At 45.7% G+C, this 67,502-nt stretch overlaps 1 protein-coding gene across 1 annotated transcript; it reads right to left on the reverse strand.

Moving 5' to 3' along the window:
* Positions 1-11,244: 11,244 nt before the first annotated feature.
* Positions 11,245-56,090, reverse strand: LOC120653303 (keratin, type II cytoskeletal 4-like). Its single transcript, XM_039931069.1, has 3 exons — positions 55,764-56,090; positions 13,106-13,258; positions 11,245-12,030 (listed from the first exon to the last, which is right to left on the reverse strand). The coding sequence occupies exons 1-3, from the start codon at positions 56,088-56,090 to the stop codon at positions 11,245-11,247; spliced, it is 1,266 nt and encodes a 421-aa protein (XP_039787003.1).
* Between the last annotated feature and the right edge of the window lie 11,412 nt (positions 56,091-67,502).

Below are 67,502 nucleotides of genomic sequence, written 5' to 3' on the forward strand. Positions count from 1 at the left end.
CTCTCCAAAATCCAATCCTTCAACTTGAGCGAAGCCCTTAGCCACAAGTCTTGTCTTGTTTCGAACCACTACTCCATGTTCATCTTGTTTGTTATGGAAGACCCACTTGGTGCCGATGATGTTCTTGTCTTGAGGACATTCTTCAAGAACCGAAACTTCATTGCGGGTGAAGTTGTTAAGCTCTTCTTGTATTGTCATCACCCAATCCAGGTCCTCAAGAGCTTCTTCTATATTAGAGGGCTCCAAACAAGAAACAAACGAGTAATGTTCACAAAAAGAGGCATATTGACGTCTACGAGTTCTTGTACCACCTGTAGGATCACCCATGACCAAGTCAATGGGATGGTTCCTTGAAGTTATTGTTAGCCTCTCTTGTGGTTGAGATGATGAATCTTCTTGTGGTTCGACATTTTGTGCTTGAGCTTGGGCTTGTTCACTTGTGATGTGGGTGTCATCAAAGTAGAGTTGTTCTTGAACCACTGGCTCATCTTGGACATCTTGAAGAGGAGGTTGTGGAGCTTCATCTTCTTCATCGGATGACTCATCATGATGAATTGTTGGTGAAGCTTCTTCTTTGGAGTCATCCTTGGAAGTGGCTCAATCTTTAGTAGATGGTGAGATGTTCTCTTCATCCTCCTCCTTTGAATTGACTTGTCTAATGGCAATGTTTTTCATGACTTGCCGTAGAGGTTCATCACCTACATCATCACAAGCAAAAACTTCCCCTTGGGAACCATTAGTCTCATCAAACTCCACATCACAAGTTTCTTCAATCATGCGGGAGGCATTATTGAATACTCGATATGCTTTGGAGTTTGATGAATAACAAACTAGAAATCCAACGTCACACCTACTCTCGAACTTACCTAGGTGCTTCCTCTTCTTGAAGATGTAGCATTTGCACCCAAAAACTCGGAAGTAGGAGATGTTGGGCTTCCTCCCAACAAGAAGTTCATATGGGGTCTTCTTCAAGAACTTGTGGAGATACACACAATTTGCCGCATGGCAAGCCGTGTTGATAGCTTCCACCCAAAACCTTTGAGAAATCCCATAGTCATCTAGCATTGCTATTGCAAGGGTAATTAAGGTCTTGTTCTCCCTCTCCACAACCCCGTTTTGTTGAGGTGTATAGGTTGAAGAGAATTCATGCTTGATTCCGATTTCGTTGCATAGCTCCTCAACTTGAGTATTTCGAAACTCGAAACCATTGTCACTTCGAACCTTGACTACACTTGACTCGAACTCATTTTGGGCTTGCTTGATGAATATCTTGAAGATCCCGATGGTTTTGCTCTTGTCCTCTAGAAAAAATGTACAAGCATATCTAGAGTAATCGTCAACAATGACTAAGCAATAAAGATTACCTCTAAGGCTCTTGTAGGTGGTCGGTCCAAATAAGTCCATGTGTAGTAGCCCTAAGCACCTTGATGTGGATAGGTACGCCTTCATGGGATGTGATGAAGCAAATTGCTTCCCGGCTTGACAAGCACTACACAACTTATTTTTGTCAAATATAACATCTTTAACACCAACCACCATACCTCTTTTGAATGCCTTCTTTAGTTGACTCATCCCAATGTGAGCAATCCGTCGATGCCAAAGCCATCCCATAGAGTTCTTTGTAAAGAGACAAGTAGCCAAACTAGCATCGTTAGAGAAAAATCCACAAGGTAGATATTACCGTGCCAGAAGTCTTTGAAGATCAAACTCTTGTCCTCCTTGCTTGTAACAACTACACCACTATCACTAAAGGTATATATCAAACCCAAATCACAAAGTTGTGCAATTGAAAGCAAATTAAAGCTTACCGACTCCACAAGCAACACATTTGAAATGGAGAGATCTTTGGAGATAGCAACCTTACCCAAACCTACCACTTTCTCTTTAGAATTATCACCGATGGTGACATGCTCGTGATCGCCCACTTCTTTATCTAGTGAGGTGAACATCTTTACATAGCTGGTCATGTGTTGTGTACATCCGCTATCAAGCACCCAATGCTTTCCACCGGCTTTGTTATTCACCTACACACAAATGAATTACTCTTGAGGTTTGGGAACCCAAGCAACTTTGGGTCCTTTGATGTGAGTAACTAAGACTTTGGGAACCCATAGTTGGCGGGGTAGCTTTTTCTTCTCTTGTGTGCCAATGAACTTGGCCTTCACCTTGCCATTCTTAAGCTTGCTCAATAAAAAGTGATGATTGTCAAATTGAGACTTATAGTTGAAAAGCAAGCTAGGAAGAGAGCGAGTAGGAAGAGGGCCAGTAGGAAGGGTGTTTACCGCCAAGCCTGCTCAGGGATACCCTTAGCAGTACGATTTGTAGATAGAGATCGACTGCTCTGGAACTCGATGGTGCAAGGAACACAAAGATTTAGACAAGTTCGGGCCACAAGTTGCGTAATACCCTACGTCCTGTGTGGTGGTTTGTATTGCCTTAGGTATTAATTATATCTGGAGGGGGTCCCTGCCCGCCCTTATATATCCGGGGGGACATGGTTATATGGAAAGTCCTAGCCAAGTACAGTTGGAGTCCTACTACAACACAATCGGGTAGTTTCCTTTTTTACTGCAGCTAGTTCTATGCCTATTTGGGTAGTTATAAAAGAGGTAAGGTACATCCATAAGCTATCCCTTACTCTAGAACATTCTATGGCTATTAGCAGTCCCGCTGCCCCGGGTCTGACAAGCCCCCAAGCTCTTCGTAGCTGAGTCCTACAGGTGTCAAATACTTGGTGGGCGTCTTCGAGTACTTCAAGTAGTCAGAACGTCCTTCTGGTTGCTTCTGGGCCTTCCTTAGATATGTTGAGTGGTCCTTCAAGTACCTCCGGTTGCTTCGAGGCTGTGAGGTGCTCAAGCCCCGAAATCTTGATCATATATGGTGCACGAAGTACTCGCGCTCCATATGGACTAGCCCCCGAGCCTAAGGTTGAATCGTAGAATCAGGCTGAGAGTCATTTCAGTCTTTTTTCTTCATTATTTTCCAAAACAATTGAAAAATAAATCTTTGATGCACATATCCCGCATCCCTCGAGCCTTAAATCAAAATCCCATATACTGAGGGTAGCCCCCGAGTGATAATTTGGAATTAAGGGTCTAAGACGTGGCAACAAATTTTATTCTTCAGAATATTTGCAGGATTCATCAGATCCGGTATCTGAAAAGACCTCTTTTTTGGGTAAAAAATCCCAAAAAATGATGCTAATGGATACGCCACACTGATTGCACCCGAAATAACTTCAAAAATAAAACCCGGGATGTACAACTCTTTACTATGTGCTCACGTGGGACGTTATTGTATGGAGAATCCGTATTATTGCATCCTTGAATGAGTTCGTGAATGCTGTAACTATAGTGTCACGGTTTATCCTCCAGCAAAGTCCCTTGTGGCTATAAAAGGTGGGAGACAGGCCTTTGCCAGAAGCACCAATGTGTAGAAGCCATGGCTTTTCTTTGGTGTTCTTGCTCTCGCCCTCCTGAAGTTTGTGTAGTCCTTTCCAGCAAAAGATGCTAGAAGAGAACTTGCGAGTGACAAGAGAAGTCCCTGCTACCTCATTCTGCCACTCCCATGCTCTCATTGGATCCATTCTGGACATCATGTCCTTGCATTTTCCTATGAGGTAGGTTCTCTGTGGATTGGTTGAGTCTTGTTGTGTCACATCCTTGGGGGTGCCTAAGAACTGACATCTCTGGTAAGGAGACTTAATCTTGTCACAACGTATTCAGGGAGAAGGAGAAATTTCTCCGCAAGATGCTACAAGAGGACTTGCGAGGTGATTTGTAATCTGCCTCCATACTCTTGAAACTTTTCTCCCAGAATACGAGTATCATTATTCCCTTTATAGGAATAACAAGTTTGTACTTTGTCATGGCCTCGGGCCGATCTAGCTGCAGCAGGCGTCGACTAGAAGCTCCAAGAGATCTAGTCGATGGGAAAGCAAGTCCGAGTCATTTGTAAAGCTAGTTAGGAAGAAGTACTCGAGTTGTAATATCGAATACTTTTACTGTGTCGAGTACTTTTCCTTGTCGATTTACAAATTTTTGATTTGTCGTTGCTTTTTTAAGTCTGGTGGCAAAGATGCCGTGGACCTCAGCATCTGGAGATGATGCTGTGGTGGGACAAAACGTCCCTTCCACCACAGTGGACCCATCAAAGGGGACCGGGACTACTCTTCCGGCGAGTAGTTCCGATGTAAATAAAGCCGGCGATGCAAGTAAACAGGCCTTGATTGTAAGGCCTTACCGCAAATTTGGCGTTAAGGCGTTTGCCATCAAGAGGGCTCCTATGTAAGTTTCTCGAAAAAACTTGTAATTGTAGGATTAGCTGTTGTGTTGAGTAGCTAACTCGACTTTTCAGTGACACCATCTTGGGGAAGAATGTTGAAGACTCCTCGGCTCCCAAATCAGCAGTGGAGAAGCCTCCAGGTACTCCTGATATGAGTGCCCGTGAGACTGAAGATATGGTGAATTCCATGCTTCGGGATTCTCCTTTGCCTGATACCGAGAGGAGCGATGAAAGGCTCCCGGAGGATGGCGGAAGCGACAAGCTTCCAGAGGAGGAGAATGGCGAGAAGCTTCCTGAGGGAGGTGACACGAAGCTGCCTAAGGAGGCCCCTGCAGGTAAACTTGTACCACCATGTACTTAGAAAGTACTTTTCCATGCTTTTAACTCAATTAAGTAGCATATTGTTCCATCAGATTCCTAGAATCTAGGGAATACTATGGTGATGACTCAAGATGTGCCTAAGAAGGCTATATCTGGAGTGCGGGCGAGTACTTCCTTGGGAAGTATCTTGCCACAGGATAAAATGGAGCTTGCTTTCAAGCTACTGGGGGTAAGTAGTCGAACACTTCGAATACTTTATTATAGATCGAGTAGTATACTGATCTTTTTTATTTTTGTAGGAAGCATTGGGGCAGGAGGGTAACCAAGCCCAGGACGATACAGAGCTGAATGCTCTGAGAGGGAGGGTGAAGACGCTCTTGTCTGAGAAGGCTACTCTCCAGGGGAAGCTTAAGAAGCTCTCCTAATCCAAGAAAGGTTAGTCTTTAGCATGTACTATGCGTTCGACTAGTTGATCTGCTTGGTGTTTATAAGATTTTCTTTCAATCGAGTACACAGCTTTACAAAATCTTTAAAAATTCAGGAAAGCTTGTTACTGGATCTAAAGATACTTATGTACCAAAACACAGATGAAATTGAAAAGCTCAAAAAGATCAAGGAGGACTCTGACCGGGAGGCAGCCCAAGACCTTGTCAGAGTCCTGGGACTCGATGCAGTGAGAGCTCATAGAGCTGAGAGAAGTCAGGGATGCTGCCCAAGAAATAGCCGAGGTTATGGAGATTCTGGAGGGGAATGAGGACGAACCGCTCTCTTTGGTGGGTAAACTTCATAAAGTACCCGAAGCCTTTGAAAGCTATGTCTCCACAACCACCCGTCAGTACATAGGTCATGTACTTGGGTTGGTGAAATCTTACTGGCCAACCACTCGTCTGGACACACTTGGGAAGGGAGCCAAAGCTGATTGTACAAAAGAACAATTCTGTCAGTATTTGGAAGAAACTTCCATGGTGGCTAACCAGATAGTGGAGTCCCTGAACAAGCCTGAGTCCCCTTGAACTTTCGGTTGTAGGCTAGTTGTCGTGTGGCCACAAGTACTTTCGACAAATGTTGATTATTTGTGTAATATTTAAGTACTTGTTCTGTGTTAGGATTTGTGAAATCCTTTGATGTGTCGAGTAGTTGTACTCGAGGGTCCTGAGTGTTGGCAGCATCGCGCCTACTCAGTTATAATAGTAGATATGAAGAATTGTATTCGTAGGTGCCTCAGGAGGCAAAGTATTCTCGAATGGGGTCGAGTTTGTGTGATTCTGAATCAGAATTCTAGTGCTGACCAGTTAGGATTGAATCCCGCAGGATTAACCAAGTGGGAAAAGCACTATAAGAATGTTGAAAAGTCGTAGCTTAAAGCAAATTTCCTTTTCAAAGGAAATGCTTTGTTAGAGCGATGCTCATATGGACTTTGTTGTCCAATTGGGGGGAAAGCTCTTATAGAGTATTTAGAGAATTAGGAGCTTAAGATGTTCCTTGATAGATAGGTGAGAAAAAGGCTCTTGTCAACCTATTTTAGAGTATCAAGAACTTATTCGTACTCCTTGAGGGAGTTTTGTAGTTGACCAGTTAGGATAGACCTTGCTTGGTCACCCAGATAGTATACAACTGTTGTGAAAATATCCCGGACTACTCGATCTTATCGAGTAGTATGTCCTATACATGGTTGGATTGATTTCTAAAATAGGACTGTTAGGATTGAACTCTGTCGAGTTAACCAAGATGTAAATATTCTAGAAATATCCCAAACTTACTTGAGCAAGGCGAGTAAGGTGTCCTACCCAGGGACTGGAGTAGCTCTTAAGACAAGTCTGTTAGGTACGAACCCCGCCGAGTTGCCCAAGACAAAAATGTCGAAAGAGTATCCAAAACCTACTTGAGCCAGCGAGTAGGCTGTCCTTTAACCAAGGACTGGAGTAATCCTTAAGACAGAACTATTAGATATGAACCTCGTCGGGTTATCCAAGACGTAAATGTCGAAAAGATATCCAAAACCTTCTCGAGCCAGCGAGTAGGGTGTCCTTTAACCAAGAACTGGAGTAATCCTTAAGACAGAACTGTTAGGTATGAACCCCGTCGGGTTATCCAATACGTAAATATCGAAAGGATATCCAAAACTTACTCGAGCAAGGCGAGTACGGTGTCCTCAACCGAGGACTGGAGTAACTCTTCGGACAAGTCTGTTAGGTACGAACTCCGTCGAGTTGCCCAAGACAAAAATGTCGGAAGAGTATCCAAAACCTACTCGAGCCAGCGAGTAGGGTGTCCTTTAACCAAGGACTGGAGTAATCCTTAAGACAGAACTGTTAGGGATGAACCCCGTCGGGTTATCCAAGACATAAATGTCAAAAGGATATCCAAAACTTACTCGAGCGAGGTGAGTAAGGTGTCCTCATCCGAGGAATGGAGTAACTCTTCGACAGGTCTGTTAGGTACGAACCCCGTCAGGTTGCCCAAGACGAAAATGTTGGAAGAGTATCCAAAATCTATTCGAGCCAGCGAGTAAGGTGTCCTTTAACTAAGGACTGGAGTAATCCTTAAGACAGAACTGTTAGGGATGAACCCCGTCGGGTTATCCAAGACGTAAATGTCGAAAGGATATCCAAAACTTACTCGAGCGAGGCGAGTAAGGTGTCCTCAACCGAGGGCTGGAGTAACTCTTAAGACAAGTCTGTTAGGTACGAACCCCATCGGGTTGCCCAAGACGAAAATGTCGTAAGATCACTCGAAGTAAACCATGAAGACTACTCGATTGCTGCTCCAATGCAGCTTTTTAGAGTTTATGGTGGGGTACTTATTATATGAGCGAGAGCCAAGCAGTCGATTTGCGGAGGAAATCAACCTTTATTTTGGATTTGTCGAAATTACAATAGTTGTAAAATGACAGACTCTAACTCTTAGGACCTATCTCTTGCTCATTAGACATGAGCAATGGTTTACATGACTGAATAAGACTATTCGACGGTAGAACTAGTCGATACGATAGTCGACTAGATTTTTGGTAATGTCTCCTTCAAGAGAGGTACCCCAAGGGCCTTGCGGAGTGAGTTGCACTCGAAGATCATGTGAGAGCTCTTCGGGTGAATGAAGCACTTGCGTAGTAGAGCTTTGTTGATCCTGGCTCTGCCAAGAGATGTTTCCCCATGATGCGGGGTGCGCGGTTTACCCTGAGGACGGGTATTTGCCGTCTTGTATTTCTTGAAGGAAGAAGAAGCATGTGGTGGGATGCGGAAGTTGGAGGAGGGGATGTAAGCCTCTATTTCCTCGCGTTCCTTTCTCCTTGAAATGATGACATTGCGCGCGTCACGACCAACATTGATCACGTTGCGGAGGTCACAATTGGAGTAATCGTAGTTGTCACCCTGTTGTTCCTGCTGACTGTTGGCGAGGCGCTGGTGCCTGAACGCCCTCTTCTGGTTAAGCAGGCGGTGACGCTCGTAGAGATCTTCTGCGGGGTGCTGTTCTTCCAATTGTACAGTGACTGTCACTACTGGAGGAGGTGCAGGCGGATCTTGCTTGGTAGTAGCTTGGGCTTCTGTGATTGTGGGAGGAGTAATTTCTATGTTGTCGGAAAGGTACTCGTTGAAATCATCAGAGTTGTAGTCGTCAAGGTTGAGACGCTCCGTGGGATCACCCTCAGGTTCCTGGACTTTGGAGATGCGAACCATGAGGATTTCACGGCAAAGATCTTGAATCTCTTAGTCTTGTTTGCTTGAGGACGGGTCTAGAGGGGTGCTCTACTGGAAAGGCAGATCCGTTGGCTGTGAGCCAGGGGTATTGGGATCTAGTGTCTTCCTTAAGTGCCCTGTCCGTCCATGTGGCGTTGCATATATGACCAAGTTAGGGAGGGAGTCCTGGTCAGACTTGGAGTCCTTAGCCGAGTTGGACTCGACTTGCTTCCTGTACTGGATTTGGTCATCCAGTTCGTTCTCCGAGTTGGAAGAGTACTCGGAGTCAGAATCGGTTAGGCCACCGATTTTAGAGTATGTGTGCTTTGGGTGAGCGAGGAGCGGGATGCCCATCTCTACACGGAGGGCATTCTCGTTCATCCAATGTAGCCAAAATTGAGTGGGAATCAGCCCTTCAAGCTCCTTGATCCAGGGTTTGTTGAAAATCAATTGACTGGATTGTTCTGGAGCTTTGGCTTTTCCCTTTTTAGGTTTGGCCAGTTCCCAAAGGGCGTCAGCATGTTCGGGTGGATTGGCCATAGCGTCCATGAACAAGTTGATATTGTCAGACCAGTCTTCGAGATCATCGAATGGTTCAAAGTTGTCGAGACCGTTCATGAATTGATCAAAGTCCTGATCAAACGAGGACTCGGCTGGTTCAGGAGTCCGAATATGAGCAGATTTCGGTGAAGGGCCCTGAGGTATCCTGGAGATAGACGGTCCCATCCAAACAAGCTGGGGGTTTGTCTCACCAGATCCCCTGTAGATTCCTCCTCCCAATTTCTACTTATTTTGCAGGGTGCTTTCAGCTATCTTAATGCAGTTGGCGAACTTGGAATCCACTCGATCGATCCCTGAGAGTATATCAACCGACCTTTTCTGTGGCGGGTTCAGCACTTCTAGGTTTTATTGTGATGTAGATGAGCCAAGAGCAGTTTCTGCAATTTTGATGCAGCCCTCGATTGATCGTGAGACTCGATCTACTCCACCGAGTAGTTCTGAGACTTGATCTTGGGGCGTTTAATCGTCTTGAGATGAGTCAAGTATTTTCCTAGAGTTTTGGAAAAGTGGGGTTTTTCGGAATCAGAGTTTGTGTCGAACTCGACTGAACCAAGAGTTCGAGTTGGAGTTGACACATTCTCTGGGTTGTCCGAGTCCAGTTCAGGTAGAACACTTTTTCGTAGAGATCCGGAGATTTGCGGATGTCGGCGAGTTGGGAGATGGTTTTCAATTTAGGCGAGTTAGGAGTGACAAGGTGGCTGGAGAAGCCGCCCGATCCATCAACCATGCATGTCCAGGAACCGAAAACAAGGGTTGTGCCCTCGGGCACGTTGTTGGCATTGCTTAAACCGGCCATCGAATTCACTGATGAACTCGCCAAATCCCCTATCTGGCGCGCCAGTTGTCGGTGTTTACCGCCAAGCCTGCTCAGGGATACCCTTAGCAGTAAGGTTTGTAGGTAGGGATCGACTGCTCTGGAACTCGATGATGCAAATAACACAAAGATTTAGATAGGTTCGGGCCGTGAGTTGCGTAATACCCTACGTCCTGTGTGGTGGTTTGTATTGCCTTAGATGTTGATTATATCTAGAGGGGGTCCCTGCCCGCCCTTATATATCCAGGGGGACAGGGTTACATGTAAAGTCCTAGCCGAGTACAGTTGGAGTCCTACTACAACACAATCGGGTAGTTTCCTTTGTACTGCAGCTAGTTCTACGCCTATTTGGGTAGTTACAAAAGAGGTAAGGTACATCCATAAGCTATCCCTTACTCTAGAACATTCTATGCCTATTAGCAGTCCCGCTGCCCCGGGTCTGACACCTTCACCTTGCCATTCTTAAGCTTGCTCAACAAAAAGTGATGATCGTCAAATTGAGACTTATAGTTGAAAGGCAAGCTAGGAAGAGGGCGAGTAGGAAGAGGACACTCCCTTGTGTAATGTCCAACATCTTGGCAATGTTGACAATAGGAGCCTACTTCCTTGTTGAAGCAATCCTTGAGCTCCGGAGACCTTGGAACATTCTCCGGTGGCTTGGGGAAGGATCCAAGACCCTTAGTTCCAAAGTGTCTTGCATTGTTGAAGAGAATCTCCTTGTGCAAGTATTCTCCTCTTATCACATTGAACATACACTTGGTCAAGCTTTGGAGCTCCTCCTCAAGTTCCCTTTCCCTATCATGGTTATTCTTGGAAGAACTAGGGACATCATGATTAGTGAAAGATTTGAATACTCCACATGTGTTTCACAAGAAGTTGATGCATTGATGTTTTTAGTTTTTAGAGTTTTAAGTTCATCATCAATAGCATCAAAAGCAAACTCAAGTTCTTGATATTTTGAATTTAGATTAGCATAATCAAGCTTAAGCTTCTTGTTGGACTCTTCAAGCGATTTGTTGAGCACAACTACTTCATCATGTTTTTCAACTAGTTCATTGTGCTTAACAAGTAACTTATCATGATACTCTCTAAGTTGCTTGCTAGATACAACACATTTTTCATGAGTCTCTACTACCTCATTGTGTCTAAGAAGTAACTCATCATGTGAAGTCTTAAGCTCAACATGCACATTTTTTAAACACTTGAGTTTAGATTTAAACTTCTTGATCATGTCATTGTATTCATCTAGGAGCAACATAAGATCTCTAGGAGATAACTCATTTTCACTATCATCATCACTAGAGCATGAGTCATCGGAATTTACCTTGGGGTTACCTCTAGCCATGAGGCACATGGGTGGTAGAGGTAGCAGTGGTTCATCATCATGGATGGTGATCCCCACAATGACGTTCTTTGAGTCATCATCATCGTCATCGTCATTCTTGAGGTCTCACCGTCGGTGATCCACTCCCCAAGGAAAGCCTTGATTTTCTCTTTCTTCTTGAAGGACCTCTTCTTCTTGTACTCTTTCTTGTCATGGTCCTTGTTGTGATCATGATTTTTCTTGTACCTTGGTTGATTGTCCACATCTTACTTCTTGTTGGATTCTTGAGGGAAATCATATGAAAGATGACCATACTTGCCACAAACATAGCATATCTTCTTGAGGGCATCTTTGGGCTTCCTCGTACGGAACTTGTTTTTCTTGGGGTCGAAGTTGTACCCCTTCTTGTTCAACCTTGACATGAGCTTTGTGGTCTTCCTCATGAGGAGAGCAAGCTTGGTGTCTTCATCACCATCCTCATCACTTGAGTCATCACTTGCTTCACTTGAACTTGACATAGGTGCCTTGCCCTTGCTCTTCTTGTTTGACTTGTTTTCGCCTTTAGCTTTGAGAGCAAGATCACCTTTGGCTTGAAGAGGATCAATTTCGCCCAAGAGAAACATCTCTTGAGACCGAATTTTCCCGACCACTTCACTCACTTGCAATGTGGAAAGATCTTTCTCATAGAGCAAGGATGTCACAATGTTGTACTTGGTCTTGTGCAATGAGTGAAGAATCTTCCGAATGATGTCACTAGTAGACAAAGGAGAAATTTCAAGCGCGTTAATGTCCTCAACAAGTATATTCAACCTAGCATATATTTGTTCAACTAGTTCACTAGAATGCATTTTGAACTCATTGAGTTTCTCCTTAAGTACTTGGTACTTCTCTTCACGGAGCTTCTTAGACCCAACATGAATGGTCTCAAGCTCTCCCCACACTTCATGAGCGGTTTTCTTGCTATGCACACGAGCAAAGATTTCTTCACTAAGAGCATCAAACAAAGCATTTTTGGCTCTAGCATTCCATTTTGTGTGGTCCTCTGGAACACCCTAATTTAATTTTCAGCAATTTATAATAAATTTAATTGGCTCTAATTAATTTTCTAAGGTTTATTGTGTTAGACTTGCATTTAATCTAAATTTTGTTCTATAAGTAATTAAAATTTTATCATAGGTTTAAATTTTGATGTTGCATTCATGCTGGTGCACACTTTCAATGATTTGAGTGTGGTTGAATTCAAATTTGTATTTGAATTCAAACCTTGTTTGAATTAGGAATACAAAAGTTTAGAAATAAAAAGAGAAGAAAACCCAACAGCAGCCCAAGCCCAACCCCTCTCAGCCCACTCTTCTCCTCCCTCTCCCAGCGGGCCGCTTCCCACGCACTCAGCCCGACCCAGCCTCTCCCCGGCCCACCTCCTCACCTTCGGCCCGCACCGGCGCCAGACCCCAGCTCTCCGGCACGCGCTCGCGCAGCAGCCCGCTCGCCCGCACCGCGCGTCGCCCTCTCTCCCTGCGCCCCGGGCCCACCTGTCGGCGCGCTCGCTCGCCCAGCGCTGAGGCCCAGCCTCCCTCCGCGTCTCCCCCCCCGTGTCTAACCAGCCGGCCCCGCTTGTCGGCGCTACTCCCCCGCTCAGCCCGCACGCGCTCCCCGCCCCGCCACTGACAGCCCGGGCCCACGCGTCAGGGTCGTCCCCTTCCTCCGCGCAACGGCTGCGCCTCCCCGCGATCACCGGCCGCGAACCCCGCGGCCCTCCCATCCCTTCTTCCTCGCCAAGAATCTCGGCCCTGCCTCCTTTAAACGCCCCACGACCACCCTGCGCCTCTCCCAATCCAGCAGAACGCCGCCGTAAACCCTAGCTGCCGTCCTCCGTTGCCCCGCCCGGAATAGAGCTCCCTCCACCGCCGCGCCTGCACTGCCCCGTCGACCCGCCGTCGACCGGGACCCTCGCTTTAGCTTCGCCCCCGTCCGGTGGAACTCCTCGAGCCCTCAGCACCGAGCCTGTGCTGCTGCATCACCGGAATTGCGCCGAACCGCCGCAGCAGATAGGTCGGTCCGCCGCCACGATTTCACGCCGCCGGCGAAGCCCAGGCCCTTTTGACCCCTGAAACACCTTCACAAGACCTGTGCGGACCAGATCGCGAGTTCCAGGAACCCGGAGCGCCGCTGCATCATCCCCGTCACCGAGCTCCGCCTACGCCGCCGCCCAACCTCGACGCCGGCCGCCCTGCGCAGCAGCTCCGGCCACCACAAGCCCGCGGTGAGCCTCAGTGCCCCCTGTAGCGAAAATGGCCTCTCATGCCATATTTCAATATAATGTTTTGGCGATTGATGACACACGCAACACTTGAACTAATGTGTTTGCTTAGATGATATACTCAGGCTTTTAGGTTCAAGTGATGACAAAGAGAAAGAGAAAATAGGCGTAGCAAGGCCCGAAGGTTGAACCGACGCCAAGCAAATTACACACGTCGGTGCATTGACTTGAGCACGTCTGGGAGTTTTAGTATCACCGGATGAACCGACGTAAGGCAAAATGTACCCATCGGTGCAATGACAGAGATGGCCTGCGGGCTAGGGTTTGGCACCGGATGAACCGACGATAGGAAGTTTGAATACGTCGGTGCAATGGCAGAAGCAGACCAAGGAAAATGCATACATCGGATGAACCGATGATGCACCGGTTAATGGCGTCGGTGCAGTTGTCCAGAGAGTTTGTTTTTCAAGGATCAGAGGACAGTTGCACTCACCGGTTAAACCGACGCTAACATTACATACACCGGTCGATTGCGTCGGTTGATTGCCCGTACACGTAACGGCTAGTTTTCAGTGGGCAGTTTAGTAACACCGGTTAAACCGACGATGGCGATTTGGGGAGCATCGGATTAACCGGTGTTAAGCACATTTCTGGCAGCTTTTCTCCAACGGCTATATTTGCTTGTGCTGTCTATATATACCCCCAAGGCCGCACCATTTGAGTGGGCTAGAGTTCAAAGAAGTATACTAGAGCTAAAGATCATCTCCAACCACCATAGAGCTTCATTGTACATCATATAGGCTTAAGCACACTTGTTAGAGTGCTTAGTGCTTGATTAGGGATTAGTTCTTGCGAGAGCTCCCTTGAGAGAAGTCTTGCTGCGGCAAGCAAACACTTGTACTCGTCGTGTGACCCTCCGACTTGGTGTGGAGTGGCAACGACACTTTGTGCGGGGAAGGAGGCCCCTACTTGGTGTTAAAGCTCCAAGATAGTGAAGACGGTACCGTGGTGACGCTTCGAGATAGATGGTGGCGGTGACCTCGTCTTTGTGACTTGGTGTCACTTAGCCTTTGCTTGTCGGGAGCCTTGGAGGCGTGGCAAGACGGTGATCAAGCGAAGAGACTCGGTATCACACTTGTTCTTTGTGAGCAAGTGGCCGTGGACGTAGGGAGGGACTTTGGTGTCCTAACCGAACCACGTTAAATCGTGTGTCTTGGTGTCTTCACGGGAGTTTGCATATCCTCTCCCTTACCGCTTTACTTACCGCATTACGTTTCCGCATTTACTCTTTCTTGCTTACCTTTACTTTCCTAGTTAGTTTGATTAGGATTGACTATAGGTTGCAAGTCTTTTGGGGTAAGTAGAGGGTAGCATAGATAAACCTTAGTCATAACTAGCATGTGTAGGATGTGTTAGGTTTATCTTATGCAATTAGATTGAGCCCTAGGACAGAAAAGCGATTAGCGACCCTATTCACCCCCTCCCCCTCTAGGGTCGGACACCCCGGTGATCCTTACACCCCCCTTCTCCTCCTTTTGAGCTAGCTGCCATGACCAGTAGGTCCTTCCCGAGCCCCGAACGCCGCACGCCGGCGATGCTCCGCCGCGTACGCCCGCCTCCGCCACCGCGCATGCCGTCCCAAGTCTCGCTTCGCTGCTCCGAGCACCCAGGTGGACTACACGTATCGCGTAGTCCCCTCACGACCCAAATCCCGCTTGATTCGACCCCGGGAAGGCCGGATTCAGGTTACTCCGGCGATGCGCCGCCGCGGGAATTGGTTTCCCGGCGACCCGCGCCGCCGCCGTCGCCCCCTTTCAATCCAAGCCGTCCGATCCACCACGTACGGCCACGATTAGATCCCTAGGACGTCCGATCTGGACCGCTGGATCTAGATCCAGCGGCCGTAATCCAGAGATACCGGTTCGGCCGGTACCTTATGCTAAAGAGACCCTGCTCTTTTTAAAATTCAACCCGCGGTCCACCTGAGTTCAAAAATAATTAGATTTAAGTCCTGGTTTTAACACGTAGCCCCCTGAGTTTCTTTAAAATAGTACCCGCAGTCCAGGCTTGAAGTTTTTGCGAGTTAGACCCTGAAGCTTTAGTTTAATTACGTCTAGGCCCTCGGTTTTAGCAGAAAAGTCCCTGGAACCCTGTTTTTATTACAAATGAGCCCCTGAAACTTGTTTTTAGCCTAGAAAATGCGTTTTAGCTCCGATTTAGGCGTTCTTTATGTCCACGCGATCGTTGTAACGCGTAGAATAGTTTTAGACTAGTTTAGTTGATGTATTGTTTCTTTGTTTTTGTTAGTGTTTGCTTGTATGCTTATTATTGTGCATTGTTTTGGCCATGTGTTCGTGAGTAGACGTTGATCCATCTGAGGAGCCCCAGTACCAGTACCAGGAGCAGCCGTCTTCTGAGCACTTTGAGCAGCAGCAGGAGCAGTACGAGGAAGGCAAGTGTAACATGAACCACCTACCACTTTTAAATACATTTTTCATACTGCATTTTAATACTGTATGCCTATAAGGATTTCCTAGCCACTTTATATCCTTTATATATATCGTTGGGTTGCATTTTGGTTTGTTGTGCTCGGTTGCTGCGCTATAACACACTCTGGTCCTTTTTAATTAATTTGATTAATGGTTTACTTGAACTTAATTCTGAGAGTGGCCCTCTGTGTGACTTGAGTGGCTCATGTCTCGTTAAAATTGGTTTTTGGTAGAAACATGGTTTAGGGGGCCAGCACTGTGCTTAGTGCTTGGTTGGCCACTCTCCATAAGGACCGGTTCATAGAGCGACAACCTGGGACAACAGCGCTACCACAAGACTAGAATGGGATAGACTTGGCTTACTAATTAGGTCTTTTTGGTTTGGAGTAGCTTACCTGCGGGGCAAGAATAGTAAGCTTCAATGGTCCCTGCTCCTCCGGCTGGTCTGTGCTTGGTTTGCGTACCTGTGCTTGTACCCCCGTAAGGTGGGCCTATCGTCGCTGACCTAACTCTCGCGGTTACGCCTTACCAACGAGATTCTTTGTAACGGCCTCGTAGTGAGTCGCTAGTCATCTCACCTAAGGAAGTGTGATGAACCTCTAGCGTAGCTCACGACTTGTGGGTAAAGATGTGCAACCTCTACAGAGTGTAAAACTGGTATACTTGCCGTGCTCACGGTTATGAGCGGCCCAGATCCTCCTTTTGATTAGTGGGGTTGTCTCCTTCCGACGAGGGAGGTGCCTCTCGGGGTTACCTTGGTGGCTTGGTTTGGTATGGTTCTCAGTAGTATCCTGATTAAATTTGATTAATTACTATGTAACTGGGTTAATGGTAATTCATCAACTCGTAGTAAATAGCTTTAATAAAATTTTGCCGACACTTAAAAGCTAATGCAGTCAGTCAGCCAACCTTAGAGCCTCATAGTTTGTGTTATACTTGTTGAGTACAAGTTGTGTACTCACCCTTGCCTCTTCTCTACTTTTTCCTCTTGGCTACGCTACTGCTGCTCAGTTCCTGCTGACACGAGGGAGTTCGCTCAGCGCTACCAGGACTACGAGGACTTCTAGGCGTTCGTCTCCCAGTCGACGTCCTTGTGGCGCCCTGCTCAGCTTCGGAGAGCTTTTATCGTATTTGTACTTCGCTTCCGCTGTATCAGACATTTTGTCATTATTGTAATAAATAACATTTGTATTTCGATTTATTATGTCTTATTCATGATATATGCTGTGATATACTGTTCATTCTGTTGTATATACGTGTGACTTGATCCTGGCACGTATATGATTGCTCGGTTTATGTTCTTTTATAAACCGGGTGTTACAGAGTGGTATCAGAGCCGTATCGACTGTAGGACGAAGCCTAGATAGAACTGGTCAAGTTTTAGGACTTCTTCTCTCCAATCCTTGCCTGCTGAAACTATTTTACTATTATACCCCTTGAATTCTATGACTTTTACCCGTCTTGCCTTGATTTCTCTCTCTGAAGAATAGTTTTCGTAGATTTTGGCCTGAATCAGTCATCTGACCACCATGAGTACTAGCTAGGTGACCCTTTCATAATAATACGATAGCACGTTCTGCGACACGTTGTGTTAGTCGAGTCGTGTGTTAAACTCGGCTAAGTCGTGAAATTGTTTGCTTGTTATTATGCTACATGTTTGATTTGGATTTTTGAATGATTGCATAGCTTAGTAGTTTAAATTTGTTTAAAGAAAATCACTTTGATGTTAAAGTTAACTAATTAATAAAATGAGTTAGATCGTTGGGGATAAAACAGTCCACTCTATCCTGTCTACTTTATCATGTCTGAGTCTTTTTCCGCAAAGAGTTATCATATCCATCTGAATTTATTCCTGCAATATCCTTACTCGTGAAATCTTTTGTCCAAAATCAGATGGTGAACACCAGGCGTGGTTCTGACCAGCAGGGGCAGAACAACCAGGGTCAGAACACCCAGGGGACCGGGATCCCGATGCCTCCGCCTTTGACTCCGGAGCAGTACTTCCAGCTCCAGATGCAGATGATGGCCACCCTGAACAACATTGTTCAGGCTCTTCAGCAGGCTCACACTCAGCCTCCGCCTCCTCCACCACCGCAGCCTCGCGACAGGCGTGCTGAGTTCCTGAGGGGTCACCCGCCGATGTTCTCTCACACGTCCGACCCTCTTCATGCTGACGACTGGCTCCGTGCAGTGGAGCGTCAGCTGGACATCGCCCAGTGCGATGATCGGGAGAGAGTTCTGTACGCAGCAGGACAGCTGCGAGGGGCAGCTTTGGACTGGTGGGAGTCCCACCCAGTTCAGGACCGCGAGGCTCTTACTTGGCTCCAGTTCCGAGAGCGGTTCCGCAGCCACAACGTCCCCGCGGGCGTTATGAAGATGAAGCAGAAGGAGTTCCTTGCACTGAAGCAGGTAATCTTAGATATAATCATTCAGCGGTTTCTTTTGAGCTAATGCCCCTTGTTCTATCCTTATGAATCTTGAGTTAATCTTTCGATATCTATCTGTCTTTGTCACTTCAGGGAACTATGTCAGTCACGGAGTATCGTGATCGCTTTCTTCAGCTAGCTCGCTACGCCCCTGCCGATGTTGCGGATGACCGCAAGAAGCAGGAGCACTTCATGGAGGGCCTTGAGGACTACCTCCAGTATGCGCTGCTCAACCTCCGCTTCGACGACTTCAACCATCTGGTTGACAGCGCGCTCAACACTGAGCGCAAGCACTTGGAGATGGAGGACAAGAAGAGGAAGATTGTCCCCATTGCTTCTGGCAGCAACACTCGTCCTCGCCTCCAGCAGCCTCAGCAATACCAGTAGCCTCAGTACCGGCCTCCTCAGCAGTACCAGCAGAGGCCACCGCAGCAGTACCCGCCTCGACAGCAGCAGCAGGCTGGGCAGGGCCAGAGGTTACCGGCACCTCCGGCTCGTGCTGCTCCACCGGCACCGCAGGCTCCACGTCCGGCAGCTCCTACCGGACAGCAGGCTCAGGGACCCCCCTCGCACCTGTTTTCACTGCGGCCAGCCGGGGCACTACACCAACACTTGCCCCCGGAAGGCACAGGCGGGACAGCAGGGGCGCCCAGCTCAGCCCAGGGCTCCACTTCAGGGCAGAGTGAACCACGTGACGGCCGAGTCAGCGGCTGAGGCTCCCAACGTGGTTATTGGTACGTTCATGGTTAATTCATATCCAGCTACAGTGCTTTTCGATACTGGTGCTACGCATTCCTTCATTACTCAGTCTTTTGTCGAGCATCATGGTATTCATACTAGCACATTAAAGAGGTGCCTGTTAGTATCTTCACCGGGAGGACAGTTGAGGTCTCACACTTACTGCCCGAGAGTCAGTGTTTCCTTGAGGGGAGTAGAGTTCTGTACTGATCTGATGGTTCTAGACACCAAGGGCATTGATGTTATTCTGGGAATGGAGACTCTGGCCAAGTGGGGAGTCCGGATAGATTGTGCTCAGAGGACAGTCTTGCTATCAGCTTCCAGTGGCCAAGAGGTTGGTATCAGTGCAGTGGAGCCTTCTGGATTTCTTCATCAGATGAAGGCTAGACCCACGGACGGTATTCGCGTGGTGTCTGAATTCCCGGATGTCTTTCCGGATGATTTGCCAGGTATGCCGCCTGAACGCGCCATTGAGTTTTGTATTGATCTCTTGTCTGGCACAGCTCCTATTGCAAAGCGGCCCTACCGTATGGCACCTATAGAGCATGAAGAAGTCAAGAAGACTATTGATGAGTTGCTAGCCAAGGGCTATATCCATCGCAGCTTCTCTCCTTGGGCTTTTCCATTATTGCTGGTAGATAAGAAGGATGGCTCGAAGAGGATGTGTGTGGATTATCGAGAGCTGAATGCAGTCACTATCAAGAACAAGCATCCACTGCCCCGTATTGAGGATCTCTTCGATCTGCTTCGAGGTGCTCGTATATTCTCGAAGATTGATCTTCGTTCGGGTTATTTTCAGCTGAGGATCCGTCCTGGGGATATTCCGAAGACGGCATTCACCTGCAAGTATGGGCTATATGAGTATACGGTCATGTCCTTCGGCTTGACTAATGCCCCGGCTTTCTTCATGCATCTGATGAACATGGTCTTCATGGATTATCTGGATGTCTTTGTGGTGATTTTCATTGATGATATTCTGATCTTCTCCAAGACAGAAGAAGAGCATGAGGAGCATCTGAGACTCGTATTGCAGAGACTGAGGGAGCATCAGCTGTATGCCAAGTTCAGCAAGTGCGAGTTCTGGATTGACGAGGTTCCATTCCTCGGTCATGTTATCTCTCAGGGAGGCATTGCTATTGATCCGAGCAAGGTGAAGGATGTGCTCGAGTGGGAGACACCGCAGACAGTAAAGGAAGTCAGGTCTTTCTTGGGCTTAGCTGGATATTATCGGAGGTTCATTGAGAATTTCTCCAAGACTGCGAAGCCTTTGACTTCTTTGCTGGAGAAAAATGTGGCTTTCGTGTGGACTGATGAGCATCAGAGGGCCTTTGATGAGCTGAAGAAAAGGTTGACTACGGCGCCAGTCCTGACTCTGCCAGACCAGACGAAGAGATTCACGGTGTATTGTGATGCTTCGAAGGATGGTCTTGGGTGTGTTCTGATGCAGGAGGGCAGAGTGGTTGCTTATGCTTCACGGCAGTTACGTCGGCATGAGCTGAATTATCCCACTCATGATCTTGAGTTAGCCGCAGTTGTGCACGCTCTGAAGATTTGGAGGCATTACTTGTATGGGCAGCGGTGTGATATCTACACTGATCACAAGAGCCTCAAGTACATTTTCACGCAGAATGAGCTGAACATGCGGCAGAGAAGATGGCTAGAGTTGGTCAAGGATTATGATCTGGAGATTCACTATCATCTGGGCAAGGCCAATGTTGTAGCAGATGCTCTGAGCAGAAGAAGTTATGTCAACATGGCCGTGGCTTTCCAGATGCCTCCAGAGTTATGCGAGGAGTTCGAGCAGTTGAGTCTAGGTTTCTTGCATCATACTTCGAGTACAGCATTTGAGGCAGTACCGACTCTAGAGGCAGAGATCAGGCAGCATCAGAAAGATGATGAGAAGCTGCAAGAGATCCGTGAGTTGCTCAAGAAGGGCAAGGCTCCTCATTTCAGAGAGGATGATCAGGGTACTTTGTGGTACAAGAACCGGATCTGTGTGCCAGATGTGAAGGATCTCCGGAAGTTGATTCTGAGTGAGGCCCATGATACAGCATACTCTATTCATCCGGGCAGCACGAAGATGTATTATGATCTGAAGGAATGTTTCTGGTGGTATGGGATGAAGCGTTCAGTGGCAGAGTACGTGGCTATTTGTGACACCTGTCAGCGTGTCAAGGCTAAGCATTAGAGGCCAGCAGGTCTGTTACAGCCTTTGAAGATTCCAGAGTGGAAATGGGAGGAAATCACTATGGACTTCATTGTTGGGTTGCCTCGTACTCAGAAAGGGTACAACTCTATATGGGTAGTAGTGGATCGTTTGACGAAGGTTTCTCACTTCATTCCAGTGAACACTACTTACTCCGGTGCTAGACTTGCAGAGTTGTACATCTCTCGGATTGTCTGCTTGCATGGTGTGCCCAAGAAGATCATATCTGACAGAGGGTCTCAGTTCACTTCTCGGTTCTGGGAGCAGCTCCATGATTCGCTGGATACGAAGCTGTGTTTCAGTACGGCTTATCACCCTCAGACAGATGGGCAGACAGAGAGGACCAACCAAGTGTTGGAAGATATGCTGAGAGCTTGTGCCATTCAGTACGGTACTAGTTGGGATAAGTGCCTGTCTTATGCTGAGTTCTCATATAACAACAGCTATCAGGCCAGTTTGAAGAGGTCCCCCTTCGAGGCATTGTATGGCAGAAAGTGCAGGACTCCTCTCTATTGGGATCAGATTGGAGAGAAGCAGCTCTTTGGCCCTGAGATCATAGATGATGCAGAGCAGATGGTTCAGGCTGTGCGAGAAAATTTGAGGATTGCACAGAGCAGACAGAAGAGCTATGCAGATGGCCAACGGAGGGACCTGACTTTCAGTGTTGGTGATTATGTGTACCTGAAGGTGTCTCCGATGAGAGCAATCCGCAGATTCAATGTCAAGGGGAAGTTAGCACCTCGGTATGTTGGTCCCTTCAAGGTGCTAGAGCGGAAAGGCGAAGTTGCTTATCGCCTGGAGTTACCTCTCAGCCTCTCAGGAGTTCATGATGTCTTCCATATATCTCAGCTGAAGAGGTGTTTGCGAGTACCCGAGGAGCAGGCACCACTGGATGGAGTAGATGTGCAGGAAGATCTGACTTATACTAAGCATCCGGTGAAGGTTCTGGAGACATCAGAGAGGGTTACTCGGAACAAGCGCATCAAGATGTGCAGAGTTCAGTGGAGTCACCACAGTGAAGCTGAGGCTACATGGGAGCGAGAAGATGAGCTGAGAAAGACATATCCAGATCTCTTTGCTAGCCAGCCCAGCTAAATCTCGGGGACGAGATTTCTTTAAGGGGGTAGGGTCTGTAACACCCTAATTTAATTTTCAGCAATTTATAATAAATTTAATTGGCTCTAATTAATTTTCTAAGGTTTATTGTGTTAGACTTGCATTTAATCTAAATTTTGTTCTATAAGTAATTAAAATTTTATCATAGGTTTAAATTTTGATGTTGCATTCATGCTGGTGCACACTTTCAATGATTTGAGTGTGGTTGAATTCAAATTTGTATTTGAATTCAAACCTTGTTTGAATTAGGAATAGAAAAGTTTAGAAATAAAAAGAGAAGAAAACCCCACAGCAGCCCAAGCCCAACCCCTCTCAGCCCACTCTTCTCTTCCCTCTCCCAGCGGGCCGCTTCCCACGCACTCAGCCCGACCCAGCCTCTCCTCGGCCCACCTCCTCACCTTCGGCCCGCACCGGCGCCAGAGCCCAGCTCTCCGGCACGCGCTCGCGCAGCAGCCCGCTCGCCCGCACCGCGCGTCGCCCTCTCTCCCTGCGCCCCGGGCTCACTCACCCAGCGCTGAGGCCCAGCCTCCCTCCGCGTCTCCCCACCCCCCCCCCCCCCCCCCCCCGTGTCTGACCAGCCGGCCCCGCTTGTCGGCGCCACTCCCCCGCTCGGCCCGCACGTGCTCCCCGCCCCGCCACTGACAGCCCGGGCCCACGCGTCAGGGTCGTCCCCTTCCTCCGCGCAACGGCCGCGCCTCCCCGCGATCACCGGCCGCGATCCCCGCGGCCCTCCCATCCCTTCTTCCTCGCCAAGAATCTCGGCCCTGCCTCCTTTAAACCCCCCACGACCCCCCTGCGCCTCTCCCAATCCAGCAGAACGCCGCCGTAAACCCTAGCAGCCGTCCTCCGTTGCCCCGCACGCAACAGAGCTCCCTCCACCACCGCGCCTGCGCTGCCCCGTCGACCCGCCGTCGACCGGGACCCCCGCTTTAGCTTCACCCCCGTCCGGTGGAACTCCTCGAGCCCTCGGCACCGAGCCTGCTCCGCTGCATCACCGGAATTGCGTCGAACCGCCGCAGCAGGTAGGTCGGTCCGCCGCCACGATTTCACGCCGCCGGCGAAGCCCAGGCCCTTTTGACCCCTGGAACACCTTCACAGGACCCGTGCGGACCAGATCACGAGTTCCAGGAACCCGGAGCGCCGCTGCGTCATCCCCGTCACCGAGCTCCGCCTGCGCCGCCGCCCAACCTCGACGCCGGCCGCCCTGCGCAGCAGCTCCGGCCACAACAAGCCCTCGGTGAGCCTCAGTACCCCCCTTCTCCTCCTTTTGAGCTAGCTGCCATGACCAGTAGGTCCTTCCCGAGCCCCGAACGCCGCACGCCGGCGATGCTCCGCCGCGTACGCCCGCCTCCGCCGCCGCGCATGCCGTCCCAAGCCTCGCTTCGCTGCTCCGAGCACCCAAGTGGACTACACGTATCGCGTAGTCCCCTCACGACCCAAATCCCACTTGATTCGACCTCGGGAAGGCCGGATTTGGGTTACTCCGGCGATGCGCCGCCGCGGGAATTGGTTTCCCGGCGACCCGCGCCGCCGCCGTCGCCCCCTTTCAATCCAAGCCGTCCGATCCACCACGTACGGCCACGATTAGATCCCTAGGACGTCCGATCTGGACCGCTGGATCTAGATCCAGCGGCCGTAATCCAGAGATACCGGTTCGGCCGGTACCTTATGCTAAAGAGACCCTGCTCTTTTTAAAATTCAACCCGCGGTCCACCTGAGTTCAAAAATAATTAGATTGAAGTCCTGGTTTTAACGCGTAGCCCCCTGAGTTTCTTTAAAATAGTACCCACAGTCCAGGCTTGAAGTTTTTGCGAGTTAGACCCTGAAGCTTTAGTTTAATTACGTCTAGGCCCTCGGTTTTAGCAGAAAAGTCCCTGGAACCCTGTTTTTATTACAAATGAGCCCCTGAAACTTGTTTTTAGCCTAGAAAATGTGTATGCCTATAAGGATTTCCTAGCCACTTTATATCCTTTATATATATCGTTGGGTTGCATTTTGGTTAGTTGTGCTCGGTTGCTGCGCTATAACACACTCTGGTCCTTTTTAATTAATTTGATTAATGGTTTACTTGAACTTAATTCTGAGAGTGGCCCTCTGTGTGACTTGAGTGGCTCACGTCTCGTTAAAATTGGTTTTTGGTAGAAACATGGTTTAGGGGGCCAGCACGGTGCTTAGTGCTTGGTTGGCCACTCTCCATAAGGACCGGTTCATAGAGCGACAACCTGGGACAACAGCGCTACCACAAGGCTAGAATGGGATAGACTTGGCTTACTAATTAGGTCTTTTTGGTTTGGAGTAGCTTACCTGCGGGGCAAGAGTAGTAAGCTTCAATGGTCCCTGCTCCTCCGGGTGGTCTGTGCTTGGTTTGCGTACCTGTGCTTGTACCCCCGTGAGGTGGGCCCCATCGTCGCTGACCTAACTCTCGCGGTTACGCCTTACCAACGAGATTCTTTGTAACGGCCTCGTAGTGAGTCGCTAGCCATCTCACCTAAGGAAGTGTGATGAACCTCTAGCGTAGCTCACGACTTGTGGGTAAAGATGTGCAACCTCTGCAGAGTGTAAAACTGGTATACTAGCCATGCTCACGGTTATGAGCGGCTCAGATCCTCCTTTTGATTAGTGGGGTTGTCTCCTTCTGACGAGGGAGGTGCCTCGCGGGGTTACCTTGGTGGCTTGGTTTGGTATGGTTCTCAGTAGTATCCTGATTAAATTTGATTAATTACTATGTAACTGGGTTAATGGTAATTCATCAACTCGTAGTAAATAGCTTTAATAAAATTTTGCCGACACTTAAAAGCTAATGCAGTCAGTCAGCCAACCTTAGAGCCTCATAGTTTGTGTTATACTTGTTGAGTACAAGTTGTGTACTCACCCTTGCCTCTTCTCTACTTTTTCCTCTTGGCTACGCTACTGCTGCTCAGTTCCTGCCGACATGAGGGAGTTCACTCAGCGCTACCAGGACTACGAGGACTTCTAGGCGTTCGTCTCCCAGTCGACATCCCTGTGGCGCCCTGCTCAGCTTCGGAGAGCTTTTATCGTATTTGTACTTCGCTTCCGCTGTATCAGACATTTTGTCATTATTGTAATAAATAACATTCGTATTTTGATTTATTATGTCTTATTTGTGATATGTGCTGTGATATACTGTTCATTCTGTTGTATATACGTGTGACTTGATCCTGGCACGTATATGATTGCTCGGTTTATGTTCTTTTATAAACCGGGTGTTACATCCTCTTCCATAACACCAATGGCTTTATCGGTGACCTCCCAAGCAATAGGGTTAAGAGCCACAAGGTAACCCACCATGCGGGCTTTCCAATAGCTGTAGTTTCGCCCATCGAGCTTGGGTGGTCCACTACTCCCCGGGGCCATTTCTCTAGGTTGTTAGACCCTAAAAAGAGAGCCTAAGCTCTGATACCAACTGAAAGGATCGTGGCCCAAGAAGGGGGGATGAATTGGGACTTTTTCAATTTCTAACCGTCCTTAACCTACCTCTAGTGTTGCCCAAGGCTATAGTTCAAAGACTTAAGATTTATAGCACACTAATATGATGAACTAAGTAGGTAAGCACACTAACAAAACCATTTTCCTAGAAGGATCAAACTAACATGCAAAGGCTAGCCCAAATAAAACAAACTACCAAGAGCAAATCCTAGTCTCAAACAAGCAAGCAAATATCAAGTAACTGAAATGACTTAAGTAAATTGCTTTAATGCAAAAGAGAATGGACAAGAGACAACCAGATTTTTTTTCCGTGGTATTGAGGAGTTGACGCTCCCCCCTAATCCACATTGGAGCACCCACAAAGGGTTAAGCTCCATTGCATCACGAAGAGCAAGTATCCACTAAGAATACCCCTTCTCCATCTCCGGAACAGCGGGCTTCAAACCGTGTACAACTTCTTCTTCTTCTTGGGGCTCCCACAAACTCCAAGAGCTCACTAAGAGCCTCCGATCACCAAGACCGTCTAGGTGCCATCAAACACCAAGAGTAACAAGCTCTAAGCCTTCACTTGACCATCACTAAGTTGGCCCTAAAGCTCTAGCACACTTGCACTTTTCCAAGGATTGAATTCTTGATGAATTTGTTGATCTCAAGTGTTTGGATGTCTCTTCTCAGCTCATGGGTGGCCTCAGGTGTTCAAGGGTTCAAAAGGCAGTGAAGAGACCCGATGTACCCCCTTAAATAGGCTAGAGATCACCTAGTGGCCGTTACCAACTTTCTGGAAAAAGTTGGTTACGTCGGATAAACCGACCCAACCCTAGATAGGGGCGTCGGATCATCCGACCCCGCTGCATTTTCTATTTTAGCCGTTAAGATTTAAACCAGTGCTGATGTCATCCATCCGAGTATTTAGTCCGACGCATATTGGATCAAGGCGTCGGATCATCCGGTGCCACTGACAATTTGAATTCCAAATAACGGCACTTGATCAATACTCCTGTCAATTTGTTCGACGCTCAGAGAAGCCCACGTCGGATCATCCGTTTCTGAAGAGAGAAAACCCATCCTGAAAACATGCTCTCTGGTACATCATCCGAGCATTAATCCGACCCTCAAATCCTTAGCATCGGATAATCCGACCCCATAGGCATTTTTCAGTCCCCGAAAAACATGCTCTCTGAGTAATGCTACTACTCAAAATCCGACCTGGCATTTCAAGGCGTCGGATAATCCGGCTGCTTTGTTGTGTTTATCCAACCCTGTGTATACGGATTATCCGACCTCACTGAAAACTTCATGTTTCTATTTTCTGACTTGGAGTTGGTTTGAACGTCGATTCTTTCTGCTTCCAAGTGTTTTTCTGAGTTTCTTTGCAGGTCTTGAGTTGATCTTGAGCAAGTGTGCATGAAATCTAAGGCCAACTCTTTGAATGATTAAGCTAATAACTCCGAACCCCCCTTTATAGTACGGTCACGAACTAGAAACTATAAAATCTATACTAAATGAAGTGTCCTTCATCTCCTTATGACACTTGAGTCTATAAAGGTCCTTAGCCTTGACAATTTGAGTCCGTGTCGTTGAGAGTTGATTTTGAGGGGTCTCCTTTCATTTGCGACTTTAACGGATTAACAATAATTCCTTCAAAACAAACGTTAGTCACAAACGTTGTCGCTAATCACCGAAACTTACCGTTTAGCATCCACGGGCCTAGATGCTTCCACTTTTACCATCACAGACAATAGGCTTCGTAGAATTGCCGTCGCCGCTCGAATCATGGGTAACTTTTGCCAATGAGAATGCTAGGAAATGTTCGTTTGGTCAAGATCAATAGAGAGCAAAATATAGTAGCACATGAATTGGCACAACATGCCAGATGAGCTTTCAGCTCTGGGGTTTGGTTAATAGAAATTTCTAGATATATACAACATGTTGTGCTCCTAGATTGTAATGTGACCTGATTAAGCCTAATGATCAATTTTTTTCTCGCAAAAAAACTTTTGCCATTTTTCCTATTTTACTTTTTTTTGTTTCCTTTTCCACTTTTCAGGCATCTGATCGAAAGGGCTAAAATGCTAATGCTCTGCTAACTTGTTCCAACAAATAGCTTAAGATCTTAATTTGTTAATACTCCCACCTATTGGTTTATCGAAGTTAGCAGCTATAGGGGAGGCTCCCACCTATTTTTTATATAATGTTTTATTTAATCGTGATCCATTTTTACTTCACTCTAAAGAGGAGTTGAACCCTAGACCTACAGGATGCTGTTAGTGTTGGAGTAATGGGCTTGGCCCATTTATTCTAAAGCATTAAAAGAATTTAAAGCCCACTATTAATGCTAGGGAATCAATGTTTAATTCCGTACCGGGAATTGAGGAGGATCTCAACCGACTTAAAAGGTGGACTTCTTGTACACCACTTGTGAAGCCGGTAAGAGGAGGACGGTGAACCACACGCGCGCGCGCTCGCTCGCCTCGCCGAGCCGGGCCGGGCCGGGCCGGGCCGTGGCCGTGGCCGTGGCCGTGGCCGTGGCCGTGGCCGTGGCCGAGGCCGAGGCCGAGGACGTGGCCGAGGCCGAGGCCGCGGCGCGGCGCGGCGCGGCGCGGTGTGATGTGATGGCTATTTTGCCGTTGACAGCAATTAATCGTGCGATTAAACGTGCAATTAAATCTGTAATTAATGGCCATAACCGCATCACCTAAATGACTCTGATGGTGTCCAGGTTCAACGAACCTGAGCACCTGAGTCACTATATAAGGAGTGCCATTCCCCTCATCCATCCTGCACCAGAGCACTGAGGCAACTCGGCTCCTCTCTTCTCCCTCTCCAGTTGCAACAACTGAGTTCCCCAACGCTAATTTCTGCGCGCACAGAATTAGCGTGAGCAGGCCTCCGAAACCTTGCTCGCCTTGAGATCCTGCACGGGATAGGCGGGCAATCAGGTTTTTGGGTAACGCTTTAGCGTGACTGCTCAAAAATACTAAGGCTTTGCCCGATTGTACGACTACTTCCTGGTGGACGAGCCGAACGACTACGTCGACTACATTCTGGTGGCCGAACGACTACGTCGACTACATCTTGGTGACCGTTCGTGGGACTGCACTGCGAACTTCTTCCTGCACCGATTTAGTTCGACTACTTCGACTGAGGCCAACCGAGTAGATGTCTACTCCAGTTGGTAACAGCGCAGCCAATGCCTCCGGCAACGGCCCCGCTTTAGGGTACTCCCTGAAACTTTGGTTATTTATATTGTTTATGCTTATATGTGTGATAAGTATAAACATGTTCACATGTTTTATTTTACTCCTTAAAGTCATAGAAATATTGCTAGTTTATACATTTAATTTTGGAATTAAAATATACCGAAAATTGCCTAGATTTCTAATAGTCCAAAAACCTGATTATGTTAATAGGCTTTCGGTATCTAGCTTTGCTGCATCAATCAAACCATCACCTTTTGATGGTTCAAATTACAAACGTTGGCAAGAGCGGCTTATACTGTGGTTAACATTATCGAGAGTGATCCATGTGAAAGAGGGTAAGCCTGAACAATTCTCTCCAGAGGAAGGGAGTGCGTTCGATGAGGCTGATATCCTCTTTCGAGGCTTGATCATTAGTGTTCTCGGTGATAACCTGGTGGATTCTTATATCCGGCTGCCAACTGGCAAAGCTTTGTGGGATGCTCTTGAGGCTCAATATGGAGTATCTGACGCCGGGAGTGAGTTGTATATCATGGAGCAGTTCCTTGAGTACAGGATGGTCGAAGACCGTTCTGTAGTGGAACAGGCTCATGAAATACATACTCTGGCAAAAGATCTCAAAAATTGCAGCAAAGAGTCCCCATGTGTGTTACCCAATAAGTTTGTGGCTGGAGGTATAATCTCTAAGCTGCCACCTTCTTGGAGGGACTTTGCTACTTCTCTAAAACATAAGAGACAGGAGTTCACAATAGATGGACTCATAGGGACTCTTGATGTTGAGGAGAAGGCGAGAGCAAAGGACATACGTGGGAAAGGAGTTGTTGGTGCTTCAAGTGCCAATCTTGTTCAGAAGAACAACTCCAACAAGAACAAGAAAAAGCCACCGCAGAACCAACCAAAGACTAAGAAGACAACCACTTTTAAGAAGAAGAAGAAGACGGGAGCTTGCTATGTGTGCGCTAGTACGGATCACTTTGCTGCAAAGTGTCCGAACCGCAAAGGCAACAACTCCGCCAACATGGTTATTAGCGAGCCTGGAGGAACTTCGGGGTACGGTAATTTATTACCTACTATTCTTTCAGTCTTTGGTTCACCCGAGTGGTGGGTTGATACTGGTGCTAATATTCATGTTTGTGCTGATGCTTCTTTGTTCTCTTCTTACCAGACCGGCGGGACTTCCTCCTTGCTGATGGGGAACGGATCACATGCGCGTGTTCTTGGTGTTGGTACGGTAAATCTGAAGTTTACTTCGGGGAAGACCGTGCAGCTGAAGAACGTGCAGCATGTCCCCACCATCAAGAAGAATTTAGTCAGCGGCTCTCTACTGTGTAGAGATGGTTTCAAATTAGTCTTTGAGTCCAATAAATGTATCTTGTCTAAGTTTGGTACTTTTGTTGGAAAAGGTTATGAAAGTGGAGGTTTGTTCCGTCTTTCTTTGTCAGATGTTTGTAATAAAATTGCATACAATGTTATTAACGTTGATGAAACAAATGTTTGGCATTCGAGGCTTTGTCACGTTAATTTTGGTTGTATGATGCGCTTAGCTAATTTGAGCTTAATTCCAAAGTTCACTTTTGTCAAAAATTCTAAGTGTCATGTATGTGTTGAATCAAAACAAACTCGTAAGCCTCATAAGATCGCGGAGGCAAGGAGCTTGGCACCCTTAGAATTAATTCATTCCGATTTGTGCGAAATGAATGGAGTGTTGACAAAAGGTGGTAAAAAATATTTCATGACTTTGATTGATGATAGTACTAGATTTTGTTACATCTATTTGTTGAAGTCAAAAGATGAAGCTTTACACTACTTTAAAATCTATAAAGCTGAAGTAGAAAACCAACTTGAGAGAAAGATCAAAAGAGTTAGGTCAGATCGTGGTGGCGAGTATTTCTCAAACTTATTTACTTTATTCTGCGAGGAACATGGTATTATTCATGAGAGGACGCCTCCCTATTCACCTCAGTCAAATGGGGTTGCCGAAAGAAAGAACCGCACTCTAACGGATTTGGTTAACGCCATGTTAGATACAGCGGGACTTTCCAAGGAATGGTGGGGTGAGGCTATATTGACTGCATGTCATGTCCTAAACCGTGTTCCTACAAAGAATAAAGAGATAACTCCTTTCGAGGAATGGGAGAAGAAAAGGCCAACACTGTCATACTTACGTACATGGGGTTGTTTGGCAAAAGTGAGTGTGCCAATAACCAAGAAACGTAAGCTTGGACCTAAAACTGTGGATTGTATCTTTCTAGGTTATGCTATTCACAGCGTTGGATATAGATTTTTAATAGTGAAATCTGGAGTACCTGACTTGCATGTTGGTACTATAATGGAGTCCAGAGATGCTACATTTTTTGAAAACATTTTTCCCATGAGAGATGAAACAAGTTCATCTAGGCAAGAGTTCATCAAGGATGATGGCTCTGCTGAGCCGATAGAACACAATGAACATACACTTGTAGAAAATTCTGAGGAGGATAACAATGATGCTCCGAGAAAGAGCAAGAGACAAAGGACTGTAAAGTCTTTTGGTGATGATTTCATTGTATACCTCATAGATGATACACCCAGAACCATTGAAGAGGCATATTCATCTCCTGATGCTGACTATTGGAAGGAAGCAGTAAGGAGTGAGATGGATTCTATTATGTCTAATGGAACCTGGGAGGTCGTTGAACGTCCTTATGGATGTAAACCGGTTGGATGCAAGTGGGTGTTCAAGAAAAAGCTTAGGCCAGATGGTACTATTGAAAAGTACAAGGCTAGGCTTGTGGCCAAGGGTTATACACAAAAAGAAGGAGAAGATTTCTTTGACACTTATTCACCAGTTGCCCGATTGACCACAATTCGAGTGTTACTTTCCTTGGCAGCCTCTTATGGTCTTCTCGTTCATCAGATGGACGTTAAGACGGCTTTCCTCAATGGAGAGTTAGAAGAGGAGATCTATATGGATCAGCCGGATGGGTTTGTATCAAAGGGTCAAGAAGGAATGGTTTGTAAGTTGTTAAAATCTTTATATGGTCTCAAGCAAGCGCCTAAGCAGTGGCATGAAAAGTTTGATAGAACTTTGACCTCTGCCGGCTTTGTTGTGAACGAAGCTGACAGATGTGTGTACTATCGCTATGGTGGGGCTGAAGGAGTGATTTTGTGCTTGTATGTGGATGACATACTGATCTTTGGCACTAGCCTTAATGTGATTAAGGAAGTCAAAGAGTTTTTATCTCAAAATTTTGAGATGAAGGATCTGGGAGAAGCTGATGTTATCCTTAATATAAAGCTGGTAAAAGAGATCAATGGTGGGGTGATTCTTACACAGTCTCACTATGTGGAGAAGGTGTTAAGTCGCTTTGGTTATAGTGACTATAAACCTGTCTCAACACCATATGATGCCAGTTTAATTCTTAGAAAGAACAAAAGGATAATGCGAGATCAGCTGAGATATTCTCAGATCATTGGTTCATTAATGTATTTAGCGAGCGCTACAAGACCTGATATCTCGTTTGCTGTAAGCAAACTAAGCCGGTTTGTTTCAAACCCGGGAGATGATCATTGGAAGGGTCTTGAAAGAGTAATGCGCTATCTGAAGGGGACAATGAACTATGGAATTCACTACACCGGGTACCCAAGGGTACTAGAAGGGTATAGTGATTCAAATTGGATTTCTAATGCTGATGAGATAAAGGCCACAAGTGGATATGTGTTTACACTTGGTGGTGGAGCTGTTTCCTGGAAGTCTTGCAAGCAGACCATCTTAACGAGGTCAACTATGGAAGCAGAACTCACAGCATTAGATACCGCCACTGTTGAGGCTGAGTGGCTTCGTGAGCTCCTTATGGACTTGCCGATAGTTGAAAAACCGTTACCGGCAATCCTAATGAACTGTGACAATCAAACAGTAATTGTCAAGGCGAATAGTTCAAAGGATAACATGAAGTCATCTAGACATGTGAAAAGGCGGTTGAAATCTGTCAGAAAATTGAGAAACTCCGGAGTTATAGCCCTGGACTATGTTCAGACGGCTAAAAATCTGGCAGATCAGTTTACAAAGGGTCTTTCACGAAATGTGATAGACAATGCATCTATGGAATTGGGCTTGAGACCCACGTGAGTCATTCTATAGTGGAAACCTGTCCTATGTGATCGGAGATCCCGTGAATTAGGATGGTGAAACAAACTAAAGTCTGACTGTGAGAAGAGAACCTTTGTGAAAAGGGCTCATTCCGTGTATAAGGTGCATTTCTCTTCTAATCTGTATGGCAGGTTGGTCTATACCTTAATGTGTGCCAGGTGGTTTCTTTTAAACAAATGAGTTGTTTTCTTGAAACAAAGATGTTGTCCTACAGAACATCTGAAAGGAACACACCTATATGAGTTTGACCACTGGTCATGGTCTATGAGAATTGGGTATTCTCTAGAAACTCATGAAGGGCCTGGAGTATGACTTATAAGCTCCAAACCGCGGGGATGCTTTTGCAGCCTAGTACCAGTGTAGGGCTCTGGTCAAACTTGTTTGCACAAAACTGGCAATTCAAGGCATAGTCCATTGCACAGTTGTGAATAAGTGTAGCCTTTGTCCTAGATGGAAGTTCAACTTAACAGTCTCTGTCGAATACTGGTATATCAATGAGAGAATGAGGGTATTTCTAGTGTGGCTTAAATTTCTTGGTGGGGATTGTTGGAGTAATGGGCTTGGCCCATTTATTCTAAAGCATTAAAAGAATTTAAAGCCCACTATTAATGCTAGGGAATCAATGTTTAATTCCGTACCGGGAATTGAGGAGGATCTCAACCGACTTAAAAGGTGGACTTCTTGTACACCACTTGTGAAGCCGGTAAGAGGAGGACGGTGAACCACACGCGCGCGCGCTCGCTCGCCTCGCCGAGCCGGGCCGGGCCGGGCCGGGCCGTGGCCGTGGCCGTGGCCGTGGCCGTGGCCGTGGCCGTGGCCGAGGCCGAGGCCGAGGACGTGGCCGAGGCCGAGGCCGCGGCGCGGCGCGGCGCGGCGCGGTGTGATGTGATGGCTATTTTGCCGTTGACAGCAATTAATCGTGCGATTAAACGTGCAATTAAATCTGTAATTAATGGCCATAACCGCATCACCTAAATGACTCTGATGGTGTCCAGGTTCAACGAACCTGAGCACCTGAGTCACTATATAAGGAGTGCCATTCCCCTCATCCATCCTGCACCAGAGCACTGAGGCAACTCGGCTCCTCTCTTCTCCCTCTCCAGTTGCAACAACTGAGTTCCCCAACGCTAATTTCTGCGCGCACAGAATTAGCGTGAGCAGGCCTCCGAAACCTTGCTCGCCTTGAGATCCTGCACGGGATAGGCGGGCAATCAGGTTTTTGGGTAACGCTTTAGCGTGACTGCTCAAAAATACTAAGGCTTTGCCCGATTGTACGACTACTTCCTGGTGGACGAGCCGAACGACTACGTCGACTACATTCTGGTGGCCGAACGACTACGTCGACTACATCTTGGTGACCGTTCGTGGGACTGCACTGCGAACTTCTTCCTGCACCGATTTAGTTCGACTACTTCGACTGAGGCCAACCGAGTAGATGTCTACTCCAGTTGGTAACAGCGCAGCCAATGCCTCCGGCAACGGCCCCGCTTTAGGGTACTCCCTGAAACTTTGGTTATTTATATTGTTTATGCTTATATGTGTGATAAGTATAAACATGTTCACATGTTTTATTTTACTCCTTAAAGTCATAGAAATATTGCTAGTTTATACATTTAATTTTGGAATTAAAATATACCGAAAATTGCCTAGATTTCTAACAGTTAGATGCTCTAACCACTTGGCGATGCCCTTTCGTAGAATTTTATAAATTATATCACTTCATTTTTCCCAAATAAAGTATATATGTAGACACTCATACATATATTCATACATGGTGCATGTGGTTTGTCAATATCTAGATCTGCCTTCTCCATTAGTTTATCAGCTGTGCTTATAGAAGTGGAGTTACATTTATATATTCATAAGAGGGAGATCCGCAGGCTCAGTCTCCTAAAGTTGCTTATAGAGGTAGGATCATATACATATATTCATAGAAATGAGATCTACGGCTCAGTTTCTACAATGTATTTATAGGAGTAGGATTCTGTCCATGTATGGGATCGGAGTGTTCGCGGTAACGTATTTTGAAAAAACAATAGTAACAATATAGACTAGTCAGCGAAGGGGTTCACGGGCCACTAGTTGGAGTATTCCCACCTAGAGTTCAAATCCTGGATGCCGCACTTTATACTCTGAGGACTTCCCTTACGGTTTTTCTATCAAAAAAAAACAATATAGACTAGTCAGCTTCATAGTCGTCGCCCGTTATCAGCTGTCAGGTCCCTATCAGCGTGATAATGCAAGATGTGTCCCGTGTGCACAACTTTCCACCTCTGAAATAATGTACCAGTCGTTGACACGAAGTCGTAACTTTATTTCCAGCTTTGCGATTCTTTTGGCTGCGCAGTTGCCACGTACGTAAGGCCTCTAGGTGTATTATATCGGTGTTGTATTTACGACTGCCATGTTTCTTACAAAAAATTGAGTAGATTTGTAGAAACAATTCATAAAGTGTATTCTGTGGTATTGTTGTCTCCTATACGACTCAACACTAAATACTATGTGCATGTGTCTACGAGAACATATCTAAAATGTTATTAGCATGTTTCCCTATTAACCTTTGATAAAAAATTGACATCACGTATATTCATGACTGGAATGAGTATTTAAGGCCAGTCTCAGTGTAAGCGTCATTATCTAGTTATCAAGATTTGGTAATTGCACTGGAGGAGTGTTGAGGTGATGACACACTACTCTTTCATCTCATAAATCTCTCACTCATCTATCTCTTCATAAATGACTATCAAATTATGTTAGTAAACACTACTACAAAATCAATTTGTAGGAATGTTCCTTTTTTTTCAGGGGTGGGTCAAAAAATAACTTATTCCTACAAAGATAGTGGAGCTACTGTAGCAATTTTGACCCGTCTCTGGAAATGAGCACTATCACTACTACAATAATCTTTTCAGAGGTGGTAAGAAAACATTTTTAGAGGCGGGTAAGGGCAACCGCCTCTGTGCAAACGTTTTTGTAAATGAGGCATTTTTAGAGGCAGTTGCAGGCTCGTCACTGTTAATCCAATAGAAAAATCAAAAAAGGGAGCGAGCCCATCTGTGCCACCACCGCTGCCTCCACCTCGCGCGGCTGCTACCGCCTGCCCGAGCGCGCCTGAGGCCGCCCACCCGCCTCTTCTGCTCATGGATCCGAGCCGCCGCCCACCCGCCCCTCCTGCTCGCGGATCCGAGCTGCCGCCGCCGCCGTCAGGGAACACCGGATACGGCCTTTGCTCACCGCTCCGCACTCGCTCGCCTGCACGCTGGCCCCGAGCGCTGCTTGCCGTGTCCGCCGCCACCGCAGCCGCGTCACGCCGCCGCGAAGGGAGAGGGAGAAGGGAGAGAGAGAGAGAGGGGCGGCGGTGGCGGCGGAGAGGAGAAGGGAGAGAGGGGAGGTCGAAGCGCGAGAGGGATGGGAGGGACAGAGAGAGTAGGGTTAGAATTTAATTGGGCTCATATGGGTTTTAACTAAGCTAGTCTATTAATTGAGGTGGACCTTTATAACATGTCCGCCTCTGAAAGTAGTAGGGGTATTAACTGAGATAGTCGAATTACTCGGTTAATGTATTTTGTGAGGCAGTTTCTCTAACTGCCTCAGTTAATAAGAAATTAACGGAGGCGGTTATCTTTTGTGCTCGTCTCAGAGCTCCTAAAAAAGGTCGTTGTTAATCAATTTTCATAATAGTGTATTTTTAGGGACGAGTGACACCATCACCCTCCCCTGAAAATCGATTTTTAGGAGCAGTTGATGTAGAGCTTAAAATTTCCAAGATTTAAAATTTTGTAATTGATAACTTTTAAATTATGATCACTTAATAGCCCAAAAAATATTAAAAGTTCTCTAGTTTTAAAATTTACAAGTTTTGATTTATTTTCAAACAATTAACCTCGGATGCAGAGTACTTTCATATCAAAGTTGTAGTGGTAAGATCTAAAATTTGCATTTTATATATTGTTCATTTAAGACTGTTTGGGATCACAAGATTATATATGTCCTAGTTGTGCTCTACATATGCTATGACTATATACAATCTTATACAAACTCCAGTTATATTTTCAAGTTTCCACAATCTTAAACTTTATATACACTAAAATATATGTGGCATATTTTTTTGATATCTACAATTCACAATAACCATAGTGTAGAAATTTATTTTTTATTTGTTATGCAATACTTAAATATTTAAATAAATTTTTAAAATAAAATAGAAAAATATTTTTAGGTGTGGATGATGGCATCACCCACTCCTGAAAATGGATTTCTAGGGGCAGGTGATGGCGTCACCTGCGCGTACAAATCAATTCAGTGTTAATATAAAATAATAGCATATCTCAAAATATCATAAGTGACTTTGTAGTGTGGTGGAGAGGAGGATATACATGAGACTTAAGGTAAGTGGTTCAGACCCTAATTTATTTTATTGCTTTCAAGCTTTTTCTTTTTTTTTTTGAAAATTGATTTGTAGAGGCCTGCTATGACATCACCTGCCCCAAAAATCGGATGAACTCCTCATCCGTTCCTACAAATCGATTTGTAGGGACAACCGAGTGACACCAAGATCCACCCGTACAAATCTATTTGTAGCAATGGGTACGGTACCCGTTACTACAAATATATTTTTACCTCAACCATTGCTAAAAATATATTTTTACCCGTCTTTAAAAATCTTTTTTGAAGTAGTCAATTTTAATGATGTGGCATGATATTTAATGTTTATGACACTTCCATTGAAAATGACTTAAGTTGATGGAGCGTGTCCCCTCTAAACTAGTGAGAATGGACCAGACTAGTGGCGGAGTAATGGTGGCTAATAAATGGACACCATGCAATGCAAGTCTTCGCATGACTAAGGACAATCCCAATCCAAGACACTACTAGTAGTTTCTATACTTGCCATGTCATATAGACACTACTCATAGAAACTACATTCCCAATGGATGGTTTCTTCAAAATAAATTGCTATCCAATCTGTTGACAACCAAAATTGGCATTCGACAATACCGACCGGTCTGACCGGTACGCCCTAGCGGTCTGACCGGTCAGACGCTGTAGTCCGTCCGGCAGCAGCCGATCGGTCTGACCGGTAGGGTCAACCGGTCTGACCGGTCCAAGTGGAATCCGAGTACAACTAGGGATTTTAATAGATTTAGATCTTGTAATAGGATTTCTTGCGGGATAAGTCCACCCCACCCTATAAATATAAAGGGTCACGGCCGATTAGGTATCCAATCGATCAAATCAATACAACTTTTATCTTTTTACTTTTCTCTTGCCCTAGCTTTTCCAATCTACTATTTGCTATCCCTCCGTCGTCTCTACGTCGATTGAGGGCGTTCTAGGTGGCCTGCCGATCCTAGAACAACCCTACGTGCGCCTGCCCCGACGGGTCCTTCCCGGGCGACGTTCGTTGGTCTCACCGCTGGCCTGTTCGGCGACAACCGGTCTGACCGGTATACCCGACCGGTCTGAGCATCGGCGCTGCATTGTGCCGTCGCTTGCTGCGCGTTCAAGCGTTTCCGTGTGTTGGCCCTAGTTCTGCGCCAACATATTTTGGCGACTCCGCTGGGGATAGAATCAATCGGCTGCCATGGCCGGTAAAATTCCTAAACCTAGTGATGTTGATGCCGCCAACATCCAAAGGCCGACTGTTCCGCAACTTTCGGCCGAACAACAGAAGGCTCTTGATGACATCCAGAAGAAGATCAGAGAGGAGAAGGAGAAGGAGATCCAGAAGCTGGAGGAAGAAGCCATGAAGCAGTACATCTCGCACTTCTCCATCGACCGACAAGGGAAGGTCACGACGGATGCCGGCTTCAATGCTTCACAGTTTGAGGTAAAATTCGATGAGAGCGAGCAGCCCGTTCTTAATTCTGAAATAGCTAATGCTATAGATGATGCTGTTTCTTCTCATGTGAATAATAAGTTGGAATTTATTGGTCAAAATATGCATGATATGTTTGATGACCGTTTTAGCCGAATTGAAATACATCTTGGTATGAAGTCTGTCGGTAATAATGCGTCTACATCTAATACCGATAAGACAATTCGTGGTTCGGCAATTCCAACTAATAATGCTATTGTAACTAATTCGGCTAAACAGCAAAGCCGAATTAATTATAATGCATCACCTCATGCCAATGTGCCATATGGCGCAGCAAGTTCGTTGCGACATTCCACACCGCCGAACTTTGCTCAACCTAGTAGTACACCGATCACAAATCGGCTTAACGCCGATGATGTTGGATCAGGTAGTATCAAAGAGGAGGTGATTAAGATATTTCGGCAAACTTTTGATATAGAGCCTAAAGCCAAATGGCGATCTTATCAAAGGCCATATCCTGAGAATTACGATTATGTTGCATATCCTCAAGGGTTTAAAATTCCTGAATTTGTTAAATTCACTGGGGATGATAGTAGAACTACATTGGAGCATATAGGTCAGTTTATTATACAATGTGGTGTAGCTAGCACTAATGATATTTACAAATTGAGGTTATTTCCTTTATCTCTATCGGGTGCTGCATTTACATGGTTTATTTCATTGCCACCCAATTCAGTTTTCACTTTTGCTGATTTAGAGCAAAAAATTCATGATTATTTCTTTAGTGGTGAAACTGAATTGAAATTGTCACATCTCATATCGGTTAAGCAAAAGATACATGAAGGTGTTTCTGAGTATATTAGAAGATTTAGAGATACTAGGAACCGATGTTATAGTTTGACAATTTCTGATAGAGATTTAGCTGATCTAGCTTTTGCTGGTTTACTTGATTTTCATAAAGCAAAGCTAGAAGGACAAGAATTTCTAGATGTTAGTCAAGTCTTACAAAAAGGTCTGGCTAATGAAAGCCGAGCTAAAGAAGCTAGAGATTCTCAAAAGTCCAATGAAAAACCTAATCGTCCTGTTTATGTGCTCGGGTGTGATTCCAATTGTTCGGACGATGAAGGTAAAGATGTTTATACCGCTGAATTTGTTTGGTCCTCTAATGATAAACCTTGCGCTTGTGGTTCTCTTAAGCCGATTCCTAAAGATCGGCAAGAAAGATTTACTTTTGATGTATCCAAATGTGAGAGGATATTTGATGAATTAAATAAGAATGGTTACATCAAGATGTCGCATGTCATACCGCCGCCTGAAGAATTAAAGCGGCGAGCTTATTGCAAATTTCATAATACTTTCTCTCATGCGACTAATGATTGTAATGTGCTTCGGATACAGATTCAATCGGCTGTTAACGAAGGCCGAATAATTGTTCCACAAATGAAGGTGGATCAGAATCCTTTCCCTGCACATACACATGTGCTTGAATTGAGTAATCCTAAAGTGTTAATTCGGCCAAATCAAGCCGAATCAACAAAAGGAAAAAATATAATCATTGGTGAAGAAAGGTCTGAGCCTTTGAAATCTCATCAGGAAGCTCCAGCAAAGAAGGTCCCTGAAGATTCATTGAAGAATTCAATGCTCGGGGGGCAAGAACAGAAGAAGGGCGCCAGGTCTGCTCAGACTGGTCTGACCGGTCTGGAGACCGGTCTGACCGGTCGATCTGGAATTTCTGGAAAGAATTCCAGAAACAAGAAAGAAAAAGAAAGGCTGAGTTTTAAAGAACTCTTGGCCAAATGTGAGAATAAAGGAGTCGTCCAGAAGCAGAGGGAACGACCGGACAAAGTCAAGGATACAAATCCGTCATCGTCCCAAGAGCAATCGAGTTTGAGCCAAGGTAATTCATTTAATGGACCGATTGCTCCATGGTATTGCTGGTATCCTTGTTATATGCCTTTGGATTATAGTAGGATGCACATGCAGTCATATTATATTCATTATCCTCCTATATATCCAAGCTTTGCTTTACAAAGACCGATTAGCGATAATCTGGTCAAAAAGAACATTGATTGCAGCAAGGAGTGTGAGAAGAACATAAAACAAGATTCAAAATATCTACAGCCGAAGTGGTGTCCTTCAGGTTTGTCTCACACCCAAAAGAGGAGGCTGCAAAGGATGCGTAAGAAAGAATCCATGGAACAGCAAGTAGAGGTTATACCAACAAGGTCGATGACCATGAAGCAGGTATGGAAGCCCAAGCAAGTTGTTTCATCATCAACTTGAGGAAGAAGCAAGATACGGCCGATAAATCGTTATCGCCCTTAGACAATTTTGGTTCAGAAGAGTGTTTTTTGGCACGCAAGCTTTGCCAAAGAACAGGGGGGCATATGTTGACAACCAAAATTGGCATTCGACAATACCGACCGGTCTGACCGGTACGCCCTAGCGGTCTGACCAGTACGCCCTAGCGGTCTGACCGGTCAGACGCTGTAGTCCGTCCGGCAGCAGCCGATCGGTCTGACCGGTAGGGTCAACCGGTCTGACCGGTCCAAGTGGAATCCGAGTACAACTAGGGATTTTAATAGATTTAGATCTTGTAATAGGATTTCTTGCGGGATAAGTCCACCCCACCCTATAAATATAAAGGGTCACGGCCGATTAGGTATCCAATCGATCAAATCAATACAACTTTTATCTTTTTATTTTTCTCTTGCCCTAGCTTTTCCAATCTACTATTTGCTGTCCCTCCGTCGTCTCTACGTCGATTGAGGGCGTTCTAGGTGGCCTGCCGATCCTAGAACAACCCTACATGCGCCTGCCCCGACGGGTCCTTCCCGGGCGACGTTCGTTGGTCTCACTACTACAAAAACGTTGATTTGTCCCGGTTGGGAAACCGCTGTTGTCCCGGTTTCCCAACCGGGAACGCCTGTCCGGGACAAAAGGGGGTGCCCTTTTGTCCCGGTTGTGGCAACCGGGACAAAAGAGTACCTTTTGTCCCGGTTGGTAACACCAACCGGGACAAAAGGTGCAGCCAGCGCCCACGTGGCTGGCGCACCCTTTTGTCCCGGTTGGTGTTACCAACCGGGACAAAAGGTCTCTTTTTTTTTTCATGTTTTTCTTTTCTCGATTCTTTTTCTATTTCAATTATACTTTTGCATTTCAATTAAACTTATGTATTGGAATTCAGTGTGTATGATCTCCACTAATATATACATATATATATAGTTACTTATATAATATTTGTCCTAGATAGTTTTCATATATAAATTAATTCACTTATATATATATGTATACACATATCTATACATGTGAATTCCTTTACATATGAAAATGTCTAGGACCAATATTATATAAATATATATATATACACATATATATTATTGGAGTGCTTATATATATAATACATACATACTCCATCATATTTGCATAGGTATATTCGTTCTTAATTACATAGTAGAATTTGCCTTTTGGAAATTTAATACATACATACATACTCATAAATAGAAATTTAATACATAGACACACATATATATTTACATAGTTATATTCGTTCTTAATTACATATATACGCGTATATTGTCATATTTACTGTGATTGTCAATATTAGATATTCCATCATAGTAGAATTCGCCTTTTGGATCGAGGACTTGCTCAACAATAAATCCGGAGAATTGTTCTTGAATCGCCATAACCTTTTCCTCCGGTATGAGTTTATCGCGCATCTCCCCGACCTATGGAAAAAGGGGATAATTAATTTCGACTAATTAAAATACGAGTTCAAATATTAACAAGTTTTTTTACTTACTTCCTCCTCCCAATCTGTCCAGCCCTTTGGAGGACCTACCAGACCATGGATGTTCTCGCATACATAGTATGCGCACAATACAGTGCCTGGTTTCTGCCTCATACACTTTAAGAGAGAAGAAATTATCAGGTATTTACATGAATATATAATAAAACTAATGAATCGTGCAACGAATCATCCAAGCGCGTACCGGAAAATCTGTCTTGATCTTCAATTCCTTGTCAAATTTGCCTGGATGATTTTTAGCGAATTCTTTCCAAACCCTGTGCATGATTAGAACAATTATAGTCAAGTAACAAAGTGATTCAAATTATCAGTCACCGACGGAGTAGTGGTAGATTTACTTTTTCATCATGTTAAGAAGATTTTCGTATTGTTCTGGAGGTCTCCTCAATGAGTCCATAACCACGAGTAGGCTCTTCTCGGGAATTATGACAATTAGGATCCAGTGTTCACTGCAAGATTATACGGAGGCAGTTCTTGGTAGTTAAGGTTTAAACAATTCGATTACAGAATAGAAAGAGTTAGACGGAAGGAATCACTCACGCAAAGTTGTAAGGAAACAATATCATTTGCTTGTTGTGATAAACGCTTATGTACTTGAACAACATTTGGAATATCTCATCGGTATTGTCGCGTAGAAGCCTCCAATTACAAGTAATTGGGTCGATGAAGCCGAGGTGAGAGTATCCCTTTCTTCTGCAAGTATGTATCTCCATTCTACATGATACCGAATAAATCAAGAGATCAGTATGTTGAGATCATGCAAAACAATACGTAAGGAGAGTAAAATACTTACAGAACCCACAAGGCGACCATAGAGATGTCGAGGGCCTCCTGATGGAATAGTTGGTAAATTTCTTCCCAGTTTATCCATAGAATGGCCTCCCCCCGTAAGAAATCATCATCTTTAATCTTTGCGCCCTGCATGAAGATGCAATCGGCCATCGCACGCATGTAGTGCTGGTGCAGCTTATACATTTGCGTTGGAAGCACAGACACTACTTCGGGGGGTACAAGAGTTTTGCCGATCTCAAACGTCCATTTGACGACCACATCGGCCTTTGGAATATCTTCTCCCCCTGCAATCTGAGCGGCCGTCAGGTTTGATTCTTTCAGAAATGTAACAAAGTCTTGTTCTTGCGTCGTCTGTCCCACTACGAGAGGCTCTATTGATTGTTTCTTTTGGGCTCCGAGCTGTGGAACGTCGGACGACGACGACTTTGATTGTCTCTTCTTTTTCTCAGTAGTTTTGATAATTGTGCGTTCGTAGTCTGAAGGGGGGTCTCTCGGAATGAATTTTCTCTTATTTGCTTCGCACATTCCCTTAAAAAATTTCAAATCAATCGGATTTATCACTTTCTCGGGCTCCGGCTTCGGCTTCGGCTTGAAGTGCTCTTTAACTCTTTCTTGAGTTATCCGATCGCATTCTTCAAGGCTCATGTCCCAGGGTTTAATAGGAGCCTCCTTGGTTTTCTTCTTCTTTTCCTTCTTCTTTGGAGGCTCCCTAGCCGGTGCAGCTACCTTCTTTGCCGGCGGCCGTTTCTGCTTCTTTGCCGGCGGCGGAGGGGGTGACCATGGAGGCGACGGTGACGCTTGAGTGTTCATCGGCGCATGAGATGATGGTGATGGAGAATGTGCCGGTGAACCTTACCGAGACAGTGCTGCCCTTGGGGAGTTTTGCGGAGATGCCGGTCTTGGAGAGGCATGCTGAGATGCCGGTCTTGGTGTTTGATCATCCGACTTTAGGACAATGTAGCGCTTATCCCATAGGATGTAGCCATGAATGGCTTCTGCTAGTGTCCTCTCCCCATCGCCTCCAGGAATATCAAGCTCGAGCGTCTCCCAACCCTGGCACACCTGCTCCACGCCAACTCTTGTGTATCTAGGCGGAATTTGCTGCCCGTGGTACACGTCGCCTGGTTCGGTTGGCATGGCGGTACCGTACGCAACAGTGAACATTAAGTTCTTAACGGCAGTCTGCAGGTCACAAGGTGTCCGGTGGGTGATCTCATCCACTGGAAATCGCTGCGGGGCCGACGCTTCAACTGCGGCCTGGATCCCCGTGGGCTCGGCAGCGGCGACGTCTGTGGAAGCGCAGCTACTTTTCCGCTGAGACAGGTGATCGGCTGCGACACTAGGCTCTGGAGGCAACGTTTGCGCTTGCTGTTGCTGGCTCATTGCTACGGCCACTTGGCGTTGTACCTCTTCCTCCAGTCTTTGATCGTGTGACATGAGCCGTTCCTCTAGCCTTCGCAGGTGCTCCCGCTCATCATTCTTTCTTCTTTGCCGGCTTCTATATGAATCAATGTAATCCCTGAACCCATACTTCCACGGAACCACGCCTTTGCCTCTTGTGCGGCCCGGATGCTCTGGATTCCCAAGGGCGTAAGTCAGCTCGTCCCTCTCTCTATCTGGCTGGAATGTTCCCTCGGCCGCTGCTTGTATGGCCTCCTGTAGTCTCTGGGCTGCTCGCTGGATGTTTGGCCCATAGATGCAGTCACCAGTCATTGGGTCCAAGCTTCCCCCGTGACCATAAAACCAGGTCCTTGACCTTTCAGGCCAGTTCATGGTCGCAGGTCGGATGCCTCTGTCAAGCAGATCCTGCTCCATCTTCTCCCATTTGGGTACTGCAAGCTTGTAGCCTCCTTGGCCTAGAGTGTGATGGTACACTTTCTTCGAGGCGTTGTCTTTGGCCTTCTGCACCTTTTGAAGCCCAAGCTCTGAAGACTTGTATTCCACAAATGCATCCCAGTGACCCCTGAGCTTTTCGAGCTCGCCGGTAAATACGGGTGTGGTCCCGGTCTTGATATATTTCTTCGTCAAAATTTTCTTGAATGATCGCAGTTGTTCGGCCATCTTACTCAGGGTCCAGCGCTTGCATATCTCTTCGGATTCAGCTGGAACCGTGAAGTTTTTCTTAAGCTCCCGCCAGCACCATTCTTTTTCTCTTTCGGGTACCGCATCCCGTTCCTCGCTTGGATTGGAAGCTTTCCAGAGCTTGAAGCTGATCGGGATGTGGTCCCTGACAATACATCCGGATTGTCTCATGAATTTTTTGGCGGCAGCTTCTGGAGCGATCGGTTCGCCATCTGGACCAACTTCCGTTATAATGAACCGCCCTTCCAGTTTTTTTGTTGGGCCTCGCTTCGTCTTTTTCTGCTGCGACGATGATCCAGACGGCTATAAAAAAACATTCATAGTATTCATATAGATTCAGATGAAAATATGATTGTCACTACAAATAATTATAGTTGTGATATGTACATTAGCACTTTGTTCAGCAGCAGCGTCATCCTGAATAGATGGTGCCTCAATTCCATCACCGGACATATTCAAATATATGTCGGTATTGCTGCCATCATCAGCTTGTTCAGCGACATCTCCTTGACCTTCGCCAATCATATTCAACAAGAACTGTTCGTCTTCCGCGTCTGTGTGTCGCGGGTCCATCGTAACTAAAATATGAATACAAATAAAACCCTTAAAAAATTATCTAAATAATCCACATATTTGCGAGCATTTGACTAAGTAACGGAGAATTGTTTGCATGTGTGCGCGTTTGTTGAAGAGTCATGCATGTGCCAGCTAAGCTGGGCCAGTTTATGATGTACCTGTGTTTGTATTGATCTCGTACGGATGCTATTTTGAAATTCCCCTCAAGATTGAGAGAAGGCTATTTGCTTTGTGAATCGACATAATGAATCATCTTCTTTAACTCTCCGTTGGAGAACCCAATTGCAACAAAATAATTGTATTTCTTTAGTCTCCGTTACTGGGTTAATTAGTACTTTAGTCGTCAAATCACTGCTTCTGCTGATATCTTTACTGTTTCTCTCTTTTAATTTATTCATTTTTTTACATAATACCGTTGTTGATATTCTGTAGTAATTTGTGGAACCCTAAGTATATGTCTTTTCACCCCTGTTCAAACTTCATCTATCTAAAGACTTATTAGTGTACCCTTTTATCACTACTACAAAAATAATTTGTAGGAACACCCCTTTTTTTTAAGGAGCGAATCAAAAAATAACTCATTTCTACTGCTACAAGAAATCCTTAAATGTATGATAGATTTTTGGTGAAATTTACGAAAACTGCCATAAATAGACAGGATCTATGACAATTTATAAATTTTCATTATATATTTGCAAATAATCCATATGGACTCTAGTTTGGGCCCAGTTTCTGTGGCAAACATCTGAAAACATCACAAAATGAAAGTAGAAATCGTCACGAATTTAATATCTTGCTCAAATCACAATAAAATTTTTGCATAAGAATATTGTTGTACAAAAATATGAGGTGCCGAAATTGAACCTCTAACTCCCTTAACGATGCAAAAGTTTTACTACTTCTTTGCACTAAATTTGAGCACCTTGGCGGCGGCGTGAGGTCGGGGCGGGCTCTGGGCGGCGGCGTGAGGTCGGGGCGGGCTCTGGGCGGCGGCGACGTCGATGGCGGCGGTGCTCGGCTCGCGCGGTGGGGGGAGCAGGACGGCGGCGGCGGTGGCTCTGGGCGGCGGCGTGAGGTCGGGGCTCTGGGCGGCGGCGACGTCGATGGCGGCGGTGCTCGATCGGCTCGCGCGGTGGGGGGAGCAGGACGGGCGCAGAGATGAGAAACCAAGTGTTAGGAGAAGGGCGAAGGAGGAAGGAAATATATGGGGGGGGGGCCTTTTGTCCCGGGTGAAGCCACGACCCGGGACAAAAGGTCCTTTTGTCCCGGGTCGTGGCTTCACCCGGGACAAAAGGCCCCCCCTTTTGTCCCGGGTGAAGCCACCACCCGGGACAAAAGGACCTTTTGTCCCGGGTGGTGGCTTCACCCGGGACAAAAGGGGTTTTTGGGCGGGCCGGGAAAATTCCCAGCCCGCGGCCCACCTTTAGTCCCGGGTGGATCTACCACCCGGGACAAAAGGGGCCCGTTTTCCCTCGTTCCCGCCTAATGTTATGTTTGTTTTTGTTTCTTTTTTACTTCTCATTTAAAATTGGCTTTCATATGTTAATTCAGATAATAAAATTATGATTCCAAAAATTATGGAACAAAATTTCTTATTATCTCTATATAAACTTGATACACGCAACAAAAATAATTAATTTTCATTCAAGTGATTGGGTCAATGAAATATCTAACTTTTTTGAAATCATATTTGTTATTTTGACCATGCAAAAATATATTAGGTGAAATTTTTTTTCAAACTGTTGCTTTTCGATAGAAAGTGGATTCTATCACGATATTAACATTTAAAAAGTGAATTTTAGATAAAATTAAGCAATTTCATGATATTAATGAGTAGTGTGTGTGAGTTTGAGAGATAGTGTGTGTTAGTGAGATTGTGTGTGTTAGTGAAAGAGTATAGTGTGTTAATGTGAATGTAATTTCATGAAATAAATAAAATTAGTTGAGTAATCCATTATTGAATGAAAATTATAATTGAGTCTAGTAATTAAGTGAAAAATATATAAAATATAATTGTACAGTACATATATAATAAAAGTATTCGAATTGCGATTATGTTTTTATACAATAATATAAAATGATTCAAGTACATGAAGGATTAGCGGTAACAGACTTTCTCTTCACAAATGTCCCTTGATTATGATCACGGCGCAAGTATGGAGCATCATCATTGGCTAGCAGGATGCATGGATCAGCATTTACTTCGAAAGCTGGAATGGCAACAAAATTATTATATTCTTCTGAAAAGTCTGTCTTGTCCTCCACTCCAACGATGTTTCTCTTTCCTGATAGAACTATGTGTCGCTTAGGCTCATCCTTTTGCTTGTTGATCCCCTTCTTTGGCTTGCTGGACATGTCCTTAATGTAGAAAACCTGAGCGACATCCTGGGCTAGGACAAATGGCTCGTCTCTATACCCAAGATTGTTGAGATCAACTATTGTCATCCCATACTCATCTTTTGTTACCCCTCCTCCAGATAGCTTAACCCATTGGCAACGAAATAGAGGCACCTTGAAATTGGGACCGTAATCCAGCTCCCATATCTCTTCAATGTAGCCGTAATATGTGTCTTTTTTTCCATTATTGTCCGTGGCATCCATACGAACACCGCTGTTTTGGTTGGTACTCTTTTTATCTTGGGCTATCGTATAAAATGTGTTTCCATTTATCTCGTACCCTTGGTATGTTAAGATATTCCAAGATGGTCCCCTAGCCAATAAGAACAGTTGTTCACTTATATCCATGTTATGCATTAGATGCTTCCGCAACCAGCTACAGAAAGTGTTCATGTGCTCACGTGTAATCCATGCCTCAGACTTTTCCGGGAAATTGGAGAGCAGAATTTTCTTGTGTTCCTCGATATATGGGTCAACCAAGGATGATTGTTGAAGAACCGTATAATGCGCTTTCTTGAATGAGAAATCATCTGTGCAGACATAAGATTTCTTTCCTAATGTACCCTTTCCAGATAGTCTCCCCTCATATCGCGATTCAGGGACTCCAATCAGTTTAAGGTCATCAATAAAGTCAACACAAAAGTCAATGACCTCCTCAGTTCCGTAGGCACTGGCGATGCTCCCTTCTGGACGAGCTCTATTACGAACACATTTCTTGAGTACCCCCATGAACCTTTCGAATGGAAACATGTTGTGTAGAAATACTGGTCCGAGAATATCAATCTCTTTGACAAGGTGCACTAGAAGATGTGTCATGATGTTGAAGAAAGATGGTGGAAATATCAGCTCAAAGCCAACAAGACATTGCACCACATCGTTTTGCAGCTTTATCAAATTCTCCGGGTCAATTATCTTCTGAGAAACTGCGTTGAGGAAGGCACATATCTTCACGATGGTTAACCGGACGTTATCAGGCAGAATCCCCCGCAGCACAACCGGAAGAAGTTCGGTCATAAGCACATGGCAGTCATGGGACTTGAGATTTGTAAATTTCTTCTCTGCCAAATTTAAGATTCCTTTTATATTGGATGAGTATCCAGATGGAACCTTTATACTGCTCAAGCAGTCAAACATGGTTTCTTTCTCTTCCTTGCTAAGAGTATAGCTGGCAGGACTTAAGTATTGTCGTCCATTATCTCGCTGTTGTGGATGTAAGGCATCTCGTTCTTCCATACGTTGCAATTCTTGACGTGCTTCTACTGTATCTTTTGTCTTTCCGTACACTCCCAAGAATGCTATCAGGTTGACGCAAAAATTCTTCGTGAGGTGCATCACATCAATTGCATGACGAACATCTAAGACTTCCCAATATGGTAGCTCCCAAAATATAGATTTCTTCTTCCACATGGGCGCCATTCCATTTTCGTTCGGAACAGGTTGGCTACCAGATCCCTTTCCAAAAACAACTTCTAGATCTTTTACCATGTTGAAGACGTCTTTACCACTACGGTGCATCGGTTTTGTTCGGTGGTCCGCTTGGCCTTTGAAATGCTTGCCCTTCTTTCGTACCGCATGCCTGATGGGAAGAAACCGACGATGACCCATGTATACAACCTTCTTACAGTGAGTCAACCATATATTATCGGTATCATCTAAACAGTGTGTGCATGCTTTGTATCCCTTGTTCGAATGTCCTGACAAGTTACTAAGAGCAGGCCAGTCATTGATCGTTACGAACAGCAATGCTCGTAGGTTGAAGTTTTCCTGTTTGTATTCATCCCACATCCGTACACCTTCATCGCCCCAGAGCAATAAGAGTTCTTCGACCAATGGTCTTAGGTACACATCAATGTCATTTCCGGGCTGCTTTGGACCCGGGATAAGCACTGGCATCATGATGAACTTTCGTTTCATGCAGAGCCATGGTGGAAGATTGTACAGACAAAGAGTCACAGGCCAAGTGCTATGACCACTGCTCATCTCACCAAAAGGATTCATGCCATCCGTACTCAAACCGAACCTTATGTTTCTCGCATCCAAATCAAATTTCCACAAAATTATAAATTCTTACCATTACAAAGCAAAAATTATTTACTATTACAATTACAATGATCAGATTAATAACTCTTGCAAATAACAATGAAATTATATAAAAAAAGACGAAATGTATCATTAATCCTCAAGAAATCTCTAATTAATTGAAAGAAATCTCTATAACTTCTAATTACTTTGACACCCTTCAGTTCCAGGAGTACACTCTTTTCAATATCCAGAAACCCTCTAGAAGAAAAATAAACCTTTATTTCTGAAAATGTATATGTCAGTAACCTCAACCCTGCGGTGATGACACTGCCTTTCGGGGGGACACGGTGCGGTACAAGGATGTCACCAATCGGCTAGTCGCAGCACCAACATTTACGATTAATAGGCACAGCACTTGGCACAGGCAGCATGCTCGTTCATATGCTCTCAGTACAACAACGGCATGCTGACTGCGTCAAATGCTGTCTTCTTATCAATCGGAAGTGCTGGTGATGCGACCAACCGATTTGCGACGTCCTTATAGCGCATCGTGTATCCCTGAAAGGTAGTGCCATCACCGTTGGATGGAGATTAACGACGTATACTTGTTTCGAAATAAAGATTTTTTTAGCTTCTAGATGGTTTCAATGTGAGCCTGATTAAATACATCACTAGAGTGTCAAAATAATCCATTCATAATACAAAAAATTCTATAATATACTCATTTCATTAATTCATTCACGAATAAAAAAATCAACTATCCACAATATGGTCATATATACAAGTACATCACATGAAGTATCTACACTCATTCTAAAAATTTCTACTATCCATATACTCATCTAAATCTAAAAGAAAATTACGCCTACATATATATGCAATCTAGCTAGCAAAATAATGTCCAAGAAATGAGCTAGCTACACATTTTCTCTATTTCTAAAGTATGAAATGAGCTATACAAGCCAAGGAAGAAGAGAAAAACAAGCCCCAAACCTTTAGAGCAGATGGATGGACGGGGAATCAAAGATCTTCACAAATGTGGTGAAGAAATGAGCAAGAACTCCTCTATCCCGAGCCAAGAACAGAGAAAACAAGTGAGCTGAATGGCTCGGGCGGGGGGAGAGGGAAGGGGATAAGGGAAGGCCTTTTGTCCCGGTTGGAGGCACGAACCGGGACAAAAGGGGGGACTTTTGTCCCGGTTGGTGGTTCCAACCGGGACAAAAGGCTACGCGGGCCTTTTGTCCCGGTTGGAACCACCAACCGGGACAAAAGTCTCCCATTTTGTCCCGGTTGGTGTCTCCAACCGGGACAAAAGGCCCCCGTCCCCCCGCTGGCCCGGCTAGCCGTTGGACCCGGGACAAAAGCCACCTATTGTCCCGGGCCCAAAGGCTGCCGGGACAAATGGCCAGGAACAAAGGCCTGTTTTGTAGTAGTGTCTCACCGCCGGCCTGTTCGGCGACAACTGGTCTGACCGGTATACCCGACCGGTCTGACCGGTCTGAGCATCGGCGCTGCATTGTGCCGTCGCTCGCTGCGCGTTCAAGCGTTTCCGTGTGTTGGCCCTAGTTCTGCGCCAACACAATCATATTTCTTCTCTCTCTTTTCTCCCTCCAATCACCTCTTCTTTTGTCTTGGTTTTTACATAGACATGATTTCTTGCATGAGACCCGGTTTCTTCATGTTTTTTTCTTCTCTCCTCATTAACTCACCTGCCAATTCAACTTTTTGTTTATGTGGCATCATATTTAATGCTATGAAAACTAGCTGAGTTGGAGGGTTGGGACTGCCCTAACCAGTCAATCTCGCTCTGTCCCATGGTACAATTATTACAGCATACGTTCTACAATTGAGAATTTGTGCAGAGAGGGCAGTGGCGACCTTGACTAATAAAGCTGTGAATGCACCAGCGTGAACGACACACACAACTACTGTAATGAGAGACTAGCTAGCTATAGAACTAGAAGACCAGCGTGGCACTGGTCTATCTATCGCTCTTTATCGATGAACCGATCGATGTAGATAGAGTGTGACAATGCGCTGACGACGCACAAAGGCCCGTCGGACCCTATCGGGCTGAACAAGCTGCCAGCTGCTTAAAATTTCTATGCTGCAGGCACCGGGTACCACGATCCCACTCGTTCCTGTGTTGAATTTCCGGTTGGAACTTTGGTGACCGCCGAGAAGAAGCCGTGCAGCCTGCTGTGTGTCGTCCCAACAACCTAACATCCATTCGTTAAGCTAGGAGACACATGTGGTGCATTATGGGGATGGATGTACGAGTGATGCACGCGGTCATTTCATTCTTCCATTACCGTACCTAGTACTCCCACAGTCCTACTTACTACTCTATGCCAACGTACTCTGCCGCAGAACTAAAAATAACACTCGTACTAATAATAAACCCACAGTCCTACTTACTCTGTACCAACACTCGTACTAATAAATAATAAAGATGAAAGTAAACACAGAACTAAAATGAAAGTTCTTGTAGATTTTTGTTTGAGCTCCCCTGAAGAAATAAAACAACATGATGTGTGGCGTTGATTCCAAAGGACAGCCCTTGATGCACGCTTACAGGCTTACAGCTATATATGACAAAACTATTTTGTTTAGATGCGGGTATAAAGTTTTTGAAAGATAATTTTTTTACATTTGAAGTATTAAATTTAAACTAATTACAGAAGTCGTCTTTAATTTAAACTACAAGATGAATTTATTAAGACTAGTTAATCCATAATTAGTATATGTTTACTGCAATAATTACTTGTAGCGATTTAGTGTCTAATCATGACCTAATTAGGCTCATTAGATTCGTCTCATAATTTACAAGCAAACTATGCAATTAGTTTTTTATTTCATCTAAATTTAATACTCCATGCATGTACCGCACATATTTGATGTGATAGTTTTGAAATTTTGAATTTTACAATCTAAACCAGACCTAAATAAAACAGGTGAAAGAATCAAAACAGAACTAGGGAATATGACATGCATGTATGCAGATACAACAAGTGGCCACGCATCCTCGAGTGGTGTCTTACCCGCCAGTTCACTGACTGCGATGCCCTCAGTGGCCCAACACCATCTACGACTTGTTGCTGGACTAGCTTCTAGCTACAATGATTAATATTCCCCCGAACCGCACGGCAATGCAAGCACGCGACAGATTTGTTCTGTTGAACGAATTGGATTGGGATATTTCTTCAGAAAGAGATTATGTGCTCCTTGCAAATCATTTGACCTCTTAAGTTAATTAACCATGGAGCTCATGCTCCATTGCTGCTCAGGGTGTAAGGGGGCACAACCCCCCCACCCCCAAAAAAGAACAGCAGGCAATCCAGCTATGATAAGTGGTGTACGTACAGCGACGATGCAAAGAACTTTGTCATCGTCTCTTCCTTCACTTCCATGTTTCATCACACCATTTCTTGTCTTCCCACTATTGCATGCGGTGGGATGCGTACGTGCGAATACGGTGCCAATAGTCTACCAACAAGCAGACAAAGACTTGGGTTGGGCACAAAACTGTGTCGTCTTCGCTTGTTCTTTTCACATCCAATTCGTGTGACCAATCAAGATACACTACCAGAAAACGTGAATATGCCGTGTGCCAAAATCTTTGCCGTGTGCTTTTTTCGGGCACACGGCAAAGAGACTATTTGCCGTGTGCCTCGAAGAAAACACACAGCAAAGAGAAAACACACGGCAAACCACTCTCTTCGCCGGGTGCCAACCCTAGACACACGGCAAACACTAAGCTTTGCCGTGTGTCGCCTATTAGACACATGGCGAAGGCTCAGCACGTGACAGGCGCGTGCTCATGCCATCCGGTGCCGTCACGGTGTGTGACAGAGATCCTTCTTTGCCATGTGCCAACACGTGGCACACGGCAAAACCTTATTTTCGTCGTGTGCCGCGGGCTGGGCACACGGCGAAGCCGCTGCGCTGTCAGGCAGCATTGACGGCCGTCAGCGTTCGCCGTGTGCCCAGAGAGGCACACGGCGAAGAGCTCCCTTTGCCGTGTACCTAGCATCTGGCACACGGCGAACAGATACCTTTGTCGTGTGCCTCCCTTCAGCACACGACAAATTTATTTAAAATGTTTGAAATTTTCCTCCAACAATTTTTCTGCATTGTCCATATATTGTTTGCTACTCTATGTTTGAATGTGATATTTTTATAGAATTGTTAGTTTTATTTAACTAATTTATTTCATTTAGATGATTTATGTCGTATAAATCAAATTTTAATGAAAAGTGCATTAAATAATAGAAAAAAAATTGTAAAAATGATTTTCATGATATTGACTGTAGTGTAAATCCGTAACTAGTATTTGAAACAAAATTTCAAAGATTGTGGTACTGAAACATTACGACGATTGTGGTGGCAAATAGTGTTTAAATTATGTAAAATTAGAACTACGTCAGAAAATTATGAGATTTGCCGGAACTTCATGCTATCATATGTGGAATGTATGGTAAAAATTTGAACACGATATGAACATTTTGTCACGATGATGCTTACAAATTGAGAGTTTCCCGATTTTCGGGGTCCATTTGGTATTTTTAATGTTTTAATTGCAAATAAACTATTATAATTGGCATAAGTAAAATGTGATTAATAATGACATAAAAAATAGAATGGAATTAGTTAAAAAAACTCATCAAACTTATTGAGGCCATATAATAAATTTTAGTGTTTAGATTTGGTGTTTTTTTTGAAAAGTTCATTATCAAATTGTGCACATTAAATGACTGAAAATTTATTCGCCGTGTGCCTAGACTGAAACACACGGCGAAGTCAAGACTTCGTCGTGTGCCCCAGATCTGGCACACGGCAAAGTCAGACTTCGCCGTGTGTCCCGGATCTTGGCACACGGCGAACATGGGGTCAGGATTTAACCGCATCACCCCGTGGCCGCCCCCAACCTGTGCGTCACACCGCCCCTAACCCCACCGCCTAGGTCAAGAGCCGCCCCGCCGCCACTGTCCGCCGCCGCCCCCGTCACCGCCGCTGTCCACCGCCGCCGGTTTCCCCTCGGCGCGCCTCCCGCCGCCCCGGCCGCCCCCGTCGCCGCCGCCGCCCCCGCCGCCGACTTCCCCCTCGGCGCGCCTCCCGCTCCGCTCCCTCCTCCTTGGCGCGCCTCCCGCTGCGCTCCCTCCCCTTTGGCGCACCTCCCGCCGTCCACCGCCCCCTCCTCCTCGGCGCGCCGAGGCCGGCCGGCGCCGCCGCCGTGCCCGGCCTGCTCTGGGCCAACCCCGCCCCGAGGCCGCCCCTACACCGCCCCCGCCTCCGCCGTCCGCCGCCGCCACATCCTTCTCCGCACGCCCAGGCCGGCTGCCGCCGCAGCCGCATGCCCGGCCTGCTAGGGCCCGACCCCGCCCCGAGGCCACCCCGACCGGCCCGACCCCGTCCCCACCAGTGCCCCCGAGGCCGCCCCGCTCCGTGCCTCCGAGTCGTGGGCTCACCGCCGCCGCGGTCTTTGGCGAGGAGGAGGACGCGGAGGAGTGGGAGATGGACAGGGAGAGGAGGAGGGGGAGGGCCGCGTGCGCCGGCGTCCAAGGAGAGGAGGGCACCGCGCCGGCGTCCGTGAAGGAGGAGGGCATCGCGCCGCCGTCCGAGGAGCCCCCGCTGCCCACCGGCACGTGTCTCCCGCCGCGTCCACCCCGGTCGTGCTCCGTGTCCACCTGGTGAGTGCCATTATTTTTTTCTAGTAGATTGTGATGATATGAAATTAGTTTTAGAATAAAAGTGATATTAGCTCATTAGACATGATTTTGAAACAAACATAGATATAAATTAGTGATAAATGCGTGTGATTTTAGTTATTTGTAGACAAGTCAAATGATTTTATGTTTGTGATTTTAGTTCTTTGTAGACGTGTCAAATGATTTTATGTCAATGCATGTGAAGATATCAATTTATACTCAGTTTTTTTGCTGGGTAACATATGATGACCTTGAGCTTCTGTTGTATACATAAATTTGTTATGGTCGTCATCAAACCATGTGAGACATCCATGCCCAAACAACAACTCAGTTGTGATCATAAGATGATTGGGTTGGGTGTCTCACATGGTTTCATGACTGCTATAAACCCTTTTTTGCACCTACCTGTGATGTTTCTTTTCCTTCAAGCTCAAGGTCAAATGAAATGCTACATATCTGAGGTAAAATTCAAATTTATTATATTTGTAGTGATTGTTGGAACATTATTTTTGGAATCGTAATTGTTATCGTGCCATTGGTTTTGGGAACCTCACTGTGCGAGGTGAGGTGCTGGTAAAATTGTTCTCTAACACTATATTGTTTTTTTTTCAGGAATCCGTCACCACCGCCACTTGGTTCCCGCCTCCTTCCTTCGTCACAGCTAGGTGAGAGGCATATTCGACCCTGAATCCGTATTATATTATTTATAGATGTCGAAACCTAGTTAGACGTCTCCCATTTGAAAGAGATATGATTGAAAATATGCATATCTTTGCATATGTATGATCGTATTTGTTTCGAATTGTCCACATTTTTTAGACAGCCCGAGTATGTGTAGATGGGTTTATTTTGCATGGTCTGCTTCGATCTGAGACACTTTCGGCATCGCCTCCCTGTAGTTCTCCGAATACACAATCTCCTTGTCAGGACGTGTATTCGGAGAACAGCGGGGAGGTGCTGCCGAAATTTGTCTCGGATAGGAGTAGAGCATGGAAACTAACCCCATCTACACATCTCGGGTGGGATTAGGACCTATCTTCACCCATTAGAGCATGATAGATATCGTGTAGATGCAGTTGATTTATATGTCTCGGTAATTTGCTAAAGTTAGGATGGATGACCGTGAGTGGATGTACACGGGCTGGTTCGGTAAACGTGATTGGACGGATGAATTCGTTCAGAAGGTTGAAGATTTTTTGAAAAAAGCTTTTGAGCAAGGACAAAGTAAATCTCCGTGTCCTTGCCGTTAGTGTGCAAACAAGATATTGCAATCACAGTTCAATATGGGCAAACACATTTGCACCAATGAGTTTGTGGCAAACTATACCCGGTGGATATGTCATGGTGAAGCCCATTGTGAGAGAGACGAGGTCGTGAGACAACGTATCGAAAATTATGATACTGATGCCGGGTGCGGAGACATGTTAGATGATTTTCATCAAGCACAGTTCGATGAAGGACCTAGCCAGGTTAGGGAGGATCCAAATGAGGCAACCACAAAAGCCTGTTACGACATGTTGTCTTCGGCACAAAAACCATTTCATGGCCATACTGATGTTTCTCAACTGGACGCCATCGGACGTCTAATGGCCCTAAAGTGTCAGCTTGGCATCAGTCGAGATGGCTTTGATGATTTGTTGACAATTTTTGGCAGACTTCTTCCGGCTAGTCACAATTTGCCACGCAACTTGTATGAGGCACAAAAACTACTTCGTGCACTTAAGATGCCTTACGAGCAGATACATGCTTGTCCGAATGGATGCATCTTGTTTAGGAAAGACCATGCAGATGCAAAGTACTGCCCTAAATGTAAATCATCTAAATATCTGAAGGTCGACTCAGGTGATGGTCAGAAGAGGCAACTCGAGATCCCCGTGAAAATCCTACGGTAGCTTCCGTTCATACCGAGGATCCAGCGGCTTTACATGACTGAGGAATCTGCTAAATAGATGACATGGCACAAAGAAGGCAAACGATACCGTCCTGAGAACATGGTACATCCAGTCGATGCTGAAGCATGGAAGTATTTTGATGGGCGTCATAGTGAGAAAGCTGGGGAGTCTCGTAATGTACGAGTTGCACTAGCAACAGATGGGTTCAATCCCTATGGAATGGCGGCTGCCCCATACACTTGTTTGGCCCGTGTTCGTTATCCCTCTAAATCTACCCCCTGGAGTCATGTTTCAACGACAAAACATATTCTTATCGTTGATAATCCCTGGATACCCGGGGGATAATATGTGTGTGTATATGGAGCCTCTGGTTGATGATTTACTCCGTGCTTGGGAGGAAGGTGTCTGTACATACGACCGAGCTACAAAGACAAACTTCAAGATGCAAGCGTGGTACATGTACTCCCTGCATAACTTGCCGGCATATGGGCTATTCTGCGGGTGGTGTGTCCATGGAAAGTTTCCATGCCCAGTATGCAAGGCAGCTCTCAAGTTCTTATGGTTGGCGAAGGGTGGCAAGTATTCTTCGTTTGATTTGCACCGGCAATTTCTCCCTATTGACCATTCATTCAGACGAGACATCAAAAACTTTACAAAAGGTGTCGTGGTTGAAGACCATCCACCGCAGATGTTGACTGGTGCTGCAATTCGTGTGCAGTTAGATGCGCTAGGGGTCAAGAAAGAAGGTGGCTTTAAGGGATATGGTGTAGAACATGCCTGGACTCAGAAGTCAGGTTTGTGGAGGCTTACCTATATGGATGATCTTTTGCTTCCACACAATAATGATATGATGCACACGGAGAAAAATGTCAGTGTGGCACTCTTTGGTACAGTAATGGGCATTTCTGATAAGACAAAGGATAACGTTAAGGCTAGAGTGGATCAAGCCAGTTTATGTAATAGACCAAAACTCAATATTCCGCCTCCCAGAGACGGGAAGAAATAGAATGGTTTCAAACTTTAATATTTCCCGATGGGTATGCAGCAAATCTGAGGAGGGGGGTGAACTTAACTACAATGTGAATCAATGGGCTCAAGAGTCATGACTACCATATATGGATTGAGCGGCTTCTTCTGGTGATGGTGCGAGACTATTTCCCTGACAATGTGTGGCGAGTGCTGGTAGAGTTAAGCAATTTCTTCCGCATCCTTTGTGCTAAGGAGTTATCTCGGACCGTAGTTGCAGAAATGGAACAATTGGCTCCTGTATTGCTTTGTAAATTGGAAAAAATCTTTCCACCAGGCTTTTTCAATCCCATGCAGCATATGAATTTGCACCTTCCGTATGAAGCACGAATGGGGGGACCTGTGCAGGGGCACTGGTGCTATGCAATTGAGAGACAACAAAAGGTTCTTCGAACCAAATGTAGAAACAAATGCAAAATTGAAGCTTCCATTGCAGAGGCGTATTGTGCTGAGGAGGTGTCAAACTTCACAACCAAATACTATGCAGAGACTCTGCCTAACGTGCATAATCCACCCCCTCGTTACAATGCCGACGAAAATGAAACAAACCTCAGCCTCTTTAGAGGGCAACTCGGAAGTGCAAGTGGTGCGACTCCTAAGACCTTGCAACATGAAGAGTGGCGGACTATCATGATGTATGTGTTGACCAATCTTTCTGAAATAGAGCCATACATTGAGTAAGTTCTCAACAAACTAGTTCTCGGTTATTTGTAGCGTAGTATCGTCAATATTATGCATCCAACCACCTCAATTTTGTTCTCGTTCAGAGAATTTACTCATCAATTTTGGCGGGGAAGAAGGGCAGCGACCCCGCAACAAATTGATACCCTTATTAAAAACGGTGCAGGACGTGGATCGCCCGATTTTATTTCCTGGTTCAAGCAAAAGGTCTGATCATTCTGTATCTCGTACTTTTTGTTTGATATTACAAGTTCTGTGAATAATACAACGACCTATCCTGCTTCAATTTGCAGGGTCAAAACGATGTGTGTATGACTCCTAAGTTGAGGCAGGTTGCTGATGGTTGTGCCTATAGGGTCATGTCATACTCCGGCTATGACGTGAATGGATTTCGCTTTCACACCAAAAGGCACGAGCAGAGTCGGCCCAATCGAAGAACCACAAATTCAGGAGTTGGCACAATATCCCATGATGGGGTCGAGTATTATGGCAGAATTGAAGAAATATACAAACTAACATTTCGTGGTTGCAAACCTCTTAAACCTATCATATTCAAATGCCATTGGTTTGATCCTAATAAAGTGCGAAGGACCCCTAGTCTTGGACTAGTCAAAATCCAACAGTCATCCGTCTATCCAGGAGATGATGTATATATTGTGGCTCCACAAGCCACACAAGTTTATTATCTCTCATACCCGTGCAAAATCGATGCCCGTCTTAGGGGTTCGGACGTTGTGTACCAAGTATCACCACACGGTAAACTACCTGTCCCAAATAATGAAGATTACAACATAGACCCCAATACATATGGTGGTGAATTCTTTCAAGAAGATGGGTTACAAGGCCGTTTTGAGATAGACTTAACCGGATTGATCGGAACGGAAGTAGACGATGATGAAATGGATGTGGACGAGGACGTTGGAGATGAGGTTTATAATGCCAAAGAGTTAGAATTACTTGAGCAATTACAATTAGGGGTTGATACTGACATTGCTCCTATGGAGCACGGGTCAGACTATCTCGACATGCATGATAGTGATGACGAGACTTATGATCTAGCTAATCCCGGCCACGATGACTATTTCTAATAAATGTACGTACCGATTCAATTATTAGTTGTAATATCATGTCATTTTCTTATTATATCAAGTTTATTGTGCTTCTCTTCGTAATTACATTTTATTTATATGTACTGATTGGTTTATTATTTTTTATTGCAGGTGATTGAACAAAGATGGTTGGTGGCAGTCTTCAGCGAGCGTGCGCGTCCACGTTTAGAAGATTGATGCCAACATCCCAGGGGTCCCAGGGGTCCCAAGAAGCTGAGGGGTCCATCGTTAGGGGTCGAGGGTTGGGTCGAGGAAAGGGTGGCCCCAAGGGTCGAGGGAGGGGTCAACCACGACGTCGTGCTGAGGAGGAGCAGCAGCAGTACGAGCCGAAGGAGGAGGAGGAGGACGACGACACCGTAGCTTCTGTGGAGTCGTCAGGTGGTGAGGGGGCGATGAGGAGGGGGAGGACGCGACAGAGGACGACTCTACACCGGCTGTCTGGTTGCGGGGTCCCTCGCGACTCCTGGACAGACCGATTCCTCTTGCCCTACGGCCATTGATTCGACCCACTGGACCACGGTAAGTAAATTTAGAAGTTATCACTATTTTTCATTTCATCACTTGAAAATCACAATCAACTTTAGATGTTAGCACTACTAATATTTTATCTTAAACACTTTTGGCAGGAATTGGAGAATACTCAGTGGAGGTGCTCACAAGCGCAAGGTCAACGGCATCCTTGGCACTCTGTGCAGAGATCACTTCCCGGGCCTAGTCCACATTGGTGGAAGGTACGAGCCGGCCTGGACGTGGGAGCACTAAGCCCACGCCCCCGATCAGCTCGATCGGGACGGCAGGTGCTTCGACAACAAGGCAGAGCGGGTCAAGGCCGAACTGTGGGTAAGTTTTTCTCGCAATACACTCCTTCATATAGCGAATTCATTTGATATATTTTTTAAAAATTACTGGATATATCATGGTTATATGCAGGATTTCTACAGGTGTGACGAGGGATACGAGGAAAGGGCGTCGGTTACTTACAGGTACATTTAGAATTTATACTTATACTAAGTGTGTTACTTATATTTCACTTTTCATATGTTATTCACTTTATCACGTGTAGGTGCCTGCGTGGTGGTGCCGTAATGATTCGATGTGCTGGAAACGCATCGTGGACAAGTGGTTCACACCAGAGTGGGAGGCCGCGCACAACGCTGGTCGAGAGCGGTGTTTGCTTATGCCCGGGCCAGCACATCATCAAGGAAGCCTTAGCAACGAGGAATACAGAGCTAGATGGGTATGCATTTACATTTCATTAATCTAACCATCAATTATGCATAATTTGTAAACAACTTTTTGTTTTGCAGTCCTCGTCACATTCAGGCGCTGAGTGCTCCCAGTTCAAGGGATGGGCTTTGGCTCACAAGGGCAAGGCGTCCGAGGTCACCTACAATCCGGACGATCCACCCTCGGCGTACTCCAATCCCTCCGTTCATGCCCGCATCAATATGTACACAGAGGCGGGAAGGCAGGTCCATGGGCCCGACTGGGATCCGAGTGCCCATGACCTTGACGGAGAGCTCATCATGAAGGTGGGAGGAGGGAAGAAGCATGGCCGGTATTTTATAGGCGAGGGCACCCTGGACACGGCCTCTACCCCATCTTACCCAGATTCGAGCCAGGACCACAGACAATGGCCTGCCCATACGCCCAAGGCAATCCGTGGCAGAGCTCCGAGTACAGGAACTTGAGGTAAATCTTGGTTTATTCATCGTTCATTCAATATGTATATAAATTTGATTTCCATTGCAACATTGCAATCAAAAAATATTATGTAGGCCCAGATGGCGGCGCAAGCGGCGGCACACGAGGCGGCGATAGCTGAGGAGAGGAAGTTACGCGAGGAGGAGGCGAGGAGGGCACAGGCCGAGGTTCAGCAGCAGATGGCCCAGATGTACTCCTTCATTCAAGGTCTTTCGGTTCAGATGGGTCAACAACTACCTCCAATGGCGTTCCCGCTGATTCCGGCTCCGGCTCCGGCAACTCCTCCTGTGAGCAACTTGACAACCTTGGTTCTTTTATTTCAAATATTAGAGACCTAGACATCGTACAGACTTAGACTCACTTTGGACCTAGAGATTGTAGTTTACTAAATGTCATGCTTTAGAGTCACTTATACAATTCTAAGAAATTCGAAATGTTTTAGATTATAACTTTTTCAAACTTGCTTATTGTCCTCAATGAAATATATACTTTGTTTTGCAGAATCAATCGGCGGCGTCGAACACGCCTGAGTTGTCGCCGGGAACGTCACCGACGTTCCCCGGACAGCAGCCGTTCGGGCCTTCGCCGCCCCTCCTTAGTTCGGCCCTCCTCCGTTTGACCAACCTCCATCGTAGAAGATAAATTTGTAACTGTGAAATCGAACTACTTCTAGTTTTTCGGTGTGTGAACTTGTGTATTTCTTACTTTGGATTGAGAACTTGAGCTTAGACGACGTGAATTCCTATATATCGAGTGTCTGTGAACTTTAATATGCTCTATATATGATGCTTGTGACATTTGTTGTGATAAATAAATATTAAATGTGATATTTGTCTGTGGGGGTCATTTATACGTTGAAATACAAACAAAATTAAATTATGTATGGTCACTTTGCCGTGTGTCTGGATGCTGACACACGGCAAAGTGACCATATGGGGCTATCCTGCGCAACACTTCGCCGTGTGCCAGTGTGACACACGGCAAAGTTACCTCACTTCGCCATGTGCCTGGACCTTGGCACACAGCGAAGTTTAAATCTTTGTCGTGTGCCTCAGATCCTGGCACACGGCGAAGTGCGGAGCCGCGCCGTCAGTCCCCGTGCCGTCGCCGTCCCCGTCCCGCCCCCGCCGTCAGCGACTTTAAGTCGCCGTGTGCCCCCTCTAGCACATGGCGGATATTTTTGCCGTGTGTCCGATAAAAGGCACACGGTGAAGTGGCCTTTGCCGTCGCGGCTGGTCGCCGTCGAGGGTTCGCCGTGGGCCGCGCACGGTGAATGTCTTTGCCATGTGCTTTCTGGCCTTCGCCGTGTGCCTTTGGCACACGGCAAATTGGGGAAATCCGGTAGTGATATTGTTGTAGCGCGCGATATGATGTGCTCGTTTCGCCCATATACATACATAAAGTTCGTTCAATCCCGCCCGCCCCAACCGCACATCAGTCACATACTAATCACGATAGACTTGGCGGTCTTAGTAACGTTATCTATAAAGAAGATAAGATTTTGTGATGTTACCTATGAGAAAAACTAGTGGACTGCATACTTGGTGGACGGATGAGTCCAAGGATGAACTTTGAACGTTGAATGCTAAGATGAGCTAGAGTGAGAATCTATCATTGTTAGTCAAAAGGTACAGCACGGAGAGGAAAAGATGAAAGCTATGGTAGGCGAAAATGATGCCTTTGTCGGGCATTCTTGGCGGAGCTAGCTAGTGGCACCGGGATCAAAAATAAAAGCTTTGATGATCAATAGCTGTGTTCGCTTAACTGTGGCTGGTGTTGATTTGTTATAAGAAAACAGTACTACTGAGTGGTTGGTAGCTGGTAGCTGGTGCTGATTTAGTATGAGAAAACAGTACTACTGGCTGGTTGGTTTCCTATGGTATTTAAGACAGGTGTAGTTTTACTATGGACAATTTAACTAAACGCAATTGACATGGTAATAAGAATTGCTGCTTTTCACTCCGTTCGGCAACTAGCTCCAGCTCCAGCCCAACAGTATTTTCTTCTCACACCACTCCAGCCACCAACTCCAGCTCCAGCCAGCCCAACAGTATTTTTCTCTCACACCATTTTAGCTCCAGCCTCCAGCTCCAGCCTGCCGAACGCAGTGTTTGTCACTTACCTGAAACTATACACCACTTGTTTTTTCAATGCTCCTATGCTAAGTTCATGTGGCGAGCAGTTCAACTATCTTTTGCCATAAATATTTGTGTTAGGAAAGATGAGTTGTTTAGTCAGTAGTTAAGACCAAACGGAACTAAAACAAATACTTTATTGCTAAGTAGCGGCGGGGACTCTAATTGGGCTATTTGGTTGACAACAAATGAGGTCATTTTTTTGAAAAAGCTAGATCCAAAACTTTTTTGTAGGTACTATTTAGGGGCACACATTGGCTACGACAGTGGGCCAGCTTGCAGCGTCAGAATGAGCACAAGAACATGTTGCTTCAGGCGTGTCGACATCTTGAAGTATCTACTTTGGAGTTCTTCGGTTCTAAGGGCTGGTTATCTAGTAGATGGATTGGTCCAGTTTGATCGATTTTTATCTTTTCTTGTTTGCCAATTTGCTTGTAAGCCGTAGTGCTTTACAATTTGTTCGTGGTGGTTTGAGTTGAACGTTGTAATAATTGGTCTGATTCTACTTTGGTAGATGAAGCCAGATTTTATCCTTTACCAAAAAAAATCTAACTGCGATGCCGCCGAATCAATATCCGGTGGAAAATCTTAAATTCTGCTGCCTTTTCGCACAAACAGCCTCCACGTTCAAAGTAACAAGCGAGGACATTGGCTCTGGGCCTCTGGCGACTCAAATGGGGAAGAGCACGAAAGAGTTGGATTTGGGCCAGTTACTCCATTTTTTTTTTATTTGAACGAAACGGGCATACAAGTGTGCCTATTTCATTGATATAGAGCGGTTTTTTTTTATATTTAAAAAATCAAAATTTCAAAAATATATGTCCGTTTAGAAAAATTTCAAAAATATACCCCGGTCGCCCTATGCGGGGCGACAGACCCTAAATGTAATTTTTTTTCTTCAAATTTGCAACGAGGTCCCTGATCGGGGGCGCGCGGGAGGGAGGGGGGCCTGTCGCCCTCCCCTCGGGCGACCGGGGGTCCCACCCACAGGCGCGGGCCTGTCGCCCGAGGGTCGGGCGACAGCCCGGGGTCCGTGTGCGCGCATTGGTTGTCTGTTAAATTTTTTGTGTCCAGGTGCCCTGCAACCCATGTCCCTTGTTCATGTCGTGTCCTCTGTGCGTGTCCTGTTGCCTGTTCTCGACAGGACAGGGCCCTAGCTTGCAGCTTTGGTCCCTAGAATACGCAGAGTGGCTATCCGGTACTGTAGTACTATATATCTTTGTGCTATACTAGTCCTAATCTTTTGTGTCTCGTGTATGCATTGTAAAAGCAATTTACAGAGGATTACCAAACTAATTCGCTTTGTTAATCACCCGTGCACTCTCAGATCAATCCCTGAGCGTGTGTTCTACCCCTATTCCCTCCTCATTTGAGCCCAAAAATTCCACCAAAAATCCAGAAAAAAAGAGAGAGGTGAGGAGAAGAAAAGCGGCGAAACTCCGCACTCATGTCATAGTTGGTGGAATTCGGCAGAGCTTCGCCGTTTTTCTTCTCCTCACCTCTCTCTTTTTTTCTGGATTTTTGGTGGAATTTTTGGGCTCAAATGAGGAGGGAATGGGGGTAGAACACACGCTCAGGGATTGATCTGAGAGTGCACGGGTGATTAACAAAGCCAATTAGTTTGGTAATCCTCAGTAAATTGCTTTTACAATGCATACACGAGACACAAAAGATTAGGACTAGTATAGCACAAAGATATATAGTACTACAGTACTGGATAGCCACTCTGCGTATTCTAGGGACCCAAGCTGCAAGCTAGGGCCCTGTCCTGTCGAGAACAGGCAACAGGACACGCACAGAGGACACGGCACGAACAAGGGACATGGGTTGCAGGGCACCTGGACACAAAAAATTTTAACAGACAACCAACGTACGCACACGGACCCCGGGCTGTCGCCCGCCCCTCGGGCGACAGGCCCGCGCCTGTGGGTGGGGCCCCCGGTCGCCCGAGGAGGGGGCGACAGGCCCCCGCGCTCCTCCGGTCAGGGATCTCGTTGTAAATTTAAAAATATATATATATATTTAAGGTCTGTCGTCCCTCCATATGGCGACCGGGGTATATTTTTGATTTTTTTCCAAACGGACATATATTTTTGAAATTTTGATTTTTTTTAATATAAAAAAGAAAAAGGCGCTGATATAGAAGGGGAGTGGGCCAGTTACTCCGTTGGGCTGCAGGCATGCAAATCTGTACTTCACGATGTGGCTTTCTACCCAAGCAGTCAGACAAAGCTCATGGCCCATGGATCGGCAATGTTTTGTTCCTTTCCATGAGAGAGGGAGAGACACAGAGAGAAAAAAAACGAATCAAATCATTAGCAGCACATTTTATCAGCTCAGCTCATTGATGTAGGTTTGTGCCCATCACTTAACTAGCTATGCAACCAACTACGCGTGTTAATTAAGTGTAAATATATACATGTATAAAAACAGATTCGCTCTCTGTTCAGATGAACGTAAGGACCAAATAAGTTGATCTCGCTCGTCCTAGAAGTTGAACTCTAGTAAAGAAGTAACAATTTTATTCCAAATTTTCAAGTTGTTTCCCATGAAATTCCTTCTAAAAGAAATATTGAGGTGAGATGAATAATTTGTGTTAATGAACAGTGGTGTATGATCCGCGATGTTTCTAGATAAAGTCTGAACAGTAGTACATGGGAACTTGGACTCGAAATCAGTACAAGTCAAAATCCTATCAAGTTTCTCAAAATTTTGGTTTTGTAGGTGATTGGCCCACGTATACTTTCCTGTCAGACATCTGAA

This window comes from Panicum virgatum, chromosome 1N (assembly GCF_016808335.1).
Source record: "Panicum virgatum strain AP13 chromosome 1N, P.virgatum_v5, whole genome shotgun sequence".
In the NCBI taxonomy this organism is placed as follows: Eukaryota; Viridiplantae; Streptophyta; class Magnoliopsida; order Poales; family Poaceae; genus Panicum; species Panicum virgatum.

What these genes read in the sequence shown, in the direction of transcription:
- LOC120653303 (XM_039931069.1), bottom strand. Translation starts at nt 56,090, where the DNA reads ATGCCCTCCTCCTTCACGGACGCCGGCGCGGTGCCCTCCTCTCCTTGG. An exon ending in ACGGCGGAGGCGGGGGCGGT is followed by an intron (nt 13,259 to 55,763) that starts GTAGGGGCGGCC and finishes TTTTCGCTACAG; the next exon opens with GGGGCACTGAGGCTCACCGC. An exon ending in TCGCGATCTGGTCCGCACAG is followed by an intron (nt 12,031 to 13,105) that starts GTCTTGTGAAGG and finishes AAATTAAATTAG; the next exon opens with GGTGTTCCAGAGGACCACAC.